At 41.7% G+C, this 72,089-nt stretch overlaps 2 protein-coding genes and 2 pseudogenes across 5 annotated transcripts in view; 3 read left to right on the forward strand and 1 right to left on the reverse strand.

Annotated features, from left to right (window-relative positions):
- The first annotated feature begins 5,305 nt into the window (after positions 1-5,305).
- Positions 5,306-5,424, forward strand: LOC120611458 (uncharacterized; annotated as a pseudogene).
- Positions 5,425-20,727: 15,303 nt separating this feature from the next.
- Positions 20,728-20,896, forward strand: LOC120611492 (uncharacterized; annotated as a pseudogene).
- A 6,491-nt stretch (positions 20,897-27,387) lies between these two features.
- SOD2 (superoxide dismutase 2) lies at positions 27,388-38,286 on the reverse strand. Its single transcript, XM_039873920.1, has 5 exons — positions 38,126-38,286; positions 37,550-37,752; positions 32,689-32,805; positions 31,919-32,098; positions 27,388-30,262 (listed from the first exon to the last, which is right to left on the reverse strand). The coding sequence occupies exons 1-5, from the start codon at positions 38,146-38,148 to the stop codon at positions 30,117-30,119; spliced, it is 669 nt and encodes a 222-aa protein (XP_039729854.1). The 5' UTR covers positions 38,149-38,286; the 3' UTR covers positions 27,388-30,116.
- Positions 38,287-57,602: 19,316 nt separating this feature from the next.
- The window catches only part of WTAP (WT1 associated protein), a 23,282-nt gene continuing 8,795 nt past the window's right edge, over positions 57,603-72,089 (forward strand). Inside the window, exons 1-5 of one of the 4 annotated variants that reach the window (XM_039873921.1) lie at positions 57,603-57,846; positions 64,312-64,349; positions 66,456-66,511; positions 68,920-68,978; positions 70,053-70,180. In XM_039873921.1, coding sequence (XP_039729855.1) covers positions 64,320-64,349; positions 66,456-66,511; positions 68,920-68,978; positions 70,053-70,180 — 273 coding nt within the window. In that variant the 5' untranslated portion in view covers positions 57,603-57,846; positions 64,312-64,319. Of the gene's footprint in view, positions 57,847-57,998; positions 58,178-64,311; positions 64,350-66,455; positions 66,512-68,919; positions 68,979-70,052; positions 70,181-72,089 lie in introns of those variants that run through there. The other 3 variants (XM_039873924.1, XM_039873925.1, XM_039873922.1) reach the window with 3 other exon arrangements.

The raw sequence follows: 72,089 nt of genomic DNA on the forward strand, positions 1-72,089 counted from the left end.
ACCGGGGTGCTGGTAGACCAAGCTACAGCCTAGGACCTAGGAATCACAGCTGGGGTTAGCAAACAGGAAACACCTCCCCGCACCACCCAGCCTGCAGGAGGCTCAAGGCTGAGAAGCTGACCACTAGGGTGTCTGTAAGACTCACTGAGAGATTAACCTGCAGGGATACTACTGAAACTCAACGGAGGGGGCGCCACGCGGTGTCTCCCATCCACGCCACCAACTGCGGGCCGCAGAATAAAGGTTTTTTTTTTTAAAGAATCACACGAGAACCAGAAAGTGACGCCGAGCTTTCCTTATGTCGGTCTAGCGCCCTCTACTGACAGCGCTTAACGACACGGCAGCTGCAAAGGGGAGGTGCTTACAAGGTCCACTTCTGTCATCAGGTAATGAAGGGTGGATTAGTGCTGAGAGATAAGATATAACTGGCAATAAAAAGATAACCGTCACACATATGTTTTATGTTTCAACCAGGACCTCGGGCTGAGCCCTCATGATCGACACCAGACAGCAGTCAGTTGCCTTCCTCCCTGTTATCTATTTCCAAGACCAGCGTTCCGTCTCTGGTGGATGTCATCTTTGTGGACCATGGTTCCGGCCTTCCCAGGAAGACCTAGAGCAGAGACACTTGTTTTCTCTTCCAGGCCCCAGTCCTTGTGTCACCCCTCCCCCAGAGTCCAGCCTTGTCGCCTGATGCACAGACACCCAACACATTCAACAACCCTCCAATGTGAGGATTAAACTTTCTACAAAGTCTATTTGAGGATTAAAAGACAAAGACTACAAAAAATTACATACATCGCCTACTCAAATTGTCAGTGAAATTCTTATTAAACTCGCTTTTTGGTACAGTCACATATGTAAATGTAACTGCTAAAAGTAGTTCGCATGCTGAACTACACGCTTCTCTGACAAGAAATAAAACTGAATTATGTTGAACCACTGCAGCCATCTACAAAGAACATACTTCATTATTACATAGTATACGCCTGCCTGCCCAAATGTATCAAATTAGTTCCAGTAGAAATAAATTAAATTTGGCACAATTTGTAATTTGAATTAAAAGTCTTCACTGAGATACAAGATTTTTATGAATTTTACTGAGGGAAATAAGTATTGTAAATAAAGAGAAAAAATATTTGCAAACAACACACTCCTATACCATGAAGAGTAAAAATTAAGATTAAAAAAATAAAATTAATGGTTTTCAACAAAGTGATCAGAAGAAAAATACTTAAATAATTTTCCAACACACCAACAAAATATATACATATATATATATATAATAATGAAAAAGGACATTTCATTATGAAAGAGTCAAGAATGCCAAGTACTTCAGAAGAAAGAATAAAAACCTTCCGTGCCTTTCTGAAGAAAAGCTGGCATCCGAGGAACATAATCAAAAACCTTCTTGTAGACGACAGCACTTCGCTCAGTGTCTGACGCTTAGTAGCCTCTCAAAACTATTTGCTGAACCGACCAGAGCTGAAAACCTAACGCATTTTGGCAAACTGACTTTGGTGTATCCAATCATATTTGAAGATAAACACAGTCATGTGTCATGTCTGCCCAGTTTTATCCAGAAGGTTCTGTGCTTGCCGATTTTGTGATTGGCTAGCTCTGCTTGGTTAGAGAGAACTGCTCGTGGCATGTGACTGGAATAGCTCCTCTGTGTGATGTGCAGGGTGGTATCTCCAGTGGAATGTCCTCCGAAGCCCAGAAACACCAGGGCAATTGACTGGGCAGATTAGTATGAGTTAGTGGAAATGACAGAAGGCAGGAGTCTTTGCTAAGCTACGAAGCAGACTGAATTCAGTGAGCATTGTGGAAGCTGATCCCAACCCCATCTAATCAACAACCTGCATGCACGCACACGCGACAGGCTGAGAGGCAGAGGATGCTCACCACCTGGACCAAAAAGTGCATCTAGTCATAAAAGCAGCAGTGGGCATAGTTAGAATGTAGGTAAAAGTCTAGATTCCTCAAAGCTTTACCCATCTATGGGTACACAGAAGGTCACATCAATTGTAAGAATTCAAAACTGCACTGGTCCTGGCCTTCGATTGCCAATTTGAGACCCCTTCATCCTCCAGGCCTGCCTGATGCCCCTCAGTCCTGTCTTGCTATTTCCTCCAGCATCCTCCATCTCCATCATGTGCCCTGTCCCAGCTACACTAGAGCTCTCACGGCTCTTAAATCGTTCTGAGGCAAAATGCTGCAGGATGCCTTACTCTCCACGTGAGGTGCATGTGGGCAAGATCACTAGAGAGGTTCTGTGTCTCTCCACGTCTTACAGAGATTGTCGGTGCACCTCCCGTGACCACAACAGGGAGGCAAGCCACGGCACACATGACAAAACCTGGACACTCCCCTGCAGTGATGGACACTTTCCAACCCGAATTGGCCCTTCTCAGGCTCCAGCAAACACACTCGCCTCGGCCTCTCCCAACATTAGTTTGACACGCCCAAAACCCCAGTATGATCACAAATTCAAATTCTATCCCAGAGGGTTCCTCATAGGTGGGGGTTTCAAGAAGGGGCTGAAAGGGCTAGCCTTCTCTCCCCCCACCCACCCCACAATGATCATCAGTACCCCTCCTCCATATCCTTTGACAAGAAATATCATCTCAGTCTTGTGCTATGCAAGTGCAGCTGCAAGACAAGCCCCCAACAGTACTCTTTTCTAGCTAGACAGCCCTCCGAGGCACATCCGACATAAAACCCTGACACCTCCACCTCCCAGGATGCCCACCCTCTCCCCCACGAAAGAGGCTGCAGTGGGGCCTGTCCAACTCCGCTCATAGATTCAAAGAGACACATCTCAGTTCCTCTTAGATTCGAACTAGGGCCCTCAAGCACCTACAGCCTAACGTCCTGCCACCCACGCCGCCACTAGACACTTTCTGAGCTCGCAGGAGGCAGGAACACAGAGTTCTCCTGAACTCTCACTCCTTGCCTATGCTGTTTTCAAGGTGAACTTTCTAATAAGAATTTTATGGTAATAAAGGACTGGAAGAAATAGATATTCAAAAGATAAGAATTTAAAAGAGTTGCTCACATCTGAATTTCCACTTGGGATATTTAGAGATGCATCTTCCACGCGGAGCAAGAGGAATTAGGAAAAAGGGTTGCCTGGCTTTGATCCAAAATGAGGACCTGAGTTATTTGGAAAGGTTTTTGGTTAGATTTGAGGGGTTTAGGGTTGTTTCGTTCAGTTCGAAGGGCAGTGGTTTTGTTGGTTCGTCGGTCGGTTGGCATTTTAAATCATGAGAACTAGTTTGGTTTTGACAGAGCAACTTTGCCCATAGATGTGCACTTAAAAAAGCAAACAAACTCAGTGACTCAGGACTCAGAGACCAGAGGGGAATATGAAAGATCCAACCATCCCTGTCTTCTAGCACAAACATTAACGGATTATTTTCCCTTGAAGTATTCTAAAGAAAATAAAAAGAAAGGGAGGGAGGGACGGAGAATGGGAGGGAGGAAAGAAGGAAATAAAGAAAAATTGGTTTGTGGGGTTTCACTTTGGACAGGGATGGGGGGACTTCCTTAAAAACATTACTAATACATACCTATATATATAGTGTTCCAAAAGCATAAACAGATGTTGGAGGAGGATTAAGAATTTAGTAATTTGCTCTGTTAAAACTTTAGCTGTGTATAGATCTCTGTTTAGGAAAAATAAATATATAGAGAAAGAAATAAGGAATCGGGTCTAAATTTGGAATAGACAGCTGGGTGGTATGGGCAGAACATTAGGGTGATGGTAGAGTTTCTTTTAAACACAGAAAACAGACTTAGAATTGTACATTTATATTCAGCAAAGAAATAGGAGCACAGCTGTTAACACTCAGATTTGAAACACATTACTGCTTTGGGATTTACTTTTTACTGGACTTCGCAAATTGCTAAAACCAGGACTAATAACCATTCTCTTTGACAATGATTTTCTTCTTTGCTTAGAATGCAGCCCTGTGAGAATGGTGCTTCCCAACCTCTTCTGACCCCAGAGAAGCCCTTAACCCAGCAGTCGGCTTTTGGAAAAGGAGAATAAGAACATCCTTAGCACTGAGCACTACAGAGCAGATCAGGCATTTAACTAGAAAATCAAGTTTCTTTGTCCAAATTCTTCCACTGATCCGAGCAAAACAGAAGAAAATAGTGGTACCGACCACCTAGGGTCGTCGTGACAGTTGTAAGGCACACAACTCTGTGCCTGACACACAGCAGGCATTCACTCAATGTTCCCTCTGACTTTACTTTGCATGCCTGGCCGCTCTATTTTAAAACTTTGCAAGACCATTCTTAGCATTTTCCAATGCTTCTACAAGTGTGGACAATCCCAGCAACCAGAAGCTGCAAAATTCTCATTATCCTACGATGTTATTTATCCCACATGAAAGTCAGAGATTCATCATCAAGGAGAGCTTTAAGCAATGTAGATGCACACATCTCTCTAAACAAATCATCCAGAATAATATCAAGCAACTGTCAAATAAGGGTTTCCTGAACTTTATCGCATCTATCTCAAGCTTCTAAAGGGGAAAACCCCTTTTTCTCAAAGAAAATAGATTTGTTAAAAATCAGATCCCATCAAAAGTCTCCTATTTTAATTCCTAATAAAGAAAAGAAAAACAGTAAACTCTTCTTTAAAGTCATTCCACAAAACAAGGTAAGACCTCTGAAACAGAAACAGTGAAATTTCTTTTGCGTTTGCACAAGTTTCTTCTACTTATTTACCTAAGGAAATATTTTCGTCCACGGTCCATTAATATGCTTGAAAGGATGACAAAGGGAAAAAAAATAAACGTATGACTCAAAACAAGATATATAACATGGAAATGCAAATATTTCATACTCTGTTGCAATATCGTGTCTAGATGGAGGGTTTTTCTTCACTCTACTTCCTCCTCACTGACCAGATTCAGGGTGTAATATTTTCCATTCAAGATCCACAGTAATTTATCGTCAGACTGTCAAGTCCTTCAGCAGCCTGCCTAATATTATGCATCCCAAAGAACTTTGGGGACATCTTATAAGCAGATGACGGAAGACCACGAGGAGCATTGTATAGACGAGGAAACACCTCAGACGGTAAGTCCTGCTCCTCAGAGCCTCTGGCCCCTGCTGCTCTTCAAACGGTCCTTAACTTTTCTCCTTTTTGTAAATATTCATCTTAATTCACTAATCTAAGTTAGGAAAAAATGTGCACATATACTTCCAGTTTTCACAGTATTTACAATAGAAAAAAAATAAAACCACCCAAATATACAAAAGCTGAAAATAGCTTAAATTATGGTATGCCGTCTATGGCCATGCCACCCCGAACAAGATCGATCCCGTCTGATCTCGAAAGCTAAGCAGAGTCGGGCCTGGTTAGTACTTAGATGGGAGACCACCTAGGAAGACCAGGTGCCGTAGGCATAAAAAATTTTTTAAAAATAAGGGATTGTAAGCTGACAAAGTCCGTGCAATCCGTGAGGTCAACCAAGTGTTGCCTTGCCTAAAAAAAAAAAAAAAAATTTAATTAAATAAGTATAAAAAATAAATTAAATTATGGCATGTCAACCCAAGAGACTACCATGAAAACATTTTGAATAATGGTGAAAAGGACTATGGAAAATGGAAAAATCGGAGCTCCTCACATCTTGGCCACCAGGTCTGGATACACAGGCGAATTAACATAGACAATGACTTTACTGGTATCACATTACAACACATCGCATGTTATATTCAATGCCTTTTCTCTTAGGACAATGCACAGGTAAACTGCAATGGACACGGGGCATGAAGGCAGCACTTGCTCCCGCTCCTGTACCTGCAGGGGACGCATTGCCTCAGGTTAGCGGGGCCTCCGATTTTTATTGACTAAACCGGAAGAAGAAATCAAGGGCATTCATGTCTAGCAAGCATATAGCCTTCTCCCCGTGGCCGCACCATCCATTCTGGTTTGGGAAATTAATCATCTAACCATTCCAGAGTAACGTGGTGACATGCTCTCCTGTTGAAACCACTCAGTGACTTTCTCCAGCCCTTTAAGGGCAGGCATTATTGGTCACTTAAAAGCAGTCGAATATGTCAGACAGTTGCTGCATTACCAGACTTCATGGGCTGGCCATCTGTGGACATACCTGGGCATGGCTTGAGCACTCCCCAGAGGCCTTTCTGCTCTAAGGACCAAAAGCTTACTGGAAAAAGACTCGTCTTCAACAAGGAATCGGTGTTTAGAAGCTTGAGTCAAGAAAAAACTCTTTTAGGTTAAAGGGAGGCATAATTATGAGTACGGCCTATCTCTCAGATTGCCCCCCAAAGAGCACCCCAAGAACCTGTTCTCCTGGGCCCTAGAGAGAGTAGGGCTATGAATAAACTTGACGACATTTTTCTAAAAATCTCGGGAAGACATTGCGACACAGTCGTGCTGTCTGAAGATCATGTGGCACAGTGTAGCCTAACTATGGCTGCACCAAACCTATCACCCCGATCGCCATGGCTCCAAACGTCCTCAGGCATGGATAATTAGGAAACACAAAGACCATCTGACGGGCAAAACCTTAGGAGAATCATACTACGAATGTCAAGAAATATGTAAGATTTTCCTACATAACTGATGAACTGCAAAATTACAACCACTCCCTGCCTCTGCTCACACAGAGTCCACCGTCAGTCACCTCAGGAGACACCGTGGCTCCTGTATGAGTGAAAAGCGGTGAACAGAACCCCACAGACAGGACGACCACGTAACTTAACATGCACTTCGGGGACTGCCGAGGAAATGAAAAGCACCGTCGGAATTACGCCGGGACTGTCCCCAGGTAAACCGGTGATCTGACCACCCTGCGTCTGAAGCTGTCGGGGAGACCGCCTGTTTCTCTAACTTTAGCCTTTTGCTCTAATCGGTTTTCTATCCTACGTGTGCTCTTGCTCTTTTAGATACATCTTCAATCACCCGAAGCAAAAACCCAGGTTTTCCCAGACATCTTGGTGAACCCTGCCAACACCGGCAAATCCTACCTAATGATCTTAAATACGCATACACCTGACCTTTCCAGTCTGCACCCTAACTTAATAGAGCTTCAGGGGGACGTTTTCTAAAAGATGCAGGTTATTCGCCACTCAAACCATCCTACCTTAGAGAGCTGCCTCTTGTTTGTTCAGAAAAACAGTTATTAAGTACCAGGCACCCTTCTAGGTACTGGCTGATAAGGCTTTTAACCCATTTCCTGTTTAGGAAGAAAAAAAAGTGTAGCTCACTGCCAGTGTGAATTTAATTTTACAATACATGCTCTTTGAGGCTATAAATCTGACTGGTTTACAATGTGGAAATACAATATAAAAACTGTTCTTGGAGTTATTTCTAAACAGACCTTGTCTCTAATCCTAACGTAACAGAAATGTATACATAAATCGGATTCATCAAATGAATCTTTGGCTAATAACTGTTCGAGAACAACGTTAACATCACATGTAGAAATGCTACGTTTTCTAGGATTTGACATTTTTAGCGATCGAGAATTACCATATTTTGTACATGGAAATACCACTACTAAAACCAGGATGCTATAAATAGAATGATGTCATTTGTTTCCAACGACTATCGATACACTAGAGCAATGCGAAAAAAATAACAAAAGGGAGATATTTCATGGCAAACTTTGGGGGTGAGGTTAGGACCATAATCCATAAATTATCTCAGGATAAATGCTGCAGCCACAGGTGCTGCCGGCAAGTATTCTCGGGGCAAACAGAAAATGGGTTAAAAAGACAGGACTATCACGGAGATCTTACACTCAGTGAGGGAGACAGACGGTGAGGAGTGAGCCCTGTGAGACACCTGGCTAAGATACCATCCCCCATCTGGGGTGGAGGGCGAGTCCACTTCAACAAGAGAGGTCAGGAAGGATGTGTCTGAGAAGGTCACCTCTGATCTGACTGCAGGACAGGCACTGTGCAGTGTGACGAGCCCCTTTCATGGGCCAACGTTAATTTTGTTTCCAGCTTTTCCTGTTTTCTCTCAGTTTGTGTAGACCACACGTGTTAACAGTAGTCAAAGTGACCCACCTTGGTTTTCTCATGAAACGGAAATAATAGAGATGAAAAGCAAAAGAGATTTCCACCGCATGTGCGAGAAAACCATGGGCAGTGGAATAATCACCGTCAGTCAGCATCAGATGGCCGGGGTGCCTGCAATGAGCCCCTCCTGAATCTGGCTTCATCATCGACAAGGTTGTCATGCTCCCCTAGCAGTCCCTGGCTTGGGGACCAGTAAAGGAAGTCTATATACCCAGAGAAATGCTGCGGACCGACAGGCACTCGCTGGACTTAGCTGATCACAATACTTTCCCAGGGCACCTTTGAGCTCATTTTTATGCTAACGCCAGACTGAGAGGCAGTTTTCTGAACGCACAATATTCCTGGCATTATTCCTAGCCTCCATCGGCTGCTGGTCCCACTGACCAATTCATTCTTGTGGTTAGGTTATTCCTAGTGTTCAATATTTATCCTCCTTGCTGGCAGTTTTACACTGAGATTTCTTATTCCGCTGTTCCGGGCTAATTAGAATAATCAAAGCCTGTCTCTTACAAACATGAGCCACAAGTTGTTAAGTCAGCCTCAAGCTGGTTAGGGTGCTTATCATAAGTTTTTTTTGTGGTCCTCCTTTTTTTTCCAAACTCCGGGTCAAGATTGCTGCACGCCTCTCAACTTTATGCAACATGTGATTTTTGGAAATGTAACAAAAAGAAAGTCTGAATAGGCTTTTTTTAGACAGGGCACAGCACGAGCCAAAGGAAATGGAATAATGAAGCCTGTTCGGCTATTCAGGCCAGGTTTGTTACCATGTTCAAATGTGGCTTTTGCCTTTTATAGTATTTAGATCATATCATTGACTCATGTTCCATAAGAACTGATTTGATTTATCCATTATGGCCTATTCCAATCCCCACTTCCTTTCTTACTCACTCTTTCTGTGAACCCTTTGCCCAAAGCCAGTTTGTTATAATGGCATATTTGATTGGACCACTGTTCACAGATAATTTACCCAATTGTCCTTTGTTAACTCTCTTTTGATTGCTTTCAGATGTTTTCTCCTACTTGTCAAGATAGGTAATCTATTTTTCATCCTCTTCTACATACTAAAATTTGATTTGCCATATTGTTTGGATCCTCAATAGAGCGTTTTTGTTTTTTTTTTCAGGTATTCTTACCACTTGATATCCAGGTAATGCCCAATAATAATAGCAAACTCTTAAATGGCACTTACTATATTCCAGGCATTGTTCTAAGCACGTTATATTTATTAATTCATCAAATCCCAACAACCCTAAGAAGTAGATATTAGTATAACACTAGTATAGAAGATAAATGATGTGCTTTCCAGAAAGGAAAACTCTAAGATCAGGAAGACGTAGTAGATAGCTTTGAGCCAGAATGTCTCAAGAACAAAATGGAAAATATTCTGGCATCAGAGACAGTTCAACCACTAAGATGACTAGTTCTTTTGATTTTTCAATAGCTTTCTGTACTGTAAAATAAAAGCAATGTTTGCTCTTAATCAGTAGGCTTACATTTAGCCTAAATTACCATCTTTTAATTAAAATTGTTAGCATGCCTAAAATAGTCACAGAGATGTAAAAGCACAACATAGGGAACATAGTCAATAACGTCGTAATAACTATGTGTGGTATCAGGTGGAGGGAGTACCCTGGAAGTTATATAAATGCCTAATCACCGTGCTGTACACCTGAAATTAATATAATAGTGAATATCAACTATAATCGAAAAATTAAAAAAGAAAAAAAGAAATGTTAACATGTCTTCCTTAAAATTCTAGTGACTTTAGTCATGAGAAATTTTTATATCACTATTTTAACGGCATACTAGCGTTGGCCTTATTTTACAGAAGAAACACACACCAAAAGCAAACGTGGTATTGCAGTGGCTAAGATGGACGTAAATAAACACGCCCTGCCTCTCAATTCAAATCCCTTCCTGAGATGGTGCTGGGGTACAGATATATTCCAGGATTGACAGCTCCTATATTTAGTAACAGTATTCATAAGCACTGTTTAAGACAAGGCAGCAGGCCAACACGTAGTCAGTTATGCTAAGTCTGTCACCAAACCGAGACTTAATTACAGTTTTGGCTCCCAGAAATGGAGTCTTAAGCCGGTCAATCAGGAAGTGCCTGTTCAGCATTAGTTAGATAATCCACCAGACAAACCCCTGCAATCCCCTCTAAGGAAAATAACCTTGCGATAACCAATCCGCTTTTTTGCCTAGAACAACTTCCTTGTTCATGTCTCCTTCTGCCTATAAAGCCTCTTGCCTTTTATGGCTCTTAAGAGTTCCTTTCTATCTTCTATAGTTGATGGTGCCTGATTTACGTCTAAAGCCAATCACATCTTTAAATTTTACTCAGTTGAATTTTTTTTTTTGGATAGCACTTACTATTAAACTAAATTACACTTCATTTGTGGGTGATAAGGACCAGACGTGATATTCCCTGAGCAAAAATTATACTTATTCCTAAAAACCACCCCAGGAAAACGGTGTGAGTTGTGAGAATCACTGATTCCAGTCTTAGATCCCCATAAGACTCTCACTCGTTTCCATTATAACTGAGCTCGCATGTTCAAATACAGAAGCAAGAACGAAGTCACAGAATCTGCAGCTCTTTCATGGAAGTCCCTCTGCCACCACGCGCGCTCAGCCAGAGTTCTGCCCGAGGATACCGGCTTCTGCTAGAGATCCCTCCGCATCACCCTTCCCGCTTAGAACACTCAGAAACCTGAGGCATGTGACTTATTCGCGAAGAGATAGCAAAGCTCAAAAGCAAGAAAGGGTAAGTTCTGGCAGAAAGGCGAGGAAGGAAACTGCAGAGAGCGAGCAGAAAATCATCCAGACGGTTTGTAAACGAGGACGCACAGGAGGGGTGGCCTTGGGCAAGCACCGAGCACCTGGCGCTCCATCCGGATCAAAGGAGCCAATTAGTGGCTGCACTTAGAGCAGAGCCTGGCCCAACATAAGCAATGAGAAAATTAATCAACAAAAACCTCATTTCAAATGGAGCCAAGAGCAAAAGCTGACCCCACAGGAAGAGACCTACCTTGTGACCACAACAGGCAAGAGACTCTCCTCGTGACCCTCAACGGACAGCGGTGCAACCTGACGACCTCAGCGGGAGATGGGGAAAGGCTCCTTCTGGCTCAGTAACGGCTCGGCCAATGGGAGCCCACCAGAACCAGCCAATGAGAAGCCACCACACTTAGTACCTTCGGCTTCCTCCAATGGAATCTTCGTTTACAACAGCCCCTCTCGAGTCTATAAAAAAGCGTTTCCCGCTTGTTTCTCAGCCTTGGTGATGGTTTGCCCTTAGACTGTATGTCCCAAATTGTAAATCTTTTGTTGTTTCTGAATAAACCCATTTTGCTGGAGAAATGACTGACTGTCTATTTTTTTAAAGTCAACAGTAATTTCCTGCTATTCAGCAAGAAGAAAATTGAGCCCAGAAGGAAGAAGACTGTTTAAAGCAATGATGAGTTTAAAACAACTTAAGATGAAGAATCTAAATAAGAACTCAGCTCAGAAATAAAGGTAACTCATTTCTGAGATTACCAAGGTGGGACTAAAATAGTAGATAACAATGGAAGATGATAAGCCAACTCAAAAGGAAATTGAAGCATTTCTAAGCTCACTGTCCTGTTGAGGAGTAGAAAAAGGATACTTACTAACTTTAGACATTGTTCGAAAAATTAAAATTAGAGATATATAGGATATATATTTTTAATATATATTTTAATTATATATCATGTTTTTGAATGGATCAACAAATTGTCATAACCATACAGTGGAATACTGTTCAGTAATAAAATGAAATGAACTCTTGATATGTACAACATAGAGGAATCTGAAAATGATTCTGCTAAATAAAATCAATTATACGAAAAAGTACACACACGGTGTGACTCCTCTGATATAAATTTCTAGAAAATGCAGACTATTCTCTGACAATGGAAAGCAGATCAGAGGGTCCCTGTGAATGAGGAGTCAGAGAGGAGGGATTGCCGCAGGAGATGGTATGGTCACTGAGTACAGTGACCGTTTCGCAAGTGTATAAGTCAAATGACATTGAGAATTAAATACATGCAATGTATTGTGTGTTAATTATACTTCAATAAAACCTGTTTAAAAAAGTTTGGTGTTGGTGAAGAATTGATAAAAGATGAGTGAATAAGAATAGAGAGCCCAGAAATTGACCTATATATAAATATATGTAAAATTGGTGTATGATGAAGATGGCATTACTAACCAGTGGAGAACTGATGAACCAACCTATAAATAGTATTTGAGCAGTTGTCTTTTCACATTGAGAAGTTAAATTAGATGCATACCCCACAAATCAATACCAGACTGATCTAAAACCAAACATGGAAAAAAGAAAAAAGGCTTAAAATTATTAGTATATAGTATAAGAGAATATACTTATGACATAGAGGTAGGCAAGGATCTCTTAAATAAGATGCAAAAAGCATAAATAATAAAAGAGAATATCAATGTTTGACTTTGTCAAATATGAAACTTCAATTTTTCAAAAGATACTATAAACAGAATTAAAAGAGAAGTCAGAGGCTGGGGAAAGGTCTATGCCCTCAGAACAAAGGATTACTATTCAAAAATATACTTTTAAAAAACTGACAATGACTAGGCAATCCTCAGAGGGAGGAATCCAAACAGTGAACAAACAAATAAAAAAATGCTCAACTCCTCTGGTAGGGAAGTGCAAATCAAAAATAGTACTTCTCACTCAGCAGACCAGCAAAGATTTAAGATGTGAAAATACCAAGAGTTGAGAAGGATATGGAGAAATGATTCTCATACGATCCCAAGGGTAAATTTTGAACAATTGCCTTAGAGAGCAGGTCGTCACTATCCAATAAAATTGAAAACATGTTTATCTTCAAACTCAGGGATTTTATTTGGTGGGGAGGAAAAGAGGAGAGTAGCAAGAGTCTGGTAAGTTTGCGCCATTTGTGTTCCCTGAAAGATCTAGACCGCCTTCACGAGTTCCAAATTTTAAGTAACTCACTTTCCCACCATGCTGAGCAAGGAGATGGGGCCAGAACTGGGGGCTCAGAAAATAAGAAGGAAAAGGCCATTCTGTTACAGCTCTGACTTCTACTACTCGCTGATCGACATTGCCTCTTCAGAATCTTGACAGACGTTCCTCTCTTCCTGCTGCACTCTGCCCTTCTGTGTGACTAGGCCCATTTCATCGCATGTTTGTGACCGTGGCCACACACTGCTCAGCCCTGACAGGCGATGAGTCTTAGAGTCTTAGCACAAGATATTAGCAACAGGCCTTGGCATCATGTTTGATCAAGTAAAACTAGGGGAGTTTTCATCCTCACCAGCAGAACTAAATAGCCTTTCCACAAGAAAATAAACAATCCAACTTTTTCCATTTGTAGAAAACAGCAAAGACAATTTTGTCAGTCTGTGGTATCAAGCTTGCTGGTCTCATGTGACAATTACCTCACCGACCCGCCCTTGTTACAGCTGAAAGTTGGAGATGCTCCCTCGTCAGGGAGCTGGGCCGGTGCCAGCATACCCACATTCGTCACCCCGTGGCCCTTGGAGTGGCTCGATGTGGGTGTGGGATGGAGCAGAGCCCACAGCCACACAGAGGTGGAGCCCACAGCTTTGACCTCACCCGTGCCCTGCCATGGCCCGCAGAGCTAACCAGCCCCAGCTCCTTATTCCAAGGAGAGGGACATTAACCTTTTCATCATTCTATCATTTACAACACAAAATTACAAATGTCCCTGCGCACCCATCATTGTCAAAAGGATTGTCTTTAAATGTTTGTTTCATATTTATTTATTGAGGCCAACATTTATTGATGGATTTTCTATCGCTGAGAAAGTGTATGCAATCGTGTGCCTCATAACAACGTTTTGGTCAAAGACAGATCATACATACGATGGTGGTCCCATAATGTTGTAATGAAGTATAAGCAAAACGTTTGTTTTCAACGTTGAAAGGGAAAGCTGGACCGGACTATGAAGCTGAATGTACTGCCAGCTCTGGGTGGGTTAAACAGACGAGGCTCAGCGTTCTGTACACCTGTCCTTTGGTCGCCCTCTGCTGGGCCCCAGGGTTGGTGAAGGAGCTAGAGGTGTGGGCGGAGCAGGAGGGGAGCCTGGGAGCCTGGGAGCCTGCTCCCGCCCGGCCCTGTGCACGTGCCTTGTACACACACACACACACACACACACACACACACACACACACACACTTTATCTTTTATACTGCATTTTTACTGTGCCTTTTCTATGTTTAGATACACAAATATTATCTGTTGTGTTACAAATTGCCTACAGCAGTCAGTGCAGTAACATGCCATGCAGGTTGGTAGCCCAGGAGCAATAGGCCATGCCACAGAGCCTAGGCATGTAGCGGGCCAGACCATTGAGGTTTGCATGAGTGCGCTCTGTGATGTTCACACGATGACGAAATCACCTAAGGATGCGTTTCTCTGAACATATCCACATTGTTTAGCGATATATGACTGCATATAAACAGGTTCATTACTAATTCATTTCCACAGTTCAACAGAGTCAGTGTTTAGAGGGAAAATAAATTTGCAAGTTCTTCACTTGTCTGCCGTTTTTTTTCCTCTCTCCAGTTTTCCTTTGCGACTTTGAGGATCAGATGGTTCCAGAAGGCAAACAAAAGGGTTTCAATTTAGGGTAATATAACTAATCTCCAGTGGATAGAATAATGCACGCATCAGTTTTTACTGGCCTTGACTTTCAGCCGATAACCTCTAGAGCATCAGCTATCACAAAAACACAGTGACGATTGGTGTCACCAAGGGTGTAGCTTCACTCCCACACCACCGCTTCATTCCAGGACACTATCTACCTGGGGGAGCAGGACCAATAGGTCTCCAGTTATAGAAGAACTCAAGTGTCCTTAGAATGACCCATATTTCTAATTTATTCCAGCAATGATGCAGTGCCCTCTGGGAATCAGATGCCTGCCAGGCTGAGCTGGTCATCATCCAACTCTTATTTAATCTGAACCCTTTACCATTGTCAGCTCAGACCCAAGCATGAGCAGGCAGAGCTGTCAGGACGAGGGCCTCCTAGAAGAGTCTCTAGGTTACCATGTACAAATTTAAAAGGGTCCTGATGTGGTAGACAAGGCTCAGGGCTGGACCACAGCCCTGAATTTTATTTTACCTGAATATCTCAGTTTAAAAGCAGACAATCCCTTCCCAATATTTTCTAATTCTAGAATTAACTCTACAAGATGCCAGTTAATGAGATATTGACTAAAAGAATCCATTTAAACTTAATAAATACAACCATCCTGAAAAGCATTGGCCCCAGCTGAGCTGGTGAGAAAAAATACAATCTGAAATAGAACGAGAAGAAAAATGCAACAGCCTTAGAGTGAAAACTGATAACAACAAAATATATATGTACCATGAACTCCTAAGTGGCTTGAGTAATGGAGGAAAAGATCACAGATTAACCCAAATTAGTCACACCATGCTACAAAAGGATTACTATAACAAGTAATTATTTAAAATTAAATTCTTCACCAGAGTTAACTCAAAACAGATTATAGACCTAAATGTAAAGTACAAAACTACAAAGCTTCTAGAAGAAAATATAGCATAGAATCTATGTGACGTTAGATTTGGCAATGACTCTTTAGATACAACACCAAAAAGTGTAATCTATAAAATAAAAATTGATAAATTGGACTTCATTTAAATTTTAAAAACTCCAGATCTGGAAAAGACGCTGTTAAGAGAATGAAAAAAACAAGCCACAGACAGTGAGAAAATATTTGCAAAACATATATCTGAGAAAGAACTTGAACCCAAAATAAATAAAGAACTTTTAAAACTCAAAAATAAGAAAACAAATCAATTAAAAGCTGTGCAAAAGATCTGAACAGCCACTTCACCAAAGTAGATACAGAAATGGTAAATGAGCATATGAAAAGACGCTCAACACCATTTATAATTAGGAAATAAATAATTAAATCAACAGTGAGAGACCCACCATGTACTTATTAGAATGACCAAATTCCAAAACGCTGACAATCACCAAATGCTGACAAGGACGTGGAGCAACAGGAACTCTCAATCATTGCTGCTGGACATGCAAAACGGTGCAGACGGTTGGAAGACAGTTCAGCAGTGTCTTACGAAGGTAAACACAGTCTTACCATATGACCCAGGAACACACTCTCAGGTAGTTCACCAATTGACTTGAAAACTTGTGTCTGGACAAACGCCTGCACTTGAATGCTCGCGGATGTGTACACCACCAAGATGTTCTTCAACAGGTGAAAGGAGCCACAAACTTTGGCACATCTGTACGGTAGACTATTAATCAGTGATTTTAAGAAAGGGATCTCAATCCCTCACAAAAAAACACTGAGAGCCATCCACTGTTTGAGGTGGATGACACCTTGTGCAGGTGTCATCTACACAGGGATCCCTTTTAAGGAGACCTCGGGTGCACTTCTTGTCAGCATGTTTCACTTCTGGTTCCTGGAAACACACACCTTCGCCCTGCCGTTGAGTACGCCCCTCGCTCTGTACTGACTTACTGGCCAGAGCAACGGCAATAAGTATCTGCTGCTTCAAGCCACCCAGCATGTGGTATTTTGTTACAGCAGCCCAGGAACCTAATTCACCCCCTCTGTCACCTGGTTCGAGGTGGGGACATTAGTCCCACCCTTTCCTGATTGAGGGGGAAATGCCACAGCAATCCCACCACTCTCTCCAGAAAACTCCTCTGCATCATGACTTGCACTTCACTTCATGTCGAGGCTGGAGGTGGGCGACGCTTCCAGAACTGATCTGGGACCAGTCCCCTTCAAGTCCCACATGCGCAGTCCCCACCCCACTTCACAACATGGGAGCACTCGGCACTTGGGTTTTGTTTTTGGCTTTAGGGCCATTGATGAAACCGAAACTAAAAAAGTCCCATTGTAACATCCCACTGCATATTATCTTCAATGCAACCCATCTCATTAGCTGAATTTCTTCATTGCTTCTTAATTTAATCAGCATGTTCCGGTCAGAGTAATCCCCTGCCTATGTCCATAAATACAGCCAACTTACAGACAACTGGTGGGGCCACATAACCCCACCAGCATCTTCAGCCCCACTCTGCAACCCATTCTAGAGCAAGGCAGGAGGAGACGAAGCTCCGATGTCATATCCCATCCATTTCATAGGAAAGCGGTTTCTTGTTCAGTATCCTCGGGTTTCTAGAATCAAGATCAATGCTCCCATCTGAGGTGTCCCGTGTCCCACCACATTCTTTCCCCAGCACTTTTAGGGACAAAAATCCCTCACCCCCACTCTGGTTCTCCCAACCACAGTGACTGGGTTCTTGTCTCGGAACTCGGCCCCACGAGATTAGGTTCGCAACATCTCTGCCCAAAGCCGCCACTTGCTCTTTGAAGAGAAAGCCTGGGGGTTGGATTGGGTTTGTGCCTTTTGCTAAGGAGTAGTATTCATGTCTCACCTGTCTTCTCTCCCGTCCCGCCCCATCCCGTGGCAAATATTCTGGAAAACTCTCCTCGAGTGTTGCAGCAGTGGACTTTGATGGATGGTGCCTGCCCCAGGGAGGGCTCCAACTGGTCTACGCTGAGCAATTGTAATCCGACCCTCTTAGCAGAGCTTAGTTTAGGAACCCAGGCGTAAGCTCATCGGCGAACAGACTGGTTCAGAAACAGGCAAGTGGTTCAGTTGTAAACCAAAGCGATGCGAGAAATTTGGGGTTCTGGGTTTTTCACTTTTCGGAGAATCCAAGACATTCCTCTCTGCTGCTGGAGGTGAACAGAGAGGCATGAAGCCCTGACTGAGTGGCAGCCAAACCACAACTACCCAGAAGACGAGCCTTTGCGTGAAGCTGGTATTGTGAATGTCAGATCAAACAGACAGAAAACACCTGGACCCTTGCAGACCACACCGAGCCGCCCAATCCATCAGCCCTGAAGTCCTCAGACTTCTGTTACATGAGCCCTTCAATGCCTTTATCAGTTAGGCCAGTGTGAATTGGGACTCTTTCGGCAACTAAAACATCCTAACCGATCCATTCTTAATTGGGACCAAACTTCAGTCTCATGGCTCAACACACTTGTCACTAAATGTTCAGCTGAGTGTATGTGTTTGTCTATATACCCGTATAAACCTCGAAAAATGTAAAACGCAAATTGAAACTTCTAACATGATGTTTACGTTTGTACTTGCATACCCTGCAATATGCCGACAGATTAAATAGTGACGTACAAAATAAATATTGTATAACTGCAAGTACACACACACATAAATACAGCCAACAGCGTGATCTTAACTAAGAGGGAAGAAAAATCAGTGTTTGGGGCATATAATGTCAATTTATCAAAATTACTTTAATGGAATCTCTCTGTGGCGGTGAAGCTTAAATGCTTGGAAGTGAAGTTTTAGGATAAGGTTTTAAAAGTCATCCTAATAACCATTAGGAGCCTAATAAAAATAGTGATCAAAATTTATAGTAAACAGGCCTGACACTGAGGATATCACACTGGCAAACATGCCACATGAGTAAATATGTCTGTTAGCTATGTTACACCATAGCCAGGCCTACACAATGCCAAATATCTGGTTGAAAACTAAAAATTATCAAATAATAACAGCGTCTTCGAATAGTCATAGATTTGGAATATGAAATAGAAATTCATGTTTTATGTTAAAGTTTTTATTTCACGGTCTAACTATAATACAATTTTGGTCTTTATCAAGGTCAGAATTAAATTTAAAAACTAAATATTAACGTTTGTGTATTTTACTAATTAATATATAATATATTTTATTTATAAGCCACTAGAATTGCTGATTAAATAGAACTAGAAAATAAAACATGAAATCGAATTTGAAATTGTGTTAATGTGGTCATCTAAATATTGAAGCTCTCATACATTTTCGAGATGTAGATTGCACATTAATTTTACAATTTGATTTTGAAACAAATCTATTTCACATGTTCACAGATGTTAGAGTTCAAAAACTCAAATTTAAGACAAATACATTCTCTGGCAATAGCAAAGTATATATTGTATATTTGAAGAATTCATAAAGCACTTTAGAAACATTAGTGTAAAGTCAAGAAAAAAAATAACGACATTTTAACTGAAGTTTGCCTAGTGGCAATTACTGAAGACTGAAAACAGATCTAAACAATCTAAACAAATCTAAACAAACATCAGTAAGTTTTACATAAACTATCTAATAGTCTAAAATATAACAAATCGGTAAACACCATAACCAAAGAAAATTTTTAAATATTTGACTTAAATGGAAAATAAAAAGCAATAATCTTGGCATTTGCCCAACACATGCATTCTCAAATTCTTGTATTTATTTACCAGAACTACATAGTATCTTTCATCTAAAGTTCAACTTAATGTTAAAATTTTTTAAAATAACCAGAGGCAAACACACAGCCTGATTCTCCTCAAAGATCTCTAGAAGAGATTACATACTCATCACAATTTAAAAGAAACAATTACATTTAAAGAATAATTCCTCTGTCTCTAACACACATCTAACATACGCACGCACGCACGAATTAAAAATACCAAATTGATTATCTGGGTCTGAATGAATAGGCAATAAGTAACTATTTATCCTAACATTTTTAAGCTACAGTCTTTTCATATATTTTTGGATACTCTCAAGTTTTTCTACACAAATTAGTAAAGTGTTTTTTTCATTTCAGTAGTAATGCAAGAAAATCTTAATATAAATGCTCCCTGGGCCATTTGGAAGTCTGCTTTATGTCTGAGGACGGCAAGACAATTTTGCTTGCGGTGCGTTTAACATGGTCATCGGGTAACTGCACTTTAAGTTTGGTGAGCTAAGCAGAAATGAACTCAGATGAATGAGGCATTTTTAACCCAGTAAAGGTAAAAGGTATATTGCATTGCAGATGGCAAGAGGAATATATATTTTGCAATATTTTGAGTAAAGGACAATGTTAGGAGAATTGGATTGCCTCAGGGAATGGCGTGGAAGCCTGCCAAGAAAAACACAGAAGCTGGGGAGTAAGAGGTTTACCTGAGGGGGTGAGGGGGTTCAGTTTCACTGCCGCTGTCCACTTGGATTGTGTCTCACACTTGTGTTTGCATTAAAGAATTTTATAGTTGTATAAGATCTATAAAATCAGAGTTCGTAGGTAGGTTTGTATTTTTACATATTCATATTAAATATGATAAAAATCATTTAAGTTTAAAAAAATAAAACATTCAACTGAGTCTCCTAAATTCTATCATTTACACACACACACACAAAACAGGTTTTCTGATGAATCTTACCATGCCTCTAAAATCTTCTTTTCTGATTTTCCAGCAAATGGGCAGAGCGGGATCATTTCAGACAATTGCTAAATCCTGGCAAAAGCTGTGCCCCAGGGCCCACATCTGGCTGGCATAAAATTCATCTCGCAATGTATTCTTAAATAGATTTTTATCCAATAATATTGCCTATAGCTCTCTGAACAGAGGTTTCATAATACGTGGCTCTAGCAGCATTGCAGTAAAGAAAGTAGAAATTATTGCACCAATTCAATGTATTCAATCATCCAACCAATATTTATCAAGCATCCAGGGCAGTGTAGTGAGTTCTGAGGACACAACGCTGATTTTTAAAACAAAGATCAGGTCTACGGCCTTTCCACCCTGAACAAGCCCGATCCCGCCTCATCTCAGAAGCTAAGCAGGGTCGGGCCTGGTTAGTACTTGATCCCGTCTGATCTCGGAAGCTAAGCAGGGTCAGGCCTGGTTAGTACTTGAATGGGAGACCACCTAGGAAGACCAGGTTCTGTAAGCGTAAAAAAAAAATAAAAATAAGGGATTGTAAACTGACAAGGTCATTGCAATCTGTGAGGTCAACCAAGAGTTGTCTCGCCTAAAAAAAAAAACAAAGATCAGGTAATCTGCCAATGACCACACAGGTACCAAGAAGAACAGCCAGGATTAGAACAGGGTTCAAACGAGAAAAACACATCTGTCCCCAGAGCCTACACTCTCAACCAGTGTCACACACTGCTCACCTGTTCAATAAATGGTGGTCTACACAGACCAAAAGAATGCAGGGCACGTGGGCAGCAATCAATGGGCTGCCTAGTCCAAGCGTGATTTTTTAGGGGAACCAGCAAACTCTAGAGAGCAGATGGACTGCACCCCCTTTGTCATACTCATAATCATAACACAAGCAGAAATATTGGTCAGCAGAGAGTTTGAGATGATACTCTGAAAACCATCTGGAGTGCAAATTATATACTGCAAATTACTGGCCCGTTCACACCCCTTCACGGTCACCTGGGTTGAGATGGAGTTTGTAGAATAAACTAGAACGTGCATAAACAGAAGGCCACTCACTCCACAAGGAGGCACCCCGGGGGATTGCGGGAGGCAGGGCCATTGTCTTCTCCAGAGGACAGTTCTGGGTCCACTTCAACACAGAGACAAATGGACCCTTGAAGTCCAAGTTGGAGCCCATAAAGGATACCCACAATAATTCCCACCAGGTAAGTGTTTTTAAAGGACTCTTACTCACCAAATGTTATTTGTAGCCATTTGAAAAAAAATCTTAGTGAAAGACCAGTAATGTCTCAAAACATTTTAACTTTCAAGAAGCTTAAATGAATTGAACTATGTAATGTGGTTAGCAATGAGCCTTTAAAATGACCGTCCGGGTTTTCAAAGAGCATATCTTTTGTTATGCTCTCTGATAATAAATAATTAGATGTCTATCAAGACAGCTCCATAGTAAAACCATGTCATCAGTATATGGGATAATGCTTTCTATTCCATTTTCCACAACTAAGGACATCTGCCATCTAGACTGAGAAAAATGCTAGACTAACATGTGACAAGAATATAATTATGGGAAAGATCTATTAAGTATCCCTTTTTTAAACTGAGCATGTGCTAAGCGTCAAGCCCTGTGATAAGTTTTAGGGACACAAAATGAATAAAGACTTGATTCTCACCCTGGAGAAACTCAAAGCTTCGTGGAGAGAACAGATCTAGAAGTGAATTGTTACAGCATAAACCAGTAAGTACCAGAAAGAGAAGAGAACAGGGAATAGAGACAAAAGGACCAGTATGGCCCGAAGTGTCAAAAACAGGCACCATTACACCAAACCTTAAAGAGGAAGTGGATTTTCCCAGGAAGAAAAAGAGGTGGAAGGAACAAATGAAATATCTAAAGAAATAAGAATTATAACCTATACCAATCTGATTGCCTTCTCGTGGGAAGAAAGAAACTCCTTGGCTGGAAGTAGAGGAAGTAAAATCAATATGTGACATCACGATTGACACCCACACGCCCTCTTCCTCAACCGCGATTGGGGTGCTCTTTAAAATGGCTGAAAACCGAGGATGGCAGTCGCATCACCTACATAAGTCAGGACAAAGGATTTGAAAGAAAGAAATGAAACGAGCTCTTGCCTAAAGGAAATAATAATTTGGGGGCGGGGGTGGGGGGCGATGCTTAAGAAACAAACAGGAGCACCGATCGTGGTGAATTGAATTCGGCAGACCGCAGAAACCTCCGGCGCATTTCGAAGTCTCCTGTCGGAACCTTTACAAGACTAGCACGTAGGCTAACGACCCAGCCCAAGCGTATCGGAGACACAAAGAAGCTGCTCCCTGTCACAGTTTGCACAGGGTCTGTGATGCCCAGACCTTCCAACTAACTACACGATGGCAGCGTCTAAGGCAGAAACGTGTAGAAACACTGCCACCTACTGGTTTTAGAGCAAATATATTTAGGGTCATAGAAAAAAAGACAAACCCGCGGTTTCCTCCTGATGGGGAAAAACAGGGCTTTACCGGGATTGACCTTTAAAGTCTGCTGGAGAGCGTGGGAAACGGGCCTTTTAACCTTGACGCCGCATACGAGTGAAATCTGAGACAAAGGGCAGAGGGCGGATGGATGGCTCTGAGCTTCAGAGGAGCCCAGGGCACACTCTAGAATGAGGAGTTTGAGAGGAAGGCATAAATTTAGGGGGCACGATAAAGGCGCAATAAATTTCCACTTCCCACCCCACTCCCAGAAGCCTTGGAGAAGATGACTCTTCTATGACAGAGAAGAAATGGGAAAACTGGCCCCAAGCATAAGACACCATGCCAGGAACCTAGAGAAGACTGCTAGCGAGGTCTAAGCCAGTTCGCAGGGCAGCTCTGCGGGATTTAAGCAGACGCCACGCCACACCAGGGCAGAAGACATTTGGGACAGGGTGCAGCCCAGCTCTTACCTTCCTAGTCTGACACCCTTGTAGGGCACAGCTTGCCAATCACATGCAGAGGCGCTGGCTATTGGTAAGTGTCCCTATGCTGGTGGTAAACATTTAACCACCTACGAGTTATTTGTTGTTCATTTGTTAACTCTGTTTCTACAAAACTAAACATACTCTCACTATATCCAGCAATCACTAACCTTGGTATTTACTGAAATTAGTTAAAATGTATGTCCACACAAAAACCTGCATGAAGATGTTTACAGCAGTTTTAATTAATCATAATTGCCAAAACTTGAACGTATCAAATGTCCAGACAATGGACTATTATTCAATGCTAAAGAAATGAGCTATCAAGCCATGAAAATATGAAAAGCGTATTACTAAGTGACATACCGTATGATTCCCACTCTATGGCATTCTGGAAAAGATAAAACTCTGGAGGCAACGGAAGGATCAGTGGTTGCCAGGGGTTGGGGGAAGGGACGGAGAGGTGGAGCACAGAGGATTTTTGAGCTTAGTGAATCTACTCTATACTCAACCCTGGCAGCACATTCGAGTCACCTTAGGGAAACTTTGCACAGGGAACGATGCCCAGGTCTGGGCACAGGTGTATTTCAAAAGTTTCCCAGGCGACCGTAGTGCACATCCAGGGTTGAAACCATGATCGGAGCCCAGCGATGGAGAGGGACCAGCCCAGAGAAGCATGGACTGGAGCAGGTGCATGCGTATCACGTTGCCCCTGTGCAGGGCTGCTTGCCGTGGTACCTGCTGCCCGTGCCGCTCAGCGCCTGGGGCCGCGATGGCCTCTGCCCACCGAGGGTCCGGGCTTCCCTTGCAGAGTGCGAAGATGTTGTGGGAGGTGGCTGCCCAACCAGGCACTGCTTTCCTTAGCCCCGCTTACATCTTCACGGGGCCACAGCGTGAGACCTGTACTGTGACCAGAGGTGCTTAGGAAGTGGGTAAGCCTTAACTTTCTGGTGTCCCTTCCGCTGGCTTGCTGGGCATGAGTGCTATGATTCTGGAAGCCATTTGTTGAAGGTGGCAGAGACATGGAAGAGAAGATGTCTGTGTCCTAGAATCACTGCTTCTAGGAGAGCTACGTGATCAAGATCAGCAGGTTATGGGAGCAAGGAGTAGCATTTAATGAGCTAAGGCACAGAAATACTGAGAACCATTGGTTTAAACAAAGGAAAGCACTTAATAGTTTTCAGTGATAAAGAGAGGAACCAACTGTCTCAAAATTCTGGTCTTAAAAATTTGAGAGAAGAGCTTCGATCAGCCCATCTGAGACCACGGAGTATCGCCAGAGGGATGGGTTTGTGAAGAACTTGTCACACACAGCTACACACGTCTACCACTGGATGTGGGGCGCTGGGTCCTTGGAGGCGTGGGGCGAGTCCCCGAAGGTGGCAGTGTGACCGGCGGAGGGGAGGGGAGAAAGCCCTGTGAGCACAGCACTGATCAAGAGTTTGTCTCTGAAGGGAACACGCGATGTAAGAGGCCTTTCCCAGAAGATCTAAGCTGGTGCATAAACGAAAAGGGGGCTCGGCTGACAAAGAAAGGCCTGGAGAAGGGGTATCACTCTGTGGGGGAAGGGTGCGAAGGCCCGGAGTGAGAAAATGGGTCAAAGTACACACTGTGTGTAAGCCAGATGTCCCATGTTGTCTGAAAATTCTCACGTTCAAACGAACAAAAAATCCCAATTGACAGTTTGGTGGCTCAGTGTCGAAAATAGAAATAAAGCCACACACCTTTCTACCCGCTCTCTCTGCAGAGAGGGACGCATTCACTTTTGGCTCGTCCCAGGAGTTCTCACAGAAAGCCTGAACCAAATCGAAATAGGCTTTTTAGAAGAAATTGTTTCCGTAAACATTTGTATACTTCAGTACTAGGAAGAAAATGAAAGGATCCATTTAAAACATGTACCGGGAAGTAAACCTAAACAACGGTGGAACCACTTTATAAAAGCAGGGGATTTCAGCTTTTTCCCAAATGAAGCTTTTTTCCCCCAACTTATAACGGCATTCTTTCAGAATATCTCACACCATCGTGCAAAGAACTCCAAAGCAAGCAGAGGGTCCCACAACGGGCCGTTTGATCCAGGGGCAGTGCTGGCTGAATCCGCCCCTGCACCTGTGTCCTCCAGGCCTTTCCTGCGGGGAGGGGTGGCTGAATCACACAAGATAAAAATCGGGAAGACATTAAACTGCTAGTATAGCTGCACCTGAAGGTGCTGACTACGTGCCAGATGCCGTCCTAGGCACCTCAGACGTATTAGGGCATCTAAAACTCACAACGATCTGTTATCGCTAGCTGAAGAAGCTGAGGCACAGACACATGAAACAAACTGCTCAACGTCCCAAAGCAGTGTAGAGACTGGCTGTTCCCAAAACCTGTTTCTTCTTCCTGGGCACGGGAGGGGAGCCAAACTGAACGTCCCAGCCTCCCTGGCCACCACGCACTTTGTTGTCACCGGTGAAGGAGCAGAAGCGTAGGCACCATCCTGGCTCCTGGCCCACAAAACTCCTTACTGGAGAGGTCCTCAGCCTCACTGACACGCTACCAGCTCACTGGAGATGACAAGTGCTCCCTGGATGGCACATTGGCATGTGGCAAAGCAGCGAGAATGGAAAAGCCTGGATCTCGAATCTCCACTTGGAGGAAAACCCCCTGCTAACCAGAAACGCTCACTGTACACTTTGCATGGGTGAAAAAGTTCTGTGTTTGGGCCATTATGTATTTGGGGTTTGTTATCAAAGAAGCAATTTGTTTGTTACACAATTGAAAATTAGGGCCTGGAAGTGGGTGTTGCCACAGCCTGGCTCTGCAGCCGGTGCTACACCACTCCCTGTGAGCCAACGAGAGGTAGCATTATGAAACGCTGCTGGTCTCATCCCCTACATACTGACGGGGACTAGGACCTAAGAAGGCTCTTTTGGGTTTTGCGTCCTGGTACCCTCCCCGAGCCCCAGTCAAAGACGGAGCCAACTGTGAACACTACTAGCAAGTATTCTATTGGTTGGAGGACACTGTGTAAAGGCTACAAATTGGAAGCCTTTTGTAAACGACATGACCATTTAATGCCATCAGTGTGCATTTTTCCACCATAATTTTAGTCAATACACAAATAAATGCATAAAATGCCGGAGTTGGCACCTATGATTTTCCCTCGATTCATTTTACTTGAAAGGAATGGGGCCCAAATGAGGCATGCTGGCCAGCAGCACACAGGCACTGAGGAAAAGCACCAGGCCCAGGACCCAGGCCTCCCAGAACCTAGTTCCCCATCTTTCTGCGCCCCGTGCAAAGGCGAGCCGCAGGGAGAGGAGCAAACGTGAAGGCCCCGCAGTCACAGCACCTGTCACACAGCTCTGTGGATTTTGGTGTGTTAACTTCTGAGCCTCGGCGATACCCATTTGTAACACAACACTATCAAATCACGTCATTTAATAAAAGTATTTGAATATGGGCCCAGAATGCGTGCTCGGTACCAGGGACACACAAAGGAGCAAGAACCTTCTGCCAGGGCCTTCCCGGAGCTAACGCTTTAGTGAGCGCAGAAAGAAACATGGAATTGTCACCAAGTGGCACGTGAAGTACCAGGGCCACAATGGGACACACCCAAAGTAAAATGACGGGCGTGAGGCAGAAACGCGAAAGCATTCCTTCTCTCCCCTTCACACTAAACTGAGACGTCTTCCTTTTTTCAAAACTGCAGCAGCCCAGGAAGCGCACTGGCTACGCCCGCACTTCCAACCCCAGAGTGAAGAAAACATCGCCAGTCCAGAACCTCGTGTAAAACACAGCTCGCGCTCAGTGTCCGGTTACCTTCTTTCCTGGAGTCAAGTTCTATGTCTGGTTAATGTTCTCAGGTGTTATGACTTTATAATTTAGTATATAAAATGCTATGCTATTACAGTATCAGATGATGTCACTGCAGACGTGACTGGAGAAAACAGTTCACATGCCTTCTGAGTTTTACGAGTAAAATTTCAATTATTTCTTTCCCACAGTAAAAGTGATAAAGTCATGTAGTACTAACGTTTTGACACGCACGCATAACACAGACCTCTTTTGATGGCTGAGAGATTCCTTTATTAACAATCGAAAAACTTCACACTTACAATAGGAAAATAAATGTTTCTTTAATGAATAATAAAGTGAAAACTATCCAGGACCTTATAGGATTTTTATATGTACTATGCATATTTTAGAAGACAAGACATTAGCTTGCTGGATCATCAGGGTATGGCTGAAAATGAGAGATGGTAATTTATAAAAGTTATCGAATAACTTTTCCAAACAGTAGTTTAAGTACCTCTGTAATTAAAACAGGAAATAAAATTTGTATTTATACCTAGTTTTAGATAAGTCCCCAACAGACATTGATCTTAATTTTGTGATTTGGATGTTACTTTTTTAAAGGTACTTGACAGAAATTCAAATCTCCTTTTAAGATCTCGAGTTTGAAGTGTGCAATAAAGCTGTAATTTCCCAGCATCGAAGTGGAATTATTCCACGGCAGTTCGAGCAACAGATGCCATTTCATGGACATGGTGTTCTGTGTCCTGCTCCTCTGAGTGCTAACCATGCTCATGCTAAGGTTTGTGAAGCACATCTAGGCTCAAAAGGGCACTGTCGCAAACATCCTCCGTGGACAAACAATATGTTCTTTTCAGAAGAAATGGCTATTTTTATCTTTACTGTTTCTTTTCTATTATGAAAGACAGAGTTAAACAGAATCTTATTTTCCTCCAAATGATTGAAACCTTTAAATTATCTTAGTCTCTTAAAATCTATCTGACAGGGAGGAAAAAGCAAAACCTTATTGAGAAAGGTGAGCTTTCCCTCGGTCCCTCTACACAAAGCCAAAGCAAAAACGCGGGCCCACAGAAATTTCTACGTTGATTTTTTTTGAAATCTTAAAGCTTAATAAGAATCAAAAAGCCTTATATAAATCAGTAGTGTCTGCATATCTTTGTTAGTTCCATACGTACCATGATCTAGCAGACTACCCATCAAAAGCCCATCTTTCAAAAGGTCCCACTTTTCTAGATGGTCTATTTAAAGGGTTCATTGCCTTGTGTATAAGTAAAGAGGCATATATATTATATATGTAAGCAGTAATCACATGGCTCCCATGTGCACTCCATGAAAGTCATTTTTACACAATGTACAAAGACCATCAAAGTCTCTGAAGTACTTTCAATCCATAAGCATAAACATATACACACACAAAGTTATCATCATTCTCATCGACACTCTTCAGAAAACCTAAAAGCTATTCCAATTGAATTCTAAAAGAAAAGTGCCTGGAATTTAATGCTTTTTTAAACTTCAGTCTTCAATATTGAAATTGCTAAGTTACTCCATTTTTCCATAAAAAAAAAAGAAAGTAAAGTGGGGGGGGGGGAATATTTAAAAAATATAAACTTGGGAAAACATCCTGTTACCTAATAGGTTTAAGAGAAAACCTTTATGGAGAAAATATTCCAATAGAAGGTAAAGCCTATGTGGGTTGCTCAACACAGCATTACTTGTAACAAACAATTAGAAACAAATGTAATATTCAGTAATAGAACTGTAAAATAAATTAGGACATGTCCAATTGATAAAATATTATGCAGCCATTAAAGTCAATGAGGAAGATACTGAAACGTGGACCACAAGGCAGTGTTGAGCCAAATGCACAAGGCTCTCTCTGTGCTACATGGAAACAGCTCCGTTTGCAGACTAAACAGGAACGTAATCTGACATGCTGTGTTGCTGTTTTATGGGTATAGTTTTCCCTTTATGGAAAAAAACTCAACAATAAAGGTCCTATAGTGACTGAATATTTTCTTAAAAAAAAAAAAAAGCATCGAAATGGATAGAGTAACTCAAAAACAAGTCTTTGAAAACGAATGTTCCCGTGGGAGGTGCACCGCGGACCGCATCTAGAAACGGCTTTGCCTCTTATTGCTGGGAAGGCAGCACCTGACTGGGCCCGGTGGTCCTAGGAGGGCCGCTCAGAACGGGCCTGAAAGCAGAGGGCGAGAGCCTGGCCAGCGATCGGTGCCTCACGCACACCGCCGATGTCTTCGACTAGGCCCGAATTTATCCATTTTGATGACTAATGCAACACACATTTCTATGTTTGAAAATAAAATTTCACATAAGTCTTTATATTTCTTCCTGCAAAAAATTCAGATGCACACTATTTCCTTCTCATAATAAAGCAATTCTCAATTAGCAATCAAGTTATATTTTTTTAATGACAAATGGCATTAACTTTGTGCAAAATGTGCATAAATAAAGACCACTGGGTGATAAACTACCGGAAGTAATACTAGACAGAGGATTACTCACAAAATGAGAAATTTTCAATAGAAAACTGAATATCCCTTGGGGGATAAACTTAGTATTTTATTGTTAAACATCTGGGATAAAACACTAGATTCGCTATAAAATGCAATTGAGCAGGGTACAAAGGCTTCCCTAGCGCCCCCAACAGTATAGGGATGCGATATTTTTGATGGCTTTATGGTGACATTTATAACTTCCTAGTTATTTTAGCTCTCTGAAGAAAATGTTCAATCAAAAGACTAAATCATACAAAGCATTTAAAATGTTCAAACAGTGCCCAATAACAAAATTTTAAAACAAGAATGATACACAGCACTAAATTATGTTTATCGAATATTTGAATAAGCATCAGTCAGAAACCCTACAATACAGCAGCTTATGGGTATACTGCAGTTCTCTGCACTACTACAAAAATAGTCATAAAGAGCTTTACGTTCTCGGTGTAACGCTAACGCCTTACTGTTTGCAAGCCATGTATCTTTCAGTTACATTATCCCAGTTGATTACATTCCAAATGGCTTTTAGATAATCAGGTCTGACATTTTTATACTGAAGATAATAAGCATGTTCCCACACATCAATCCCCAGCAGTGGAATAAGACCTATCGGAAAGAAGGGAAAAAAGCAAAAACTATAAATTTCCATCTAAAACATGTCATCTTCTCAATTTAAACTTTATACTACACGTACAAAATTACCTTTACAACATTCTCATCCATTTTTCAGTTTCTTATATAAATAGGAAATGTGCTTAAGAATAAATATTCCTATAAAAGATTTTAAACTTTACTCTTTGGTAGAAAATGTAATAAGTAATAAAAGTAATTAAAACAGACTTGAGAAAATCAATTAACTACAGTATTTTAATAGCTGTTCTTAAAATATCAACAGATTTATCCAAGAGCCCGTTCTCGGTTGTCCTCACTGGGGTCGCAATAAGGGTGAGTAGTTCGTGGGGGTGGCTGAGGACCTTTCGAAAGTCCTGAGCAGTCAGGGGGGTTATGGGAAACTCGCTCTGCTCCCCAGAGTTAATATTAGAGAATACAAAGCATTTAAGAGACAATAATAGAAAGAACAAGTTAACAAGGAAAACTGAATAGGACAAAAGAGATACTGTTTTCAGAAATTAAATAGGGCAAATGAAAAATTAGTTATATCTATAAAACACTTATTTTAAAAAACTCTCAAACTAAATGATAGCTCTCCTCTAGAAAACAATTCTCAACCAGAATGTCTTGATCACTTGTGAGGCATGTCACTAATTATTATTAAGTTAGTGAAATTTACAAATGAATTTTCTCATAGACAAATTGCCATGACTCTCACTCATTTTCATTCCAATGGGCTTTCTTCAAGTGGGAGAGATGGGGGTACAGTCAGGATTCACCTGAAAATCACAGCCTTTCCAGTGAGGTACCTTCACAGGTACACCCGACTCTCTACAGCAGTCAGTGCTCACAAATCTTTTCTTATTTTTACAGATTCTATGGCATCTCAGTTTCCCAAAAGAGCCATTTAGATTCATGCAAAGTCCAGGGACGTGAGTCATGGAACCAAACCTTCTAACGTGTAGCAATAGAATAGGTGGCTGAGAACCGTTGTTGTCTGATGTTAAGGTGTCATTTCGCCTTCTTTACATCGAAGATCACGGTTCCACCTAACTGCTGGATGACTTATGACTCTTTTTCCTAAAAAGCTTCTAAGTCGTTTGGGCCCAACATAAAAAAGGATTGGTGAGCCCAGCCCAGGGCTTCAAAGCCAAATAGAGTCACAGACCAAAAACCACCCGAAAGGCAGAGAAGTCTAGAAACCCGAGCTCTTGTCCCAGTGAGACCACAAGTGCTCGGCAGAGGGAGAGAGAGGCCACGGTCTGCAGTCAGACTGGGCTCATGCGTCTTTTCCTCACTCTTGTTGTTTATCTAACTTTAGGGGTACAGGGAGGTTCAGGGCACGTAATAATGTAAGCTGATATGAACTCTGTTACATGAAGCAGATGTTATGTTTAAGATACTTTTCGTTCACGTATCTGTAAAATTACATGTGCTTATTTTTTATAAGATTTAAGATTTCAAAATACCGAGGACTTTCTTTTAGTGTACTTTTGCTTACATAAGACTCTGGGTATCACCTGTTAAGATGCTCAAATGAGTACGTGTACATGGTAAGTTTAAACACCGATAGTTTTTCTTATCTCAAGTTAAATGGTTAATAGTGAACCATCTCTCCTGAATGAATGTGTAACAATTTTCCAAACTAACCTGTTGTTCCTTGCAGGGGATCCTGGTTAGGACAAGCGGCAATCTGTAAGCGTCCCTGTTCCTTATTGAATCCAAGCCAACCCCAACCTGAGCCTTGAACACCAGCAGATACAGTCGTCAACTTCTCCTTAAATTTGGCAAAGGAACCAAAGTCACGTTTGATGACTTCCAGCAATTCTCCTATTAAAAAAGTGCAAAGAACACCCACAAATGAAAAGATGGCAACAATTACAATAAAATAGATTACATATCTTAAAATATTCTTGTCATATGGCCCAAGATACAACTAGACAACAACATATAGAAGATATAACAAACCAATGAGTCTACATAACCCCACTGAGCTCCATGAGCCGCTCTAGCAAATCTTCTAAGCACTTTACATACAATGACTTACTTCATCCTCTAAACAGCCCTATTACCCCCGTATCATAGAGACGAAGAAATTATGGTACAGAATGGTTAAGTATCTCACGCTAGGCCCTAGAGTAAGTAAGTGAAAGCTTATCTTTTCTAAAAACTGTTTCTCAACCTTTCCCTAATGTTCAGTATATTTCAACCAAAAGTTGACACCATATGTGATACTGTGTGTGCGCATAGAAAATCTGATGACACAACTCACTGAATGCATTCTCTATTCCTACATATGTCCCCTACAACTTGGCTGTACTCCTTGCTATGAAAAATAAGCCACTATGATACTTCAGAGAGAATTAAAGTGACATAAGTAAATCAACAGTCATTCCCATCATGCACCAACAGATACCGACCTTTGGGTTCTCCGCCGCCATTAGGGCTCAGGTTTGTCCAGAAAATGGTGTGGTTGATATGGCCTCCGCCATTGAACTTCAGTGCAGGTTGAAGAGCTATCTGAGTACTAAGATCACCTGAAATGTTAAAATGCAAATACATTTTTTAAATTCTCACTTTTTCAACCATTCTGTACACTATTTTATACTTTGTAAAATGTCAGGTTATTAGATCAGTTTATCTGTAACATCCCTAAAGGTCTTAAAATTCCACAATTTCAGAATTCTACAAAAAAAAAGGCCTTCTCAAAATTATCTGTCCCAGGGGATTTTGGTTCAATTAATAACATGCTAAACAACTAGTGGGAGGCCCAGCAAAGGTGGCAAAGCTAGTAGAAAATTCACTCCTGAGTTTAAAAGAACTCAGAGTTTTCTTGGCAAAGATTTCAGCAAATGAGATAATGAAGAACGAAAACACAGAATCGTGTAATGCTAAAATGTATGGTTCCACATAGAGACTATACGGAAACACTCATTTTCTAGATAAACATCTATTCACTGGGAAATATTTCAATATTACATAACAAGAAACACCACATATTCAACATTGAAGTCCTGATTTTCAACCCCAATCTTACTCCTCCTGTGGCCTTCCCCATCTCAGTAAGTGCCAGCTGTCTTCTCAGGACATTTTTGATAACTTGGTCGTTTTTGACCTCTTTCCTCTCACACTCACATCTAACCCACCGGCATATCCACCAGCAAAGTCAGCTCTTCCTTCAGCACACCCTGAACCCCAGTGTAGACGAGCAGCATCTCCGCCTGCGTTCCCACCCGCCTGGCGCTGGGCCCCTGCCTCCACACCTGTCCCCTAGTCTGTCTCAACGGAGTGGCCAGAGGGCCCCTGCAGACCCCAAACCGACCACGGCACTCCTCTAGTCAACGCGCCCACAGGCTGCTCGTCTCAGAGTGACGCTCCACGGGACTCTGTCGCCACCTGGCCCCGCTGCACTCCCATGAGCAGCTCGGTGGGACACTCGGGAGACAGTCTCATGCTTCATCCCTCGCTTCTCCTTCAAGCCTCCGCTGGGACGTCAGCCTCGTCAGTGAAGCGTTCTCCAACCGCAGTGTAAAACGGGCACTTCCCCTACTGTGTTTCTCTCCATAGGACTGACAACCCCTGGCACACCGCATGTTTACTTGTTCATCTGTCTCCCCGCTAGAAGGAAAGCTCCAGCGAGGAAAGGGCGTTTGTGACAGAAACACGGAGCAAACAGCAAGCAAAGTCACCTGGGATCTAGATGAACAAGCCCTACGACTAGGGAGAGAAATGAGAAATGACCCTGCGAAGGGAGGAGGTAGGAGGGGGCGAGGACGCGAGGCTGCCCGGTCCCTAGCGGCTGAGTGGGACAGAGGCTGTGGCTGTGGCAGCTGCAGGCGCCTCTTAAAGGGGCCGAGTCCGCGAGCAGACTTTCACGGGGACAGACCTGCTCCTTCTGAGCACCCGCACTGGGTCAGCTGCATGGGCGGCACCAAGGATTTATGGGGGACACTCAGTTGTCGGAGTGAGGGCCGGAGGCGAGGATCTCTCCAGACAGAAGTGCCGGCGGTATCCACTGTTCCTCTGTTGAGTCCTCCCCGCTCCCAGTGTGCGGACACAGCGCCGCCATAGCTGAGACCTCAACAAACTGGATAACAGAGGTGGCTCCGCCCAGAGGAATCCCTGAAGCCCCACCTACCCCAACTCACGGCCCCACCCAAGCCACATCCAGGTGTGTCCTCCGCCGAGTCAGGTGCTCATTGCTGAGCAGAGCCAAGACTCACATTGGTGGAAGCTGACCTCGGTTTCTGGCATGGCCTTTCGAGGCAACTATAAGCACAGCACTTGTGACTTGCTTGCTGAATCTTAATAGGTGGCTCCAGAGGGGCACAGGGTGGGACTGAACTCAGCCTGCAGCTGAACCCCTCGCAGGACTGTGCCACTGGACACCCACTTCACAAATCCACACTAAGACCAGGAGACTTAGGAGCTCTGCTTAGTACATAGAAACAGACACAGAAAGGCAGAAAAAACAGAAAGACAAAGCAGAAACCATATGAGAGAACAGAACAGAGATCCAGGAATAATGGAGTCAAGCAATTTAACAGATGCAGAGTTCAAAACACTGGTTATAAAGATGCTTAATGAACTTGAGGGAAGTACAGATAAATTCAGTGAGAACTTTAACAAAGAGATAAAAAACATAAAAATAGAAGTGGAAATTATAAAAGGGAACCAGTCAGAAATGAAGGACACATTATCTGAGACGAAGCGTACATTAGAGGGAATAAACAGAGTGGATGAAGAAGAGGATGGAACCACCGACAGAGAGGATGGGGAAGCCAAGGACACTCAATCTGAATGGCAAGAAAAATGAAGCCAAGACTATGATAATAATAATTTAAAGAGCCTATGTGACACAATTAAATGTAAAAATATCCATGTCATAGGGGTACCTGAAGGAAAACAAGATATTGAAGAGCTATTTGAAGAAATAATGATGGAAAACTTCCCTCACCTGGTGAAGGAAATGGACATAGTGGGGTGATCACATAGCTCAGTCTCAAAAAAGATGAACCCAAAGGGCCCACACCAAGACACATTATAATTAAAATGCCAAAGGTTAAATACTAAGAGAGAATTTTTAAAGCAGCAAGAGAAAAGCAGTTAGTTATCTAGAAGGGAGCACCCCTAAGACTGGCAGCTGATTTCTCAAAAGAAACTATTCAGGACAGAAAGGTTTGGCACAAAATATTAGACGTGATGAAGACCCAGGATCTACACCCAAGAATATTTTATCCAGCAAAGCTATTATTTAGGGTCAAAAGACAGATAAAGAGCTTCCTAGACAAAAATAAGCTAAAGGAATTTATCAACACCAAGCCAGTATTACAGGAAATGTTGGAGGGACTTCTTTAAAAAGAAAAAACATGTATCAAAAACAGGAATAAAGAATGGTAATAACTACATTCCTATCAAAAAGTACCTCAAATGGAAAAGAATGAAGTGCTCCAACCAAAAGATAGAGTGGCTGAATGGATAAGAAAACAAGACCCCTACATATGCTGCCTACAAGAGACTAGACTCACTTCAGATTAAAAGACACACACAGTCTAAAATGAAGGGGATAGAAAAAGATATTGCCGTGATGGACCTAGAGGGTATTGCGCTGAATGAAGTCAGATAAAGACACGTATCGCATGATTTCACATACATGTGGAATCTAAAGAAGAAAATAAACAACAACAAAAATGGAAATAAACTTATAGATAAAAAAATATTTTGAGGGCTACTAGATGGGAGAGGAGCTGGGGGACAGCTAAAAAGGGCAAAGGGATTAAGAGGTACAAGTGGATAGTTACAAAATAGAGATATGAAGTGTAGCATAAGGAAAATAATTAACAATGTTGTAACAAATACATAAGGGGGAAGAGGGGTACTAGATTTAGTGGGGTGATCACTTTGCGAGTTATATAGATCTCTAATCACTATGCCATACAACTGAAACTAATATACTCTCATATGCCAACTATAATTGAAAACTCATTGAATTGTACAATGTAAATACAAGCAACTAATTGTCTATATTTTAATAAAGCCGGGGAAAAAATTTTGACTGATCAGAGATGGAAGGCAATATATACCTGACTAAATAAATAGAAGATGATGAGGCAATATGTAATATTAGATAAAATTTCACATGCCAAGAATCCATAGGAACTAAAAATAAAAGTAAAAAATCATGATGAGAAATAGAGTAATCATAAAACTGTATAAACCTAAGAGCTTATCTTTGAAACATATAACATAAAATTGCATTAAAAACTAAAAAAGAAAGAAGAAAGAAAGAAAGAAAGAAAGAAAGAAAGAAAGAAAGAAAGAAAGAAGAAAAGAAAAAAAAGAGAAAAGAAAGCCCTGCAGGTATTTATTAATTTTAATTTATGGGCAAAGTAATAGAATTCGATGTAAACCTTTTTTTCCAATGGCTTTCATTAAACAAGTAGAGCTTTGATTGCACAAGAGAAGTACTGAAATATAACTGTTTTCAAAATATTGAAGAGACAGGTTCACGGGTGTCAGATGTCATGCAGGAAACACTTTCGCAACTGGGGTATTCCCCAGCCTCGCTATTACCACACCCTTCCCGCATTTGTTTTTTTTCTTAAGTCACCGAAACTTTTCCCGTATTCAGAATCTTTTGCCATATTTGAAGTTTCTCCAACTATCACAAGTAAATTTTCTAGAATGTGGCAACTTCCTCTTCTTTTTTTCATCCTTCACCTCATACAAAATCAGGCTGAAATGCCGCATTTTTCCACTAGATGTCCCTAGTTAACAAGATGTCACTCTAAAATTTACTCCACGACAAATTTCATACGACTGGAATTCGACAAAAATACATATATTTAAGAAAAACTACATTTTTAACCGTATAGCTTGTGAAGCCATACGTACAGCCTGGAAACACGACTATCAATTATTTCCTCTGCAAACCACTGCTTAATAGACTGAAAAGTGTAAGTTTTTTATATACAAACATTAGAACATAATATTCCCAAACACACCCCCAAACACAAAACACAAAAAGCCCACACGCTTACTGGTTTTGCCAACAGAGTCCTTAAAAAAAAAAAGTAACTCCATATTATATTTTAATTGAATTCTACATATTAGTAAATAAATACAAGACTGTTTCACTTTCCCACGAAACGAGCGTTTCCCTTGCGAATTTCGGCCCCTAAGTCAATTCAAGAACCCGTGAAGTGGTTCTGCTAAATAGAGGAGCGTTTCCTAATGGGAGGCGCGTGTGCGTTCCCTTGAGCCAGTTTCTCGGGGACCTACCCTTCTCCAGCGCCTCCAGGTACTTGTCCTCGGTGGCATTCAGGTTGTTCACGTAGGCCGCGTGGTGCTTTGTGTAGTGCAGCTCCATGATCTGCGCGTTGATGTGAGGCTCCAGGGCGCCATAGTCGTACGGCAGGTCGGGAAGGGTGTACTTCTGCCTGGAGCTCAGGGACCCCAGAGCCGGCGCCAGCTTCCGGCTCGTACTGGAAGACAGCAAGCCCGGACGGCCCGGCTCAGGCGGGTGGCGCGCACGGGCTGCAGGCGCAGCGGGCATCCGGGCCTCGCCACCGTGTGCCCGCCCGCCCGCCGCACTCTGAAACAGTAAAGTAACGCCGCGACCCTGCGCCTCGGGAGCACCTGGACGCGCTCAACCGACACCTGCCCCCAGGCAGGGCTGCCCCCTGCGCCCCCGCGGCACCTCCGGGTCCCAGCCCCAGAGCAGCTGAGTGCGGAGAAAGAACGGGGACCGCGGAGGCGACCTCCGCGCGGCCCCTGCCGCCCGCCCGCTGCCCACGCCCTTCACCCTTGGGGCCGGGACCGCGTCCCCGCTGAGCCGCGCGTCCCCTAGGGCCTCACCTGCACGCCGCCCGGGACAACATGGTGACGCCACACGCAAGCCTCTCGGAGTTCGAGCTGTCGCACCACGCCGACTGCCCGCTATAAACCGGCGACCCGGCCTGCGCCGCAAGGACACCGCCGCCCGCCGCAGGCTCCGCCCCCTGCTCGCCGATCCCAACCCGGGGGGTGCACAGCCCCGGGGTCTGCCGCGTCCGCGCCCGGCCCGAGCCCTGAGCCCAGGAGACGCGAGGACCGGGGTCGCAGGGACACTTTGCAGTGAGCCGCGGGAACCGCGGTGCTCACCTGCCGTGCTTCCCGGCGTGTCGCCCAAGGGAAATCCGCCACCCCCCCTGTGCGAGATGGTACGGTCCCGAGCCCCGCCCACTGCGGCCCCGCCCCGCTGGGCTCCGGGCAGGGCACCGAATCCCGGTCCGCTCGTGCGTCCCCGCCCCTTGCCTGGAGGCTGGCTTGGGGCCATGACCGAGTCAGGTGAACTTCCCGGAGCAAAGACTCCTGTTTTCCAGAATGGCCTTGTCACGCACCAGCGCGTCCCCAAGAAAGGCGGGTCCTGGGTGCTGGAAAGCTGTAGGGACAGTACCCCCAAACCACTGCCGCGAGTGACCTTTCTTTCGGAGAGAACTGACCTTGAGTCCTCCTCCAAGCCTGAGCCAGGCCAAGGGCGGCCAGATAATAGTGTTACTGAACCCTCCAGAATGGGCTCAGGGCTGCGCTACAGGGTTTGTATACATTTATCTTTATGTCACCCCGAGGGTAGGTGTCGTCTCCAGGCGACAGTTAATGAGTTCACTGAGCTTAACCAAGTTACCCTGGTCACAGATAATAAATCGGGATTAGAACCCAAAATTCATACTTTCTTGAGTACTAAGTCCTACTAGTCAAGTCGTGTATATGCTAAGAGTGACTTCCATGAACCCACAGGTCAGAGGACAGTGTCTTATAGTCTAATAAGCTGTATCCAATAAGAATCAATTTTTTTAAATCCTGAGTCATGTGACTCCTCCCTATATAAAAGTCAGGAAAGCTTTACACTGTTATTGGCCCATGGAATAGAATAATATAAATTATTAAATAGAATAACATAAAAGGAAGAAGATGGTGCTTAATGAAGAGTTTCAGTTACTTTCTTTTGCCTCTTCACAGCCCATCCCCACTACTACCCCCCGCGCGCCGCCTCCCCCCCACCGCGCCGCCTTCCTCCAACTCAGCCCCACCTACACACACCCATAAAGCTGACTAGGCTTTGGATTAGGGGAACAGCAAGGGGAATCACTCAGCATGACTTCCCAGCAAGAGGGTCAGGGTTTCCTGGTAGTCAGAGAATGTGAAAATAAGGGTGTGTTGTGTTGAAGTAGGAGATTCTGCTTCGGAACAGACTGTGCTGTCCTTAAAATAAACATGGTAAACAAGAAGGGAGCCCTTTTAAGGCTGCTACGGTAGAGACCACCATGCTGTACAGGAGGAGACCCACCTGGTTCACCCAGAACTGATACCAGAGATGTTTAAACAGGATAACATAAAACATTTCTCCTGAAAGAGAGGAAGATTTCTTGTTTTTAGTGTTTTGTGCTTGTTTTAAAATCATTAATATAGCTTAAAACCTTCTCTATGAGCAGTTAGTTTTGTGTGGATAATTAGAAGAATGTATAAGGAGTAAAGTCTGAAAACGTTTCTCCAGTCTCAGTGGATTTACATATCTGTTTCTGTTATAGGGTTTTAAGTAAATGTTAAAATTTCAGGACAGAACAATAAAGCCAATAATTTAAAATTTAAAAAAAAAAAACACAAACATATGGTTGGTAACAGGAAATTGAGAAGCATTTTAGATGAAGCAAGGCACATCGGTTTTTCGGGCATAGTAGCCTGTCATTAAAATCATGAGGGGCAGGCTGGTCAGGTAGCTGAATTCTAACATGAGGTACCAAGAGTTAGTTTTAGGGTACCAGCTATGGGAACTGGAAGAAAAGGGATTTTGAGGGATGAAACAACAGAATTCAGTGACAGATCCATCACTAAAAAGAAGGCTTGATCTAGTGAAAACGAAATATCACCGTAAGGATATTTCCCAGACAGCCCAGTCAGGCTGCATCAATGTACTTCTTGTTTGTACAGACAATGATACCTTGAGATTTAAAGTCCCCCCACCCCCACCCCACTATGACATGCCCTTTTGAACAAGCAACAAAGATTGGGGAGTAGAGAAGTGACAGTAACAGTCAAGTAGAAGTGTCTCTAACATCATGTCTTTCATAGAAGACAACCCAAGTGTGAGAGTATCTGAGACCAAGGGTTTGGGGGCAATAGTTATTCATGAGAAGAAAGTTTCTTATCTTCTTTGTCTACCCCACCCAATAAACAGGACTCTTTCTTTTCTATGTGGCCACTATAAGCAGTACTCATTTAATTGGCCCAAGGAGTTAGATAGATTACAGTTGACTGCGATCTGTCCCAAATTCCTCCAGCCAGCTCAGGATGTCATCTGCCACATCAGAGCACCATGGATGTATATAACCCTCGAATAAACTTCTGAAGGCTACTTCGCAGTCATCCTCAGACCCACCACAGTCTAGACGAACATTGGTTGGAAGAGGCAAAATATGGATTGAAGTGAAATCATTTTAAGCCAATTATTAATTGCATCCATAGTTTAGCAGCAGAGACCCAGCCGCTGTGTCTCAAACATAGAAGAGTACATTTCCTTATGCAAAAGCGATCTGGAGCAGGTAGTGCAAGACTGGGATGACAGGGCATGAAGTCATCAAGGGCTGAGGTTTCTCTGTCCTCAGAGTTGCCCCATGATAGCTGCGTGCATTTTCAGTCTGAAGAAAGTTGAATTCTGTAACTAAAGGGAAAATGAGTTATGGATTAGAAAATAGCAATCTCTGCTACATATCCTTCTACAAGGCATGATTTCCATGTACTGGAATGTGAACTCTGACCATTAATGGAATGACCTTAACTATATTCTCTTCTCTCTCTCTCTCTCTCTCTCCCCCTTTCCTTTTCAAACTTTGTATCACAAATCTTACCCAGGCAGGAATCTAAGTGAGAATTGCTGTATCAACTTTCCCTTTACATAAGTTGGATTGGTAATAGGACCAAGAGTAGTATCTAGATGGCTAAAATAAAACCAGTGATCCAGGCTAACAGAGAAAGTGATGACAGAGATATAGTAATATTAACAAAGGTTTCAAAGTGGGCTTTTATCCCCCACATCAGCAGGCTAATTATAACTAGAACACATTAACTACTGGAAAAGAAAGGGGGAGCTTGGCTCAGAATCAAAGTGTTTTATTGAACAAAACGTGTGGTGCGTTGATCGTATTCATAAAGGGAGAAGAGAACCAATATTTTTGAGCAGATCCTCAACACGTGCAAGGTCCTAGGTCAAACACTCTGCATCGTCTCTTAATTCACACAGCATCTCTGTGAAATGGCTTATTATTCCTCTTTTGTACAAAGATAGTAAGTGACTCGACCAAGGTCACACACAGAGCTACTAGGTAGTAGAGGTGCACTTTGAATGTATTGCTCTGCTACCCTGACATAATTCAGTGCCTTAAAACTGTTCTCCCACATTCCTTGCACACAATAAATTTGAGTTCAGCCCAATCTTGTTTGTGTGTAGCCCGAGTTTTGAAATTTTTCTCTCTTATGCTGCTTCTCAACTTATCCTGTCTTCTCAGCTCTTGACTGATCTCCAGCCTCATCTTGTGCATATGGCCCAGGTCATAAGTCTTGGACTCGAAGCTTGATTCTGCTCCTAGTTCTCACCTTGGGTCATTTACCCCTTTAACCACATCTGCATCTTAGCCTAAGTGAAGACTCAGCTTCCTGGAGCTGCCCTTCACCTTGGCCCACCTGACTGATCTTCCCACACTGTCTATGGAGAGAATCAGACCTGGGAAAACAGAACGGAATGGAGGAAGAGTCAAAGGAAAGGTGGTCTCATATTTAGAGTCCAGCTGATCCCTCCGTAAGATCCCTCCATGAAGACCGCAACGTCTTTCCCAAATGACCCACCGTCACCACTACTCCAGGTATACTACTCAGTGTTCTCCAGAGATATGGAGCCAATAAGATGTGTATGTAAAGAGAGAACAGGATGTATCGTAAGGAATTTGGCTCACATGATTATGGAGGCTGGCAAATCTCAAATCTGCACCGTGAACCTGCAGGCTGGAGACCCAGCAGAGCCAACGGTGTGCTTCCAGCACAAAGGCGATCTGACGAATGATTCCCCGCTGCTCGAGGAGGTCAGTTTTTGTTCTAGTCAGGCCTTCAAGTGATTGGACGAGGCCCTCCCACATTATGGAAGGCAATCTGCTTTACCCAAGATTCACTAATTTAAATGTTAATCATTTAAATTAACCTTCCAAGTTAAAAAACACCTTCCAAGTTAACACATAAAATTAACCATCATACCAGGTTAAAAAATAACATGGCTAATGCATTCTACATAAGGGGTGGGGCGATCTGTCGGTCATTATACCACAAAATTCCGAATAGTATCCCAGGGTTTATCATTGGAGTGAGATTGAATCAGGGGCACAGTGCTAAGAATAACTCTCAAGAACTACCCAAGATGGATTACCCAGACCACTGAGGGCAATGACCAAGCATCCAGATCTCAGGCTGGCTACATCTCCTGGCCAGCATCTACTGAGGGCTGCACCCCATACCAGGAGGTCCACGCTGAGGAAGCAGAGTGGGCCTCATACGCCATGAGGGTTCATGCCAGAACTCAGCCTGCTGGGGACAGCACAGACCTTGGATCCCATCTTGGCATGACCCATCCTGGCCCACATCACTCTATCCTGGTGCTGGTTTACATCTGCATTGGCCCTTTGGTGGAAAGTTGGATAAAATCATGTAAAACAAGCCCATTTTCCACCCTAAGAACATTAATTTAGTTTAAAGAACTAGTCAGCTGTATGTTGGTGCAAGATACTCTGGTTAACTATGAAAGAAGGCTGATCGATTACTCTCGTATTGGATTTGAAGAGTGTCCTATCAGTGATGTACAAACTAAAAGCATTCTTAATCTCAACATTGATCCCATACATTTCCACCCACCTTGAACAGATATCTTTGTTTTGTCCCAGACCAGCTCAGAACTTAATCCAGTTCTTATGGGCAGAATGCGTCCCTTAAAATGCATGTGTTGAAATCCTAACCCGCAGTACTTCAGAATGTGACTATATTTGGAGATAGAACCTTTAAAATGTAATTAAGTTAAAATAAGAGAGTTAGGGCAGGCCCCAAACTAGTACGACTGACGTCCTTAATAGAAGAGGATCTAAGGACCCAGACGCGCACACCGGCCAAAGGGCGATGAGGTGGGAGGACGTAGCAGGAAGGCTGCCACCTACAAGCCAAGGAGAGAGACCTAAGGAGAAACCAACCTTGCCAACAGCTTAATCTCAGACTTTCAGCCTCCAGAACTGTGAGAAAATATATTTCTGTCATGTAAGCCACCCAGTGTGTGGCATTTTGTCATGGCAACCCAAGCAAACTAATGCAGCAGCTCAGTGATTTCTGTAATGGGCTCTGGTTACCAAACGTCAGCCACTGTTGAGTTTATAATCACAATTGCAGGGTCTCCTTCCCACCTGGGCCCTCCCCCACACGCTCCCCCCACCCCACCCCAAGGCTTGCTGGCACCCGCCTGCAGAGAGGGGAAGAGGAGCCTAAGGGATGGTCTTTCTCAGCTGATTTGGTGTCATCTGGCCCCAGGTACTAGTGACACCAGCTCTAGTCACTGTCAGGGCCTGAGAGAAAAGAGCTGTGTTCTATCTTGGTCTGTCTCAACCTCACTTTCACGGTGCCCACATGTGTGGGAGTTTTCATGCAGGTGACTTGGCTGGTTCAGCTTCACCCCACCCAGCTCTCTGTCATGCAGACCCCTGCACCTGCCCAGATGCGGCCATGCCTCTGTTGGACCCCCGGCCCTTTTTCCAGGCGGACGTTGCTTTGATTGGTTGTGTAGCCACCAGGGTGGCCTGGTTGGCGCTTCCTTGCCATGCTCACCAAGACCAGTGGTGCCTCCACCTTTGGAGGTGAAAAGTGGGCACTGGTGTCCAAATCCACCCCCTCCTGCCCCAATGTTCAGGGCGCAGAGGTCCTGGAATCCCCTTTCTCCAAGGGCAAGAGAAGGGAGCAAGATGGGAAAAGGTCGATCCTAACACTCTGTGTTAGCCTTGATTCTAAATAAGACAGCTCTTAATTCTATATTTTCTGACGGGAAGGCTGCCAAATCTGCACAGGTTTTCCAAAACGTGAGCCTCTCCAGCTCTGAGCCAGGCTTTGGGGAATCCATAATCCTGCCTTTATTAACAGCTGAGTCCATTAGCTGGAGTTGGAAGGTGGGTGAGAAAGGATTTCAATCTGTGCTCTAAGCTTCATGGTCTATTGTTAATCATTGAACAGTGATGTACTGGCTGTCCTCTGGATGCTAAGCTTGTCCTGAGTGGGGTGTACAAACAGCCATCATCCCCACTCTCAGGAGCTTTGTTGCAGTCGTGGGGAACCTGTCACCCTGGAAAGATAGTGGTGTCTGGAAGTGCTGGCAGGAAGGCCTGAGGCTACCCAAAGTCTGGAATTGGGGGTCAAAGGCCAAAACTCAGAGAGCGGGGTTTTTCAACCTCAGCATTGTGGACATTTTGGACCAGATAATTCTCTGTTTTGCAGAGCTGTCCTGTGTATGGTAAGATATTTACCCACCTCCCTGGCCATTACCCACTAGATATAGTAACACTCACCCACCTCCGGCTGTGACAACCAAAAATGTTTCAAACATTACCAACTGTCCCCTGGGGGCCAAATCACCCCCACTGAGGTAAAATCATTACAAAACTGAGGGGTACGATCAGAGACGGAGAAGGGGGCACGAGAAGATGAGAGACAGCTGGCTTCACCCTAAGGAGCCAGGCAGGTGATGCACGGGACACACTGCTCACTGCAGGTGACAATACTCCAGCTCCTCCATGAAGCTGGCCTGAAGCTTGGTCTGATGAGCTTGCAATTAGAAGGAAGACAAACAACCTCTAAGGAAGAATAAAGTTTTTAGAATCTGTTATGAAGAAAAAAAAGGTGAAAAACCAATAAATTAGAGCAATGTTAGGCTGAATGGCGACAACAGTCTGGGAAAGAATTTTTGTGTCTGCATACAAAGGAAGAGACATATACACTGTCACCCATAAGTTTCCGAATCAAAAGGGGAAAGGCAGTTGTAGACGATTACAAATGTCCTTTGGCAGCATTATTTTGAACAGCTGTGTGCAAAACTTTGGGGTATTGGGCAAACCTGGAAAACAGAACACAGAACCAGATTTTCAACTGGGGGAAAATTAACAGGGAAACAACCACACACACACACACACAAGAAGATAAATAACAGCTATGATTTATTGAATACCTAAGTGCCAGCATCTTTACTAATTGGTTTTGTTTAATCTTCATGACTAGTTTACCAAGGTTTACAAATAAAGAAATCAAGATTCAGAAGGAATAAGTATTTTTCCCAAGTCTCTAAGCTGGAAGCAAATAACACAGGATTTAAACCTAGGTCAGCTTGATCCCAAGGCCCATGCTTTTCCACTCTACCATGCTGTTCCAGGCAGAATAAATATAATAGAAGCATTTTAATACACTGTCCACTTCAACAACTTTCCAGATTAACAGACATCTTTGGGTTCCTCTGTGGAGCATACTGACAGATGCCCACAGCCCTGTAATGATCAAGGCCAGGTCCCTCACTATCACCCCCAACAGTCGAGTTGGACACTTACCAAGAGTCAGGTGTATTTGTTCCCAAAATAGATTTAGGTCTAGTTTTACCTATTTACCAGTTATTAAAATTGTACGATTTAATTAAGTACCATGTAAACTGATTTAAAAAATGAGTTGAAAAGGAAAAAAGGTTTTTTTAATAAAAACTGAATGGAATGCTTTACAAAGACTCAATAAAGGTGAGCCACTGAAAGTAATCACTTAGATGTCAGCAAAAGAAATATAAGATTGATTGAGAAAATAATTGAAAAATTAAAGTCTCGATTGCTGCGCAGGTGTCTTTAAGTTCCCACTCCACTTCAGAGAACCGAAAATGGAAATAGATAAAGCATCATGAGCGTGGTGATGGGTAGCTCCAGTAACGTCTGGCTCTTTATCTAAAAAGTATTGCACGAGTACGCACTTGCACATTTTAAGTTAAAATGCATTGTTTAAGGTAAGCACGAATATTTTATTCTGACTCCAACTTTTTTTTTGATCACATGGAGTAAAAAGACTAAGACCTTTAGTGTTCTTAGCACTAAAAGAATAAATATCTTCCTGAGCACACTCTAGAAGTCGTGGTTACGCGTTCAGTCTGCTGGCACACAAAGCTCTCGGCTGTATAAATTCTGGGGTCCTGTGGTGTCCTCAGTCTGAGACGTCTTCCGCCTGGGCAATGACGCTCACGTGCAGACTGCGGCTACTCCATCTTCTTCCCCTCCCCGCCCCCACAGCTTTATCGAGGTATAATTGACAATTAAAATTGTAAGATAGTGAAAAAATAAATAAATGTCTCGTCTTTGGATGTAATATCTATTTTTGTTAAAATTTGAGCGACAGAGTGGTCTCCAGAGCCAGGGGACAAAGAGTCTGCTTCCAACAACCACCAGGCCAGGCGATAGTAGTCGAGTGAGGTCCCCCCAACACACTGCCCTCACAGGCCGCCACCATGGACAGTAACCCTGCCCCTCCTCCTCCCGCAGCTCACCCCTGGAGAAGTCGGGAGCCATGGTGTAGCCTGCTAACAGGGGAGGAGCAGGAGATCAAGGCAGGAAAGTGGGAGCCGCCACCCAGCTCCCCACTGCTTTCTCCCACCTTGGGCTGCTAGCCTGCTGTAGACCTGTGCTGAAGTCTCGACTTTAAATCAGAGTCAGAGTTTTATTAAATAGACCGGGCATTTAAGATTGAGCCTGTGTTCTGACTTAAGGTGGCTGTGACCTTTTATTACCTAAGAATTAAAAAAAAAAAAAAAAAGGTAATGGGACCAGCATTTTAGTCCAGGGCAAAGAAAAAACAAGCCCATCAGACCGATGTAATGACACAGTGGACATCAGAAGGGAAGTCACATAATGATCACATCCCATGGTCCATGAATCATTGTTACTCAATGCGATGGTTACTTAATGTGCTATAACACATCGGTACAACGTCTACCAGAACATTTCCCTTATTTCTGGTACTTGAGTGGCACTCCACTGGATTTCTAGTACTAATTTGGTTTTTCTCCCCATGAGTCATTTCAGGGGATTTTAGAGCTTATGCCACCGTTTTGCCTAGGAGCACCCACACCCAATCAGACCACATGTGACCCTTAAAGTTTGAAAGTAGTAAGCAAAATAACAACTTAGAATCTTCTAGACAGTTCCTGGTGTCCTGGGTTGTTTTTAAACATTTTTTGAAATTCTTTTTGACAAGGGTTAAGAGTAATGCCAGCTGCTCTGACAGATAAAGCCCGCCTTCTCCAGGGTTTACACTCCATCACAGCCCAGCGTGCTTGTTCCCCACCTTTCTCTCTATCTGCTGGCAGGTGGGAAAGAGAATGAGAAACGCTGTTTGGGGCCCAGCTTGGACATGCCATACATCCCACCTGCTCACATATCGTTATTTGGGACTCAGCCATGTGGCCACATCTGATGGCAAGAGAAATGGGACCACAGAGCTCACCTCTGTGACCAGGAAGAAGAGGAAATGGGCTTGGTGAGTATTTAACAAGTCCAATCACGAAAATATATATATGTACCTATTAAAGATTTTATAACTGGTAATTGTAATAAATGTTAAGACACAAATTAATATCCACAAGATACCAAGAAATGGGATGACATAATTCTATTAGTTATGTAGGGGAGGAAAATCTTTCTCTGCACTTCTAGGTTCTTTTGATGGGTCTAATAGTTAAATTGAGATAAGACAGATTAACAGAAAAAAATATAATTTCTTTCATACGGGACCCCAAAAGATATGAGACTCAAGGGCAAGGTGGGCAGTTGAGACCGAAGTGCCATCCTGAGCTCAGGAGTGGGATGTGGCCTCGGGCTTCGAAGAGGAAGAGGGCGATTCACAGGCTGTAGAGGAGCAGGTGTTTGGTAACCGGATGTTTGCCCTGACCTGCAGCTAAGGCTTTTGGATAAAGAGTTATCTCTGGTCATAGCTCTCTTTCTGAGCTAGACCCCATACAGAATTCCTTTTGGGTAGGTAAGAGAGAGGTAAATGTTTTTCTGGAGTCTGCTGCATCTTGATTGACTTTAGCTCAAAATAATCTAGATGCCAAAGTGGCACATTTTGGGGTGGCATATTCTGCTCCCCTTCAGTCACTTCCAAAAGAATTTAGAAATGCAATAAATGCATACTCTAGCTCAGTGCCTAACGGCCAATCGGTATGATTGATATTTGGTCAAAGACAAATAGCACCATTACAGAACGAACTTTAAAAATGTAAGAATAAATCTGAAGTTTAATTCAAAAGAAATAAAATGATTCTCTTTTTAAGACATTCAGTAGTAGTAGTTCAGATTTACGTTAATTTTAAACATGACGTTATAATAATTTCTCAGCGTGTCAGCTGCTAGATTACTACTGAGGTCATTGCTGTACTTTACAATGCGACTCCAGCTTTTCCAAAGGCCAAGGCTAAAGCCTCGCATGTAGTAAATTTTGGAAAATACTCAGGTCAAAGTCATACCATAGTTTAGCCTTCAAAAATGCATTAAATATTTATCATCGCTTTAATGCCTCCTAGTGAGATCCCTATACAGAACAAGCACATTTATCGGCTGGCAATTATCCTATATATTTGCTTGTTCCTTATTTTCAAGGTCTGAGGCCCTGGAACGCTTCTTGGACCTCACCAGTCCTTTTCGGGGGGTGGATCCCCTTCTCGCAGCTGGGCTTCCTCCGGGGGTCCTACTTGGATGGCATTAGCCAATGCCACCACAGGGCCCCTCCTCCATCTCGCATCACTTGCACCTCTAGGTTCCCCCAGGACTGAGCCCCGCTCAGAGAATGGGCCTCCAGAAATTTCCATTTGCCTACACACATCTACGTTTTTCCTTGCCTTCTAGACAAGGACTTGGACAGCCCGGTTTTACTAATAAGAAAGACTCTGTGGCCACCTCAGCCCCTTTTTGCTTGCCTCCTACCCAGACCTGCCCTCGTTACCATTTGACCGTTCCTCTGTCTGGGCAGAGGCTCTACTCAAACCTCTTGGATCGTTTGACTACATGGAGCATTTAGTTCCTAGAACCAAGAAAAAAAATCCCCCTCCCCTGTGTCTAAGCTGTCTGTCTCTTATTGAAAGGAAGACTCGTTATTCAGTTCAAGGGTCTATGGGCATAATGTAAAGATGTCACAAACTGGGGACACTTATGCTTATCACGACATCAGTCTGATGAGATGAAACATACTTTAAGTCTCATTCTCTGCAGCAGTAGTACCGTTACTTTGCTAAAGGTCTAGTATTGCTTATGTCCCTCCGGGAAGCCTGTTGTGTAGGTCTAAGAGAGTTAGGCTGTGAAATAAGTTCGATCCTCCAGGTCGAGGCTTTGCTCCTTCTTATCTGCTGCCATTTAACTTCTCTGAGCCTCAGCTGTCTCGTCTATCAAATTGGACCAATACAAGCCCTCTCTTCCTGAACCTTCATACGCTGATGGTGGGACTGCAAATTGGTACAGCCGCTATGGAAAACAGTATGGAGGTTCCTCAAAAAACTAACCTACCATATGATCCAGCAATCCCTCTACTGGGCATTTACCCCGAAGACTTAAAAAATCATATCCATAAAGATATTTGCACACCGATGTTCACAGCAGCATTATTCACAGTGGCCAGGACATGGAAGCAACCGAAGTGTCCTACGATAGATGAGTGGCTAAAGAAGCTGTGGTACATGTATACAATGGAATATGACTCAGCCATAAGAAGAGATGAAATACAGCCATTTGCAACAACATGGATGGACCTCGAGATAATCATGCTAAGCGAAATAAGCCAGACAGAAAAAGTTGAAAATCCCATGATATCACTTATATGTGGGATATAAACCTAAAAGCAACAAAGGAACAGGACAGATAAACAGAGACTCAGGGACATGGACTATAGGCTGGTGGTTACCAGAGGGTAGGAGGTGAGGGAAGAGTGGGGAGGTAGATGGGGTAAAGAGGGTCAAATATAGGGGGTAGAGGGAGGGTGAAGTGGGTAAAGGGGATCAAATATGTGGTAGTTGAAGGAAACTGGACTTTGGGTGGTAAACACACAATAGAATATATAGATGTTAAATTATCATGTACACCTGAAAATGATATAATTGTTTTAACCAATGTTACCCCAATAAACTTAATTAAAATCAAACAAACAAACAAACAAGCCCTCCCTTCCCTAGATGCCTGGTTGTGAAGACTGATGACACAATGCAGGTAAAGCATCCAGTGAAGTGTTAGCCCTCGTTTCCCCCTCTCTGTCTAGCCCCCTATTCTTCTTCCTCTCCTGAAGCCCAAGGAGACCTCAGACTTCTCTGAGGCCTCCACTGGGTGACAGTCTCATACAGATGTTTCTTTCCTCAACAATGAGGAACAAGCCCGGCCTTCATCTGAAACACTCTAGCACATTCCGTTTGGGCTTCATCAGTCTCTTTTCCTGACAGTGCACCCACTTCCCTCCCCTTTCTGGGCAGTAAGAGCCCACACTGACCCGTCTTTGACCCAGGACTGGAAGCGCAGCATTTAGATTTGGGGCTTTTGTTCCATCACTAGGTGGCGCTCTTTCCCAGAGGACCATTAAGCGCTTTCTTTCTGTTTTGCAATTCGTTGAAAATGTGTACCAAATGTCTCCAATTCAGGGTACCCAGATCACCAGTGCTTTGACCGGAAGCCTATGCTGGAGTGGATGGGGGTGTCGGCAGGACAGAGTGGTTGCTGTCTAAGGTTTTGCCTCGCTGGGCTGCCCCTTCCCTGGTCCTTTGGTTAGAGGAACCAGGCTTTTGTTGGGGTGCATGTTGTGCTGTGCTTGCTGGTACTTCCAGATGGCCAGCTTCTTGAGTTTATGAAGCAAAAAGAAAGCCCAAAGAGCTCACCTCGCCTCTGTCTAGTGTGCCTTCTTGTGCTTGTTTTATAACGTCCGGGATTTTTAGTTGCGCTTAATGAGAGGAACATGGGATATGATGCCCACTCCATTTTCCCAGAAATGGAACCTCCCAGAATTGTATTAGAAACAGCTTGCTTGCTGTGTGAAATCAAGTTTGGGTGGGTGGCAGGGGACTAACTAGAAGGCTGTTACAGCAGTCCACAGCAGGCAAAGATAAAGACCTGGATGTGGCTGCTAGCACTGGACACAGATGAATGGGATACAGAAAATATTTAGGCAGTTAATGAAGGCAGGAAAGAGCAACGGGCATAAGTATTGTGTTCTCCCTAACAGGTGTCTGTAGCAGGCGGTCATCGCGGCCAGCAGCAGAACTCCCTGAAGCTCAGGGTTCTTCTCTACAGAGGCACAGATGTGAGGCTTGTTTAGAGTGAAACAGGCACGTGGCTTTTAGATGGACTGTCTCCTGAGCTCGTGGGTCTTTAATTTATGGGAAATAAAGAGCTGTCCTTTTTAAAAATTAGAAGAAGTTTCACTGAGTGTTCGACCCAACAAGACTTATCTGTTGCACCCGCAGGTTAAACACAGTTAGCAAGCATCAGAGGCAAACAGAAGAATATTCCGAAAAGTTCGGAAAATAAGGCTGTCCAAGCCCCTTACATTTTTAATCTATCTAGGTCTATGTCTTATAGAGCTTGGTTTTCTGGAAGTGAATAATGGTGTTTAAATGTCTGCTTTATCACATCACTGAACAATGAGAGCTGTAATCATAACATAATGTAAAAGCAACAAGAATAAAGCCAACTGCCACAAGGAGAACAATTACTTTTGATTCGTGGGTTCGGTAAAGGAAACCAATTCATATCTTGAGACTTCAAATATTCAACTCTCTGCAGGTGAATTGCTTTATTATATTTTTCTTCCCGAGAAAAACCTAGCTTTGTTGGTACTTTTCCATTTTCTTTAACGGTTTATCATGTAAATGCCCTTTTTCTCTAACTGTGTAAGCCATAATGTGTTTGGTCATGGGTAACAGGAACCGCGAGGGTGGTGGTTTAAAGCGTAAGGACATTCCTATTTTACTTCTCAGGGAGCTCAGCAACTGGCCATTCCTGGGTTAGTTTGGAAGGTTAACAGTGTCATCCAGGATTTAGGGACGTCCACCCTCCACTCTGCATTCTCACCTTCTGTTTTCCCACTTAGTGCCTCATGGTCATAAGGCAGTGTCTATAAACGCTTTCTCAGAAACCTCAAGAGGTTTTCTCTGGTCCTGGCCAGAACTGGTCAACTGGCCAATTCTATCTCGAAGACTGGATGTCACTGTGTGGTAAAGAAGACCACAGCGCCCACTATTGACCAGTGGTTATCATCACAGGTGTCCTACCCATCCAGGGGTGTTAGAAATACAGAGGGCATTTTTGGTCGTCATACAAACAGAGGTGTTATTGTGGCATTTAGTGGGTTGGTCTAGGGATGCTAAATGTCCTAAAAGGCACAGAATACTTTTCCACACACAAAAAGATTCATCCTACCCAAAAACCAATACCACTCCTGTTAAGACACATGGGCTTAGATCACCCATCATTCATCTCCTGGGCTGGAGATGTTCTGACTCAAATACAACTAGGGGCCCATCAGCCGGAAGGGGAACACAGCTCTAGCGGAGTGTGCTGTGTACACGCTGGTGGAAGCTGGAAGGAGCACAGCGATGTGCAGCCACGGTGGCACACTGGATCCTTTTCAGAAAGCGCTGGTATTTGCACTGAATAAGGGAGAAGGAAAAAAACTATAGAAATCAAGATACAGAAATTGTCTCCAAGGGCTGTCTTTATTTGTCCTGATGAAGGGATTTCCCAGTAACTGGACAAACCTGTCTCTGAGAAGTGACTCCAAGCTCTCCACACTTCTATTGTCTCTGCTCTCTGCTCCCACCAAGGATTCAGAATGATTAAAACCCAACTATACAGCCACATTGCGGTGGGGGGAGGGGGGGAGTCTCCTTTGCAGACTCTGTACTCAGTACAAAATGGCAGGTGTTTAGTAAATATTTCTTGGGTATATGACAAACACATTAATTCAAAATGACATAAGGAAACAAAGCCTGGAAAATTGTTCAGCATTACATTTAAGGAGATAGGTACAATGAAATAGCAATTTTAAAATAGTAGTAGTGAAAACTATGAGTATAATCTAATTATGTTATTTAAAAAATTTTTTTAGAGCTCCAGACAGAAAGGATGGCCTGAGCAAAGGTACTGGCTCATGTCAGACCATGATATGCTCAGGGTCACACCAGCTCTGAGGCTCAGGAGGGTGTCCGTGAATCACTACCCACTTCTTCAACTACCAATTCTGCCCACATCGAGGGTCCCCGGACTTTTTGGGTGTCGATGACAAAGGCCAGACTTACTGAGAATGCCTTTTTCTTTTCTTCTCTGGTCTCCCTATTAATATTTTATTAGATGGTTCCTGAATCTAAGCAGTAGGAATATAGCTTATGGGCTGAGGCTAAGAAACATAGGTAATAGGCCGAGGCTAAGAAGTAGGCTGATGGGAAAGAAGTAGACAATCCACTTGACATCAATCAAACTCAATAGTATGTGCTATTTAAAACAGTGATGTGTAAGTAACTTTCATCATTCTTTGATATCACACTTGAAATTGTAGCTTGAAGCAGCAAGGATACTGATATTGAGACTATGCAAGGCCTAAGTCAAGTACTCGATAAATATTTATTGTTCATAGTTTCCTGAAGTCTTGGGATGGGGAAACAGTCAGTTTTGCTAGTATTGTTAGATTCATGCTCCTGCTCTTTCTCCTATATTTTCCATAAATTGGAGGTTGTCTCACTATTATTACAGATTCTAAATTTGATCGTTGGGTTCAGGTGGTGACCGCCAGATGGCTCCACTATACAAGTATGTTCTCTACAATTAGATAAATGACCTGGGCAGTGATATTTTGGTGCCACGTGAATACTCCCATTCCCCAACAACTTGTCATCTAAAGGTTTTAAAGTCCCTTGAGAATTCTGGCCTGAATCAATTATTTCTTTAGGATTTGCATAACAGTCATTTTCTAATCATATCATTTATTCTACATATATTTGCTATCACTCTACTGTAAAGAATTTTTCCCATCGACCAGGAGTGAACTCCAATTCTCCTTTTCTAAAAACGGCAAGGCAAATACTACTTTTCTCTTTAACAACTAATTTTTAGAATAAGAAGTTGGTGTAGTAGTCATTTCCAACGATGGAAAACTAATCTCTTGACCCCTTTCTCTCTCATCAAGTATAACTACAGAGTCATAGTTTTTTTTTTTTCTATTCATTATTTACAATCAACTGTAGTCATTTTTTACTGCTAAAATTGCCCTAAATTTGGCCTATGGGAGATACTTTAAGCTTGTCTTTTTAAAATTTACTTTTGCACACTGAATATACAAATGGGCATGGCCAGATCTTATATAAAAATAGAATTCTGACCCACTACCTACAGCAAAATGCCTTGGAAACCAACCCCCTTATCTACAGCAACAAGCCCAGAAGCCAGCCTCTTGTAAGTCAGCCTTGGAAGAAGTCAGACTGTTGTCTCCAGTAATGATCCAGGGGGCTAAACAAAACTTCTATAACAATCAGCTCAAAATGGCCGGGACTTGATTAAAAACTGACAGCTTCCCTAATTTTCGTCCCCACTTCCAACTTAGAACTAACTGAAGAAAGCCAAATAAGCATGCCCAGCCAATCACATGGATGCCCCACCTCCAGTCAACTGCCCCAAGCTTCCTGGTGCCAATGACCTCCAACAGGGCACACCTAGAAACACCTCTATTCACTAAGAGGCTCCCCCACTCCACTGGCCACCTTTGAGTCTCTGCCAAACACCAGCAATGGTGGCTGAGTCTCTTGCTATACCAAATTCCGCATAAATAGCCTTTGCTTTTCTCATTTTGTTTTTATTTACACAATTTATTGAGGCATAATTTACATACACATCAGTGTATAACTTATATGAGGTATAATATGTATGAAGTATAATTCACATTAAGTACACCCATTTTAGTGGTACAGTTTAATAAAGTTTGACAAAGTTATACACCTGGGTAACCACCACCCTATTCATGATGTAGAATATTTTCATCACTCCAAAAAGTTTCCCTATATTCCTTTCCAGTTGATTCTTGTTACTTTCCCCTTAGCCAAGCACGAATTTGATTTCTGTCACTATAGATTAGTTCTGCCTGACTCCTAAGTCCTGTTGATATCTTTATTAGCCTAAGCACTTCCTTTGCATTGAAGCGCAACAAAATGTCTGACTTGTCTCGTATTTCCCCTGCCCCAGAACAGAATCAGCCTTCCCCCAAGGTGTTCTGGATCTATGAAATGGAATTTAGAAACCACAGTCTAGTTCCTAAGAGTGCACATTGTTACTGGAAGGTGACCAGCCATCCTGGTTTGCCTGGAGCAGTTCCAGTTGTAACGCTGAAAGTCCAGCATCCCAAGAAATCTCTTCAGTCCCTGGGAAACTGGGACAACTGGTCAACTTAGTGCTTGTAGGCCCTTTCAGTGCATAGAACTAGAAAGTTTATTTTAAAAACCATGTGCTCGAATTGATATTTCTGATTTAAACATACCATAGTTTTTTTCTGAACTTCTCGATATTTGTATCTCATTTTCTCCTACACGGGAAGTCTTGTACATTATAACACTAAAATATTTATGTTATCCTACAATATAGTTTCAAAACGACAGCAACGATATTACAACTATAAACCACCGAGTGAAGCTGAAAATTCTCTTGCAGTTCTTTTTCACCCTTAGACTATAACCCATCAGATATTCTCTGATTACAATGTTCAAAAGATCTGGGGAATAATTCTTTCCTCTGGTTAACAACATAGTTTTGTTACCAATTTGATCTCGTTCATTTGTTTCAATTTGCTTTCAACTTTAGGTTTACTTTGTTCCCCTTTTTATTTCCTTTTTTTGCTATGTAAAACTTTCAAAGTTCAAAGTCCTAGAAGTCTTGCTTTTCTTTCCCCTCCATCCTTTCTCACCACCCTCCATAGGTAACCATTTTTATTGTTCCTAGAACATCCTTCCAATTTTCCACATAAACCGGGACTCATTCCAAAGCAACAGAAAAACATACTTTTTTTTTTTTTTATGGCTGCATTGTATCCTATTGTATGAATGTGTGTCCAACCAGTTCCCTAGTAACGGACATTTGAGTTATTTCCAAGCTAATGTTAGAACAAATGGACACTGCAACAAACACCTTGCCTGCATGCTGTTTCTATTTGTGGAGGTGAATTTGCAGAATAAAGTTAGGGTTAGCAGTGGAATTGCAAGATATAAGAATAAATGGATACAGAATTTTGATACTCCATGTAGAGCTTGAATCATTTTCCCACTCCCATCAGGAAATTTAGGACAACTATTTATCCAGATCTTTGACGTTTCAATGTGCACGCCACTGTAAGTGAGCGCCAACAGCCTTCTGTATTTAACGACCTCTGTTCTTCTTTCCTGTGAATTATCTGTTCGTGTCTTTGCCCATTATTCTCTTTGGTGTTTGGTCGTTCTCTTTTCAGTTTTGAAAAGTTCCTGTGATTTAAGTTACAAATATTTTCTTCACACCGATCTGATTTACTGGGAATGTACCACGATCCCTTTGACCATCTGGGGTACACTTTAATCTTATCCTTATAAATCACCTAATTCCAGGACACCTCCTTCGGGGATAAACAGTTTGGGTAAAGCTGGATAAGGGCAGACCAATCAAAAGAATTACCTGATCCCTGTCTAAAAGATTTCAAGTTTACCAAGTAACACTATCATTCTTATGCAACGGTCCGCATGACCCAACGTTCTGCGTAAGAGAGCATATTCGAATTACAAAACATGATATCGGGTTCATTAAAAGCACACGGAGTTCGCCTCCCCCCTCGCTTCTTTTAGCAAGGTGCCCCTAGAGCTGCTGACACAGGCACAACCTCCGACCGCTAGACAATAGCTTCTCCGTTTCTCCCGGAGATGTCAAGGCAGGGACGAAGCAAGTGGCCAGGAGGCTGCACTTCAAGACGGAAAAGAAGGCATCGCTTTCCAGACTTTCCAAACCGACACCGGTGAGGCTGAGGGAAGCCTAACGACAGCCTACGCCTCGCCCCGCCTCGGCCCGGAGCGTGCACCTGGCCGCCAGCGCGCGGAAGCATCCGGCCCGGCGTCGTACGGCCCGCCAATCACACGCCGCCTTCGCCCGGATTCCTCCGCCAGAGGCCGCGCCGCAGCCGCAGGTGGCCAGCGAGCGCGTCCACCTAACGCCACCCATCGCGACCCCTGCCGCCCTTCCCGTGATGCCCCGCGGCTGACCTCCGACGCCGCGGCCCACCCCTGCCTGCGTCCCGCGTCCCGCAGCCCTCCGCCCCCGCCGAGCCTGCGGCGCGCCGGCGGCCGCGGGGCGGGCACCGAGGCGGCCCCTCCCTCAGCGCCTCGAGGTCCCTGGCCGGGCGCCGTCCCTTCGCCTCTCCGCCCCGCGGGGGGGCCCGGCGGTGGCCCGGAGGTTGCGACCACGGCGGGGGGCGCCTGGCCGGTGAGCGGGGTGGACGCGGACCTGACGGGGCGGGGGCGCGCCCGGAGGGGGTGCCGGGCGGCGGGGGCGCGCTCGGGGGGGGTGCCGGGCGGCGGCGGCGGCGGCGGCGGCAGGGCAGCGGGAGGAGGGGTGGGGCGGCGCGGCCTCGCTTCCTCCCTCAGCGCCATTTTGTGGCAGCGAGACCCGCAAATAAAGGGGTGCGTCGGGGCTGCGGCGGGAGGAGGCGCGCGGGGGCCGGCTGCTGCGCGGTCGGGCGGCCCGGGCGGCGAGCGGGCGGCGCGGCCTCGGCCTATGTGACTGGGCGGCGCCGGCGCGGCCTCCGTGCGGAGAGGTAGGTGCGGGCGCCGGCGGCGGCAGCGGCCGCGAGGACTCGGGGTTCCAAGGGCTGAGGCCCGGACCCGGGCAGGGGTGGGCAGAGCCCGAGGGCCACTCGGCGCCCGGGCCCGCCGGCCTCCCGTTAGCCTTCCCGCCCGCGGGCACACTTCCGCCGTCCCCTGGGCCCGGGGCGGCGCGACCGGCAGTCCGCCCCCTCGGTGCGCGTCCCGGCCCCGCCGTGGCGTCGCCCCCTCACGGTCCCCACCGCCTGATCCGATGACTAGCGGTGCGAACGAGTTCAGCGAGGGAAGGAGCTAGCAGCGTTCGGTGACCAAATTTCCCATCGCGCAGTAGGTTATTGCTGCAGCTGCGTTCTCCTGTTGACTTCCATTTTTAAGTAATTGATGTATTCTAAGCGAAAAAAAAAATTCTTTATTGAATTTTAGATTTCCGTACATTTTTAAAGTTTCGCCTTGGATCCTCGTAAGACTGACTTGAATGTTTTTTCAAATCATGTCTCGGAACACAAGTCCAACTTCTTGTTTCGATGAAATCAGTTGGATGGTTGATCCCAAAGGATTATGTTAAAATCCTAAGTAACCGTGTTTAGATAGTTAAAAACGATTCTTTTGCCCCGAGGTAGACTAGTATTTCCTTGAGCACCTTACAGTTGTGAATTGTCCATCAGTAAGAATTTAGTTAATTCCGGTGCTGAGGAAGATAAAGTGGAAGTTAAGTTCTGTCATCACAAATTCACTCAGTTTTTGAATTTTAAATTTTGATCATTAAGTTTTCTATGATAAACATTTAAACTCCCATTTAAAAACTACGGAAATCTTTTAAGGAGAGCTGTATTTTATTTACTTATGTCAATTCAGTAGCATCTGATTAAGCAAGTTGAGGAAAGAAAGGATGAAGTTAAATTTTAAGGGTTTAATTTTTAGAATTCTTTTAAATTGTATATTCTAAGTAGATAGCCAAGTGATCAGTATTTTGATTTACTTCTCAGCAGTGGAACCGACGCAAACTATCTAAACTTCTAAGTCCCAAAGGGTAAAAGTAATGATACAAGTGTGTCCCGGATACTGCTGCTGTTTTACTTGGCCCATCTTACTTATAGAACTTTATAATGTCTAGCTTTCCTGATTCAGTTTTGAGTCACGCTTGCTCAGAATATTTTGTGTATTTGTTAGAAATTAGTTGAGATATATGATAGAGAAAATGTATAGCAGCCCTATGATGTAGAGATGAGGGTTATAGTTATTTGTACAGTACACTACAGCTTTCAAAGTCCCTTACAGTTTTGTATGTATGTAGTATAGAATCCCCTTGAAAATATTCTTCAGCTAGTAGTCTTGATCATTTTTATGTAATTGTATATTATGTTGCTCTTGGAAAAAAATTTTTTTCTTGCTCTTAAAAATTTTGTCGATGGATCCTTTAGCATTTGGTTTTATGCTTGTTATTTTTTAAATTATATCTCACTTTTCTGCCTCTAAATAATTTTCTGTTAACTAAGCTTATCAGAAAAACTTTTCTATATTCCCATAACAGCACATTGCATGTTAAGGTAGTGCATCAGGCTAGAACTTAGTGCTATAAATGTTTTCTACTCTTAAAAATGTAGTTGGAATTTAATTTTTCCTAAATGCACATTAAAATTATTTTTTAAGTTAATGTTAGTATTTTATTTGAAAAATATCTTTGTATAGCATTTTTATGGTACCTAAAGCTTTGAGATTTGCAGTACTTCGTGAGACAACCAAAATTTGTATCCTCTTTTTACTGATTTGGAGACTGTAGCCCAGAGAATTAAGTAACTTGCTTAGGATCACATGACTGATGACTTACAAGAGTCAGGAAAAGGTGGTCTTCCAATTCCTAACTAGTACCCTTTCTACCACAGGGCTAAGGCTAGTACAGTGTCAGATTACTAGTTTCTCACCTTTACTTATGATCATTTTGAACGATGTACGTGCCTTCTTACTGAAGTTGTGATGGCTGGTGCTTGCTTCTGTTTAGGAAGAACTGAGTTTCATAACTTATGATCATAATGCTAGCTAAGAGCCAGGGAAGTACTGGGATCTGGGATGCTAGGCACCCAGCCAACCAAAACTGAGCTCTCCATCACAAGCTGTTTCTCAGTGTTAAGGCATCAAGAGTAGATGGTGGTTCTGGCATTCTACACTTGAGATGTATTATTTTTGAATTATCCACATGAATAACTGAAACTATTACATAATGAATTTTCTTAAACCTGCTAAAAGGTAACTAAATTGGCCAAGTTTGAAATTTACCTGTTTTGCTTTTCTGCATTCTCTACTTTAGCTAGCTGTAAGCTGCTTGATCATTGAGGATGGGAAAATGGAAGACTTATCCATCATCTTCGGTTACCAGTTTTTGTCAGTTCATCTGAAAAATGGGGACTGACTGTAACTTTGAAAAGTTGTGATTATTAAATAAGTGATTATTAAGTTAAATTTAATATTTAATTATTAAATACACATTCGTAACACTGAACGTGTATTCATTTTTGTCCAGAGTTCAGGGTTCAACTGATACTGCAGTCATTCATTCCATTTTCTGATAACGAGAATAGATTGTAGCAAGAACCTGGAATGTCCATTAATCTAGAATTGTCCTTATGAATCTAAAATTGACTTTAAATGGTTATTGTGTTATCAGTTGTGCTAAAAAGAAATTGTCTTGGGAAATAATAAATTTCTTAGTTTATTTTTGCAATGCGAGAGAATTGAGACCATGTTCTGTTTTGACTAAATAGTTGAATGGTGGTGCTTTTAAATTTTAAACCTTTTCAAATTTGCCTTTTGCCAGACAATCCATTTCAGTATTGTGCAATATTATGGACTCTCTAGGAAAAATTGACTTTCCATCAGCTAAAGATAAGGAATTTTTTCCCAAAAGCTTATGCTTCGAATTCTCATGTTACGGATCCCGTAATATGGGATGACCTGTGACTGAAAATCGACATAAGGAACACAGACATTTATACAAAACTACTATTTATCCCTGACTTACATTGCAAACTTAGAAATTTATTTTTATAAAGAAAATGTAAATATCCTCTAAACATGTGTTGTTAAAATCTTCCCAACATCAAACTTTTTAAATGAAGAGAGAACATAAGCCAATGTTAGAAATTGAAAAAACTCGCTATTTAGAATTCTAAAACTTGGAGCTCACCAAGAATTCTGCAGCGGGGCTTAGAAATAAAGATTATTATCCTCAACCTGTCAATTCTGTCTTCAGATTTTTCAAGAAATAGCGATGGAGAGTCTTTGTTTTTTTGATAGAAAGGAGGAAATTGATAATTAAATGCTTATTTTGTGCCAGTCACCATGCTAAAAACTAATGTTTATCATCAAAAAATAGCACGATAATTTTGAGCCCTGGTGCTGGTAATCCTTTTGGAGATGGGAAGACTAAGGCTCAGGTTATGCCTTTTATTTTCAAAGTTGGTCATTGTTCTAGGAAAGCAGTGTTATTAGAATTTCTTGTGTTTCTCAGTCCTTTCAATGCCCTTTATAAATAGTTTGGCATATTTGTTGCAAATTAAGCTTGCAATTTTATTTTAGTGGATAAGAATTTGAATAACTTTTTTGTGTGTGTTATATACAATCCTAACTCTGTATTTCATATTCTTATTATACTGACATTAAACCCTGATTTTCAGATTAGGTACACTGCATTGAAGAAATCAGTACATTTTAGGAAAAAATCAAAATTGATCATACCCTAAATTACTGGCTTAATTCTTCCCTCTTTAATAATGTTATTTAATGTAGCTAAAATGTATTAAAACAATGAATAAATGGGAAAGTATTAGGTTGTAGAAGCATGTACTAGATTATAAACTGGAGTTTATATCAAAATGCATCAATAATATTTAAATTTTGTTACTAAAATTTTTAATAGTTGTGGTGCCCAGTAACTAGATAACAGGTAATAGACTACCTGTCCACATTGGTAAATTTAGCTGTTTTCGAACTGTTACTCGAGAACTCTGTCACAATTCTTGTTAATATTAAGATCTATATATGTTATCAAAATTTTATAGTATGGTCATCTTGCTCGGTTTTGGAAAAAAGCCTATATTAGCTCATTTAGCTCACTTTTATGATTTAATGGTAACTGAAGCAAATGTGTGTTTATTCATACTTTTCATTTAGTGTATGTTTGAGTGCCTACTGTGTACTGAGGCATCAGAAGTGAATGAAACAGTTTTCTCATGGAGCTTATTTCATAACTGGGAGAAATGTTTGTATAAAATGTCAGGTTGTATTAAAAGCTACGAAGGAAAATAAAACCCGATATGAGGGGAAAACAAGGAATTGGCATTTTGAGTGAGATAGGAAGCATTTAGAAGGATTTAACCAGAACAGTGACATACATAGGTACACATATACTAGTTAAGTATGGCTAAAATCATCTTGTGGAGTTTGTTTTAATTAAATAGATTATTGATGTTTACTGTTTAGCTCGACAAAGGAGAAATTTCAAGTAAATGCCAAACTTGTCTGGGTTCAAAGAGGTCTCAGTCTAGCGGAATGAATGCACATTAAAACCATGCTAAAATAGAAGTGGTTAGACCTGAGATAAACGTGGTGAGGGTTTGTTTCCCAAATGATTGGAAGAGCTGGTATCACGTTGGGATAGTCACCAAAGCCATCAGCTCAGAAACAAATGATATACTCAGGTTTTTGCTAGCTACATTCAATGGAAGATTGTTAAAGAGGGAAGAATTAAGCCAGTAATTTAAGATATGATCGGTTTATGATTTTTTCTAAAATGTACTGATTTCTTCAACATAATGTACCTAACCTAATAATCAGGGTTTAATGACAGTACAATTAGACTATCTGACTTACAGAGTTGGAATTGTGTGTAACATAAAAAATAGTATTGGAATATTTGAGATTCTTTTGGAGGAATCTCAAATATTCACTAACAAGTCAAATAGCTTTTAAAAACTCAGTTTTACACTGTAGATTCTTTGGTTTTTTTTATTGAGGTATAATTGACAATGACAAATAACAGTTTCAGGTGTACAGCATAATCAATATTTGTGTACGTCGTGATGGAAGTGTATGCTGTTTATCACATCGTGATGGAAATGTATGCTGTTTATCACCCCTCGCCAAATATTGTTACAGATTTTTTTCTTGTGATAAAGGCTTAAGATTTACTCAGCAATTTTCACATATGCAGTACAATATTAACTAGCTACATTCAGCGATAGTGCTGTGTATTACATCTCTATGACTAATTTCTTCGGTTAAATTTTTTAAAGTTTGGAATTTGTAGTGAATATGGGTAAGTAAAATAAACTATAAAGTTTGATATGTAAGGGAACATTCATGATTATGCTTTAGAAATGATACCTAAATTAAATTGTCTCTATCTTAAATTTGAATATTAAGAAGTAGACATGTTTTCAGTAAGCATTGTAAAGTTCATGAGAGTAGCGCTCTCATTAACCTATCTTTTGCAATAGGCTTAAGTGAATTTTGTATAAATTACATAAAGCTAATTTTGAGATAAATTATTGTGACAAATAGTGTAGGAATATTTTTATTGAGATGTAAACATATATGTAAACATTGTACAGTACTGAATTACCATGACAGTGATAGAGTCTACCTTACTATAACAACATAGTGCTGTCAAAGGAAAGGCTTAGCAACTGCTACTACCCTCTGTACCCTTTCAGCAAGATGCCTGGCATGCTATACTGCCTGAGGCCAGTGTTTGACTTCACAGAGCTACCACTTCTGCTGCAGAATGTCTTTCATAGGGCAGTTGTAAGAATGCATTGAAAATTATATTTCAGTCCTTTATGGGAACATCGGAAAGAATTATCAACTTTTTTACAGAATTTTTTTTTTTTTTAATAACCTAATAACAATCGTGATGTGAGGTGTTAACAAAAGGGAAACTGGATGCAGAGTATACAGGAACCCTGTAATACCTTTGCTGCTGTTCTGTAATTCTAGAGATAATTCTGAACTAAAGATTTATGATTTGGTCATAACCGAGTTCACTAATAAATTTATTTGAAAAAGCCAGTATTTCGGGTTCCTACTTTAAATGAAAAGAAATCAGTTGACCCTCTTCTATCTCTTTCTCTAGGATTCAAGATGACCAACGAGGAACCTCTTCCCAAAAAGGTGTGTTTTTCTCAGCAATTTTTTTTGGATAGTGGAGTTGAAAGGACTATCTGAATTGTTTGCTTATTGTTCATTCCCTTGCTTTGTGACGGTAGCATGGCATTGTGGGTGTATAACATACAAGATGTCATATCTTATATGCAATCTATTTTTAGAATCTTTTCAGCTTTTGGAAAACTTTTGTTATAATATTATTCCCTGGGCTATTCTTAGCCTTTATTATACAAATAATGTGAAAAAGGAGATTACATCACAGGTTCCTGTAAATTACATCTTTTTTCCTAATCTAGATCCATTTGATTGTAATGTAAAACCACTTCTATATTTTTCCACACAGAGGTTACAGCACTTTCCTCTGAAGTTTCGTTTTCTAGTCTCCTTTCTCCCCTCCTCGTGTTATCCCTACCGTAGTTCAGTTTAGTCATTGTTACACACACATGAAGTTACAAAAGAAGTAACATAGTTTCTAAGAGAAATTTATAATTCAATTGGGAAAGCAGGGTATGTGCTACTAACTTGTAAATATTTAAGTGAACAATTGAGATAAGTGTTATGGAAATTTCTGTCTTAAGTTTTGAAGTCAAATTATTATTGAAATAAAGAATTGTACACTGATTTAATAATCTGATGACTGCTCTGTGTTTTCTGGTAGACTTTTAATGAGAAACTAATTTTATACTAAAGTAGGAGAGGTGCATCACCTTTATTGTCTTCATTAGAGAAAATACTTAATATTCCTCAAGTTACAATGCAATTTTAGCTAGCTAGATTATTATGCCCATTTTTTAAAACTCTAGTTTGAAAGAATTATTTACAGAAAGTTGCAAAGAAATATTCAGGGAGGTTCTGTGTACTTCATCATCCGGCCTCCTTCAATGTTAACATCTTGTATAACGTTATCAAAACTGGGAACTTGACATTGGTACCATCCACAGAGCTTATTCAGACTTCAGTGGCTATACCTGCGGCTATACCTGCATTGATTGATTCTGTGTGTGTCTGTGTAGCTCTGCAGTCTTATCTCATGTAACAGTGTAACCACCACCACAAGCCTCCCTTGTGCCACTCCTTTACAGCCATATCCATCCTTTCCCGCTCCATCCCTAATACCTGGCAACCAGCAATCAGTTTCCCATTTCTATAATTATGTTTCTTTACAAGCATTATATAAGTGAAATAATGCAGTGGATGTATCCTTTTAAGACTGGTTTTTTTCACTCAGTATAATTTCCTTCGAGGTTTACCCAAGTTGTTGCATATATCAATAGTCTGTTTCTTTTTAATATCTCATAGTATGGATGTATCACAGTTAAACTGTTCATCTGATGAAGGGCATTTGGGTAGTTTCCCAGTTTGGGCTGTTACAAATAAAACTACTGTGAACACTCATGTACATGTATCTGCGGAAAGAAATGTTCATTTCTTTGGGATATGTGCTTAAAAGTGCAACTGCTGGGCTGTATAACACATCGTTCTTAGTTTTAAAAAGAACCACCAAACTATTTTCTAGAGCAGCTATACCATTTTTCATTCTTACCAGCAGTGTATGAAAGTTCAGTTTTTCTGCATCTTCACTCACCATTTGGTATTACCATTGGTTTTTCTGTTCTTGCTGTTTTTGTTTGTTTTGTTTGTTTTTTTGGGGGGAGGTAGTGCCAAATTATTTGAAGGAAGGGTACAAATGAAAGAACATAAGCAGATGATTTGCTACACCACATTTTTATTTAGCCATTCTAATAGGTGTGTAATGATAGCTCTTTGGGGTTTTAATTTACATTTCCTAATTATACCCATTTTAAAGATAACAAAGTTCACTTTTTAAAACTTCCGTAAAATAAGAGTTGTTTGTTGTTGTTTTAAATCATGTGTTGAGCCATTTAAGTCTTAGACCCTGGAGATGTTTCAAATGTCTCCATTCAGAGTTCCTTTGGGAGGGGCGTTGTATGTCCTCAGTAATACAGCGATTCCTGGTAACAGACCAGCAATTGGGGGGTTAAAAGTTATGATCCTGTCTTCATAAAATATGAAGAGCATAAGTGCAAGTGGTATTTAATATTTAAAATTTTTAGGAAGAACACTCGGTTCATATTTTAATTCTCTTTAAAGGTTCGACTGAGTGAAACAGACTTCAAAGTTATGGCACGAGATGAGTTAATTCTAAGGTAAAATGTTCTTTTATCAAAAATATAAAAATATTTCTATGGAATATGATATTGTGACTGTAAACTGTATTTATTTTTATTGTAAATACATCTCCAAATCGTTATTGTACTTTTGGAATGTATTTTTTGTGGCCTGTTCTGTCATTATTTAAACATCGAGGAAAGCATAACACTTTAAAGATGTAAAGCACAAGCTTCTAGACTAACAGATAACCTGAATTTTTTTCTTGCAGAGGATAGCTGTTTAGAATTTTAACTTGAAAGACATTTGTACTCCATGAGTAAAACTTGCCCTGGTGAAAAACTCTTCTTTCGCTTTAACAAATATATGGGCTTGGTTTGATGTAGTTACTTTCTTTGTTTAACGTGTGCAAAAGTTGTTCTGGGGGATACATTTCTAGTTACAGAAGAAATCCGTTACTTACTGATGCAGCAAAGTTACTCTTTCTCATAACTGTGACCTTGGTCAGCTCATTTAACTCTTTATATCCTTCATTTTCTCATCCGCAAGTTAAAAGAGTTGCATAGAATTACTTTTAACAGTTACTTCCAGCTCTGAATTTCTGTGGTTATTTTAGAAATGTCTTGCAAAAGCAGATTGTCAAGTACAGCATTACGGTATTTTTCAAATGTAAGAAATCAGAAAAGGGGATCACGCATGTTTTATGTTTTATAACCTAGAGTCTTTTGTATTTTATTACCATAGTTGGTGAGTATTTTACATGATAACTTTAGATAAAAAGTAAAAATTTTTCAGGGCAACCTTCGCAAGATTGTTGAACTTTTTTCTCTAGAAACTTCACAGAATTTTTTCTTAAAGAACTAAGTAAATTTAACAGGCTAGAAGTGGAGGAGAGAAAAGGTGTTTTACTTGTAAGAAGGGAGACACAGATGATGTGTTCCGTTGTTTCCTAGAGCCTAATAATTTCCCACCCTCACTCTGCTTAGCTGCTCTGTGGCGGACATGCTCTATATCTTCCTTTGCCATAATCTCATGCATAGGATAGTTTTTCCATTGCATACCTTTATTTTCCTACACATAAAATTTTAATCCTTAGTATTCTGAAACATTTGCCCTGTCCTGCCGAGGTAGACAATTGCTTGTGATATACTACCACTTACCTGTTGTTCTCTTTGTACCTCTGATTTGGTACACTCCTTGCCTTTTATCCTTTCTTAGATAATTCCTCTGGTTAGTATGTGTAATCTTTTTCTTGATTTAACTATGGAGGGAGCATTAATACTATAATCTTAAAAAAAAAATAGCAATTTTTAATGTTAAGTAACTTTTAAAGTTTTTAAATCATGTGCAGTGTATATTCTTCAGATCAGTTTAACTTAGGGAATTCTCATTTATGACTTTTAAGTGAATTTTTTACCCTTATTAATTTGGTGATTTTAAATCATCTGCTGCTTAACTAGTCTGTGCTTTCTGTCTTCTTGATAAGGATGTTCTTAGTTGAACTTTTATAAGTTTCTGTTCTTCTAAAACAGTTTTTATGTAGCCTCTGCAGAAGACTTTTATTCATCCCCAAACATCGAACTGTTTGTGTCCTAGGTTGTCAGGGCCATAAAAATAAGCATTCTCTTGGCTGAATAGTAGTCTTTATGTGGAAGGTGGATTAGCTTGGTATCTTGAAGTATTTTTGTTCATTATGTTATAATATTAATATGTCACATAGCAAACCTTTCAGTTTTTTAAGATCGTGAAGATTTTTTAGATTAGCTGTAACTGAAGGACAGCTTGAAAACAGCTCTTCAGCAAGAAAGATAGTGACAGGGCAGGTTGCATTCCATTAGCAGTCACTTTAACGTAAGACTAAGAAAAGCTTTATCATTTATCTGCAATAATTGCCAAGAGTAGTTAATATAGCCTATATTTTGAGGTAGAAGAATATATCAGGAAAGAAAGGTCCCATACTCAATGGCATGTGTGCAGGTTGTTTGTGCTAATCAGATAGGGCTTTAAAAAGAGTCTTCGAAAATAGTATATTCTCTTCCTCTTTTTTTTACAGACAAAAATAAATATTACTGAGTCACATGGTATTTTCACAAAAGAGCCAAGATAAGCTGGAAACCCTTATAATTAGGCATATTTTTTATATGCCTTTTGTTTGAGGTGGCCAGTACATCTGAAAATAGTAGTAAGTTTTTTACTCAGCTTCTATAATCCAGGCATTGAGCTGAGCATCAGTGTGATACAAAGCCCTCTTCTCTAAGGAATGATGAAGTAACTAATTTACTATTGGTTAAATTAGATTTATAATTATTTCAGAATGGAAGAGACCTTAAGAATTATAAAGCAGAATTCTCCGTCTAATATTTGTAGGTTTATGGATGCAATTTTCTAGTCTGTTTAATAAAAGTAAATTCAACTTCACTGATATACGAATTTATTTTTGTACTAGATGGAAACAGTATGAAGCATACGTGCAAGCTTTGGAGGGCAAGTACACAGATCTTAACTGTAAGTTTGAGTTTTAGTTTCCTAAAGACTGTGTGAATATCTCATTTTAGGTTGTTATAGACATGCAGGGTAATTGGCTTTACTAAGCAAATGTAATGTCAAACATTCTATTAAAGAACTATGTCCAGGTACTATGTCGGGTGCTGGGAAATAGATGAATGAGACATGATATCTCTTCGGGGAGTTCCCAGTCTTTGGGGAAGACCAACATGCAATAATCATATAATAGCATGACTTTTAGCAGAATTATGTACAGGGTTCTGAGAGAGCATAGATATGGAAAGCCACAACTACTTGAAACTTTCCTTGATCTGTCCCTAACCCCTTCCACCCCTTCCACAGAGGAATTTGAAATAAAAAGCATGAGCTATTATTAGTCTAGAAGGGCAGAGGTATTTAGAAGCAACCGTAAATACATTTATTTAAATTGTAACTTAGTTGTTACTTAAATTGTAATAATAGCATATAGCTGTATTTTTACAGATTTTTCAAAATCTGAAAATAATACCAGCTAAGTTTATAATTTGAAACCATTTTAGTCTTTCACTTTGTCACTGAGAGTAACATTTTTTGTAAGTGTAAAAATATAATTTTCCAAGCCCAGAAAGCTTAATGCCCTGAATTTTAATTATTATGCAGCTATATTATAATTCAAAGAAGTCATGAACGTTATGGAAACTTAAAGTAACAATCGTTCATGCCATTATTAGCATATTTATATTGAATACGTTAAAAACAATAGTCAGGACTTTATAAATATTATATAATATAAACAAATGGAAATAATGATGTTTTATATGTTCTGTTTGAACAGATTAGACTAGAACAACATTTTTCTATCTGGCATTAGGGGGTTTGGGACCATAACCCCACTAACGCCTAAAGGAGCACTTCAGACTGGGAATAAATTTCCTGGTTCTAAAAGTAGTTAGGATAGAAACTAAAGACTTGCTAATTTTTTTACCCTGGTTTTTATACTTGACAAAGGCAATCAGAACTTCGTTTGCTTGGTTCAGTTTGACCTTGAAATTCTATTTCATAATATTTTTGAAAATTTTTCTCTTTACTCATCAGCTAATGATGTAACTGGCTTAAGGGAGTCAGAAGAAAAACTAAAGCAACAACAGCAAGAGTCTGCGCGCAGGGAAAACATCCTTGTGATGCGACTAGCAACCAAGGAGCAAGAGATGCAAGAGTGTACTGTAAGTATTCATATGTTTTAAGCCTTTTGAGGAATTGGGTTTTAGTTCACATTATTACATGTATTAATTAATACTAAATTCTATATACTTAATACAATTATAAATGTATGTTTTGTTGAGGTAAATATGCTTTGAGCTGTAAATATGCTAAATGTAAAATTTTGATAGATAGCTAGCCTCTCATCATTGGATTTAAAATACTTTTTTGTGGCCAAGAAGTCAAAAGTTTTAAGTTATTTTTCTGAAATCTACGTGATTTATGAAAATTAGTATATCGATTCAGATATTTTTTAGTAGCTTGATTATCCGAGGGAGTAAGTAATGTTCGCTCTTTACTTATAAGTGTACCTTCTGATTAGTTTCTCCTCTGCTCTCTTCACTCTTCTATGAATAAAACTATTTTTCTTAGTGTCAGCAACTTGGCTATCTCTCCTATTTAATTGTTACAGCTTTCATTTGTGCTATTTGCCATGCCTACATAGATATGAAACGTACTGACATATTTGATCATTTAGCTCTGGTTGAATTTGGATTCAGTTTTATGCAGTCTTCAGTCGTCTTAGCCATTTTTTTTTTTAACAGGACTTATGTATCTAAGTTGTACTAAATGGAGAAAGCTCCATCCCTGTTTCTAATTTTAAAATCTGAACATTTCAGAATTCTTTTCTGTAATCTCTATTCATTTGTTATACATTTAAAACCTAATGTATAAGGCAGTATTCCGGTCACTGGAAACTAGTATGTGGGAGCGCAGTCCTATTCCTGTTCTCTCATTGATAAGAGTTTCTTTAGGGCTCGATCACAATCCATATTTCCTGTGCAGAGATCGTTTCGATTTCTACAACTGCATTCCTTCCTCCACTTTTTCAAAATGACATCTTTACCTGTTACTTTGCTGAAGAAAGAGTGGCCTGTCATTTTCTCTACCTTCTCACCACTTTTTCTCCTTTCGTTTCTGCCAGTTTAGTTTCCATCTTCACCTCAACTGATTTTTCTTTTTTCTCCGGAGTCACTAACAAATGCATTAACAATCTTTTCTGAGTACTCATATGCCTTCACTTTCTAAATTTTCAACTGTTGACCATCCCCACCTTTGGATATTTTTTATCTGTACACTTTGTTCCAAAAAGTCTCACCAGTAGTTTGAATTTTTTTCTTTCTATGTAACATTGACATAGAAAGAAAATTTTTTTCTTTCTATGTAACACTGATCCCACCCTTCCAAAAAATTTTTTATTCTATTACGATTGTCATGTCAAATGAAGTAGGTAGTGTATTTCAGGTGCCCAGTCTCAAAACCATTTAATTTTTTTCCGATACCTAGTATTCTAGAGTGTGCCATTTACTCATTTAATAGTTTTAGGTCTCCCTGTTTGCAAGGCATTTTGCTAGATGCTTATTCATGCAAAGGATGAATTTTTCCTTCCAAATGCTAACCACCTGGTAGATAGAGTGTGAATGGATGGCGCCGTGGTAATAACTTCATAACACCAGTGTGTTTTGAATTCTTTCTCTATTCTTGAGTCCTCCAGTTGATATCCTAGTTCAGGTTCTTCTCACCACTTGCTTAGACAATATGTACTATCGACTCAACCTCTGTGATTCTTCAGCTATCCTATATACACTGGAAGTTCTGATCATATCATTTCTGATCAAAACCTTTAGTGATGCTCCATCATCCTTTTGTCTTCTCAGCCTAGATTTCAAGGTTATTTCAACTAGAATCTAACCTTTCCTAGCTACATTTTTTACAGCTCTCCCCGGCACAGGCCTGCTGAAGAGCTCACTGTTCTTTCAGTTAGAATACAGAGTGAAGTTTTACAGAAGGGGCAGCAGGAACAAAACAAGGAAAGGGCAAGATTGTACGTGGCAGATGAGGGCAGTTCTCTTTGTAAATCTAAATAGTGAC

This window comes from Pteropus medius, unplaced genomic scaffold (assembly GCF_902729225.1).
Source record: "Pteropus medius unplaced genomic scaffold, Ma_sr-lr_union100, whole genome shotgun sequence".
NCBI lineage: Eukaryota > Metazoa > Chordata > Mammalia > Chiroptera > Pteropodidae > Pteropus > Pteropus medius.

Coding starts and splice junctions, on each gene's coding strand:
- SOD2 (XM_039873920.1), bottom strand. CDS start 38,148: ATGTTGTCCCGGGCGGCGTGCAG. Junction 37,753..38,125: donor TTGTCCCGGGCGGCGTGCAG/GTGAGGCCCTAG, acceptor GCTGTCTTCCAG/TACGAGCCGGAAGCTGGCGC. Junction 32,806..37,549: donor CCTGGAGGCGCTGGAGAAGG/GTAGGTCCCCGA, acceptor TTAACATTTCAG/GTGATCTTAGTACTCAGATA.